Source organism: Microplitis demolitor, chromosome 1 (assembly GCF_026212275.2).
Source record: "Microplitis demolitor isolate Queensland-Clemson2020A chromosome 1, iyMicDemo2.1a, whole genome shotgun sequence".
Classification (NCBI taxonomy): Eukaryota; Metazoa; Arthropoda; class Insecta; order Hymenoptera; family Braconidae; genus Microplitis; species Microplitis demolitor.
Window position 1 is genome coordinate 15,854,149 of NC_068545.1, and position 60,905 is coordinate 15,915,053.

At 30.0% G+C, this 60,905-nt stretch overlaps 5 protein-coding genes across 11 annotated transcripts; 3 read left to right on the plus strand and 2 right to left on the minus strand.

The window, feature by feature from the left end:
* The first annotated feature begins 1,967 nt into the window (after positions 1 to 1,967).
* Positions 1,968 to 3,086, plus strand: LOC128667991 (uncharacterized). Its single transcript, XM_053740044.1, has 2 exons — positions 1,968 to 2,179; positions 2,715 to 3,086. Exons 1-2 carry the CDS (start codon positions 2,115 to 2,117, stop codon positions 2,983 to 2,985), a joined length of 336 nt encoding a protein of 111 aa, XP_053596019.1. The 5' UTR covers positions 1,968 to 2,114; the 3' UTR covers positions 2,986 to 3,086.
* Positions 3,087 to 22,338: 19,252 nt separating this feature from the next.
* LOC103578257 (uncharacterized) lies at positions 22,339 to 24,152 on the minus strand. 2 transcript variants are annotated; one of them, XM_053737998.1, is made up of 5 exons: positions 23,947 to 24,152; positions 23,738 to 23,866; positions 23,454 to 23,630; positions 22,828 to 23,079; positions 22,339 to 22,739 (listed from the first exon to the last, which is right to left on the minus strand). In XM_053737998.1, the coding sequence occupies exons 3-5, from the start codon at positions 23,601 to 23,603 to the stop codon at positions 22,596 to 22,598; spliced, it is 546 nt and encodes a 181-aa protein (XP_053593973.1). In that variant the 5' UTR covers positions 23,604 to 23,630; positions 23,738 to 23,866; positions 23,947 to 24,152; the 3' UTR covers positions 22,339 to 22,595. The 2 variants fall into 2 exon arrangements, with proteins under 2 accessions (XP_053593973.1, XP_053593975.1); XM_053738000.1 differs by having other exon boundaries at positions 22,339 to 22,752.
* A 10,839-nt stretch (positions 24,153 to 34,991) lies between these two features.
* Positions 34,992 to 44,631, minus strand: LOC103578477 (uncharacterized). 5 transcript variants are annotated; one of them, XM_008559597.3, is made up of 5 exons: positions 44,375 to 44,631; positions 44,177 to 44,300; positions 43,722 to 44,018; positions 37,044 to 37,207; positions 34,992 to 36,833 (listed from the first exon to the last, which is right to left on the minus strand). In XM_008559597.3, exon 5 carries the CDS (start codon positions 36,702 to 36,704, stop codon positions 35,445 to 35,447), a length of 1,260 nt encoding a protein of 419 aa, XP_008557819.1. In that variant the 5' UTR covers positions 36,705 to 36,833; positions 37,044 to 37,207; positions 43,722 to 44,018; positions 44,177 to 44,300; positions 44,375 to 44,631; the 3' UTR covers positions 34,992 to 35,444. The 5 variants fall into 5 exon arrangements, with proteins under 5 accessions (XP_008557819.1, XP_008557818.1, XP_008557822.1 ...); XM_008559596.3 differs by adding an exon at positions 36,920 to 36,956 and having other exon boundaries at positions 44,177 to 44,631; XM_008559600.3 differs by lacking the exons at positions 43,722 to 44,018; positions 44,177 to 44,300; positions 44,375 to 44,631 and adding an exon at positions 37,759 to 37,814.
* LOC103578478 (suppressor of Mek1) lies at positions 37,846 to 40,764 on the plus strand. Of its 2 annotated transcripts, none has more exons than XM_008559602.3 (6): positions 37,846 to 38,161; positions 38,341 to 38,549; positions 38,665 to 38,836; positions 38,984 to 39,315; positions 39,421 to 39,649; positions 39,866 to 40,764. In XM_008559602.3, the coding sequence occupies exons 1-6, from the start codon at positions 38,008 to 38,010 to the stop codon at positions 40,009 to 40,011; spliced, it is 1,242 nt and encodes a 413-aa protein (XP_008557824.1). In that variant the 5' UTR covers positions 37,846 to 38,007; the 3' UTR covers positions 40,012 to 40,764. The 2 variants fall into 2 exon arrangements, with proteins under 2 accessions (XP_008557824.1, XP_053593996.1); XM_053738021.1 differs by having other exon boundaries at positions 37,848 to 38,161; positions 39,421 to 39,645; positions 39,866 to 39,985.
* Positions 44,632 to 55,972: 11,341 nt separating the features above from the next.
* LOC128667768 (THAP domain-containing protein 2-like) lies at positions 55,973 to 58,069 on the plus strand. The gene is made up of 3 exons (XM_053739243.1): positions 55,973 to 56,210; positions 56,614 to 56,876; positions 57,832 to 58,069. Exons 1-3 carry the CDS (start codon positions 56,149 to 56,151, stop codon positions 57,894 to 57,896), a joined length of 390 nt encoding a protein of 129 aa, XP_053595218.1. The 5' UTR covers positions 55,973 to 56,148; the 3' UTR covers positions 57,897 to 58,069.
* The last annotated feature ends 2,836 nt before the right edge of the window (positions 58,070 to 60,905 follow it).

Consider the following 60,905-nt stretch of genomic DNA (forward strand, 5'->3'; position numbering starts at 1 on the left):
CCTTATTCCGAAGACCGGAAACCAAAGAAAGACCAAGGGAAGCTAGATAGAAGCCAAGGGTATCATCCGGTGAATAAGTGTAAAATTTAGTGTTAACATCGTAGTGCTGTGAGTAAATTCTCGGCAGGTAAGCCAGAATTAATAAATAAATTAACATCGAGAATAAAGTTATCAGAAGTGTAACAACTTAGCGTCTCCAATAGAATAAATTCTCGGCGGGGGAAGCCAGAATTTATTGTAAAAAAATAAAATAATAATTAACTACGTGTTTGGTCAAATAATTCTCGGCAGCGAGGTCAGAATTTATTAATCATTAATTGTAAATTAAGGAGCAAAATTTCTTGGCAGAAGGCCAGAAATTATAATAGTTACTTAGTCATTGTTATATAATAAATTAATCGGTATTTAATAAGATAAAATTTACAAGACTGAAAATCAAGTGCTTTGAAAATCGTGATAAAAGATTGAGATTTTAATAAATTAAATTTGAGTAGAATAAATTGACGTCAGTAAATTTATAAATTCTTTAAGAAATTGAAATTGAACGCGAAGAAAGAAAGATACGAAATAGAGAGTGATAGCGTCGGTTGCTCGAGTCAGTAAAATCTATCACTTGGTGAAAAAATATTAAATACTGGGAAATTTTTGTGAAATAAAGAAAATGATTATAAATGAAGGAAAGATTAATAGTCACTAAAATTAACTTTTAGAGCCGCAAATTTTAGTTAAGAAAAGATTAATTTTGTGTGTGTGTGTGTGTGTGAGTAAATCCAGTGGACAATAATTGGGAAATCAAATTGTGTGTGTGTGTGTGTGTGAGAAAAAAAAATTATAACCTCAGGGGAATTTTCAATCAGTTAAAATAATTGATCCAGGGGATCAGACCGGTGGCCATTATGAATAAAGTCCAAGGGACTCAATTTTAATTAAAAGATCCAGGAGATCAGGCCGGTGGCCAATTTGTTATTGCGAGTCCAGGGGACTAAATAGTTTTCTTTTAAATAAGTTATTGTAATAAAAGTCCAGGGGACTAGTCAGGTTGTAAGAGTATAAAGTCCGGTGGACAGTTTTGATTTTAATAACTTATAGTGAAGTAAAAGCCCGGTGGGTAAAATTGTTATGTGATAAATAAAATTGATAATTATATTAATTAAAATATTGTGCAATAAATTTAATTCCTCATCTTTCCTCACTCTTGTGAAATTCAACGACCCTGAATTTTTTGAAATTAAAATCTCCGGTTCTGGAAGGCCGAGTCTTATCTTCCAGTGGCGCCTTTATTAAGATCAATTAATAAAGGGGCCAAATTTAGCAAGGTTGAAAATTACCCTGTTACATGTTAAAGTTTGAAATTTTAGAACCAAATATAATTAAAGAATGAGCGCTTTTTAAATATTTGTTCACAATTACGTTTAATAAAAAAAAAAGAATCTGGGCATCGTTTGGCCCTGCGGGCCAATCCTGGAACTTCTTGCTGTTTTCGAGCTCAGAGCTCGAAAACATTAGTATACACTGGTCACAAAAATTAAGGGATATAAAAAAAACTCTAAATTTTTAGGTGATTTTCAACATGCTGTAATTCGGTGGAAACCGGTCGTAGAGTAAAAACAAATGAAGCAAATTGTAGCCTCAAGTTTTTAAGGTTGAGATCTGGACTTTAAATTTTTTATCATGTACGGTCCCGGCGTGATCCGAAAAAAACCGACGCAAAAAAAATTTTCCAAATTTTTGCTTGTCTTCAACGAAGTCTATAGGCTTCAATATTTTTTAAGCTATTGCATAGCTTCTATCGCGGGCCTTGAGCGCGGGGACCGAATCCAGAAATTCCGTAACGAAAAAACCTCACGCTCCCCACTCCGACGGGCACGGAGGTGTGGTTTGAAGGCCGTGCATCGTCTGACGTCGTTTCAGTTTGGCAGTCTTCGACACGGCGTTGTGCGTGTGATTAGACGTATTGTACGACTCTACGAAACTCGCACGAATCGAGACGAGCTGCTCCGAAATCGGACGAATACATAAGCAGCTGTTTATGAGAAAGTATATAGGTAAATAGGTATTTATGTACAACAGTGAATAGCTGTGCTTGTAAAATTTGTGTATAAAGTGTTTTGAATATGAATGAACAAAGTGCATTTATTATTAATGAAGAAAGTCACGAAAAAATAGTGAAAGAAAATGAGTGAGTACTCTATATACATACATTTTATTATTATCATAAATGCAGTATTAATTTTGAATTGAAAATATAATACTGCTATAAAGATAACCTAAATTTTTGATATTAAAATGAGCGATATTAAAAGTAGCCCTCTTTTATACATACAAGCACACACACACGCGTATAGTTTAAATTCTCAATTTAGATTCTCAATATGTATATATATATATATATATATATATATATATATATATATATATATATATATATATATAAATTCATTCTTCGTTATGTATATAACAGAAACCATCAAACCAAGCACTTGTACTATTCAGTACCTTTGTTTTTGGTGTATAGATAATGCACATGAATGCCGCGCAGAGAAAGTATATATGATATTATATCTATATAAATGTACATCGCGCGAAATTCGATAATCACTTCTTAATACTGTTATTTTTTTATAAATGAATAATTTTGTTTTGGTGTGTCATTACACTATTTATATCTAATTATTTATACCTATTATTTATACCTAGATATTATCGTTTTATAGAGAAGAAAAGCGTAAAGAGCTAAAAAGAAAAAAAACTAATGCACGTCAAAGGGCATATTATCAGCGTCAGAAAGATTTGAAGAAAAATGAAGAAATAATAAAAACAGTACCAAAATCAAATGCTGAACGTCAAAGGAAATTTCGTCAACATAATGCAGAAAAATCTTCCATGGATATGAAATTTGATTTAATAATAATATTTATAATGATCCACAAGAGTCCACAACAAAATATGGGACCACCATTGACGCGGTATTTTCTAGGTATTTAGAGGATATTAAGTCGCAAACTTATGTTTCTTATTTCAGTTATCATAAACCTATAGTTTCAATGATAAATATTCCTGAATAACCAACAGCTACTGTAAGATAATAAAATCCACATGTATTGTAAAATAATAAAAATATTTTAAACAATATTAACTTTTTATTTATTTAATAAAAGAAAAATTTGTTTTCTTATCGGTCACCACGCTCAAAAAGTGTAACTTGAATTAATATCAAAGAAAAAGAAATACTGCATAAATAAAATAAATAAATAATTATAATTGCATAAGTTGATACAAAATGCTATGCAATAGCTTTACCGCGGCAGTCCCCGAGTGCCACACGTCTTTTTTTTTTTGATAATATGACCTTGTCTCTTTTAGGAAATTTTATGCCCTTTAATTTGCCGCCCTCAAAAAGTCTTTACGATGATTTTGGCGCCAAGTTATCATTGATCAAAGCAAAAAAGTCCATTTCGGATTTGATAATCAATAACTCCGGACATATTGAGCATACAGAGAATAGAAGTAGGTTTCGAAAACTGAAAAACATCCTCTATAAGGCAAAATTAGTGGCTTTTAATGGAAATATTTTTTTTTGAAGTGATAATGTTTATTAAAATAGGTAAAAATACGCATATATAAGGACATTCGGAAATTTTTGTTATAACTTTGGATAGAACGGATGAACAAAGGATACAGTCGGGTTTTTTAATCTCAAAGTGTCTCCAAAAAAACCTTGAAAATTTCAAAGCGCTGCGATTTTTCTTTCTTAGTGTTCCAAAGCTTTAAATTTATCGATTTTTCCGCAAATCGCATAAGGAGCGATTCTTTGGTTTTCAATCATTTCTTTAATGTCAAAAAGTTTTTTTTAGCGACAAGCTTTATGTCTTTAATCAAAAACAGTAATTATTGAAAAAAATTGAAAAAAAAAAATTTTTTTCAAGAAAATTGATTCTTAAAAAGTTTTTGTTTTTCGATTGTTGGCTTTCTTATCACATCGACAATTAATTCTATTAACATCAAAATCATTTCGGAAATGATAAGGAAGCAAAATTAAAAAAAAAAAAAATTTTTTAATCAGATATAAATTTTACATTTATTATTCCGTCAACGATATCTCTTGAACGGATTATCCAATTGAGACGTTCTTGGCAGCAATCGAAAGTTTGCATCGAGTTCTAGAGCTGATTAGATTTTGGAATTAAACGATTCAACAGTTTTCAAAATATCAAAAAAAAAAAAAAAAAACCGAAAAAAAAAATTTTATTTTTTTGTTCTTCTTAAATATCTCAGTCTATTTGACTAAATAATCTAAAACTTTATGGAAATCTAAGTTCAGAAGAAATCTTTTAAATGCCACGAGAATCATCTAAATCAGTTCATTCATTAAAAAGATATAAGGGGTTTACATCCACACACACACACACACACACACACACACACACACACACACACACACATATATATATATATATATATATATATATATATATATATATATATATAATACATAAAATATCCAAGAAGTTAATACATAAAATATCCAAGAAAAATATTGAAAACAGTAATTTGTCGGTAATATTTCTTAAACTGAATGAGTTCCATTGCATTACATGGTGGTCGAAAGAGACTAAAAAAGAGAAGAACTGATATGATTTTTCTGTCTTCCAGCCGGAAAGTGGCAACTTTTGGGCCGCTGTTCGAACGAAGTTGCAACTTTCCGGCTCTACCAAGCAGAAATAGTATATTACATACCTAGGCCAGTAAAATAAGAAAAGTCTCAGAGCACATGTAATTGTTGGCCGAGGCGAAGCCGAGGCTGACAAACGTGGTCTCAGGCTTTCCGTTTTACTGGCCAAGGTGTGTATACTATTTTTCTGCTCGACGAAGCCAGAAAGTTGCAACTTCGTTCAGGACAGCGACCCGAAAGTTGCCACTTTCCGGCCGGAGGGCAGAAAACGTTTTTTTTTTAACATTTTGACGCCGATATCTTTTAAACTAATCAACCGATATTAGCGTTTAATGTTGAAATCGACGCGTTTTATGAATTCTAGAGCTGACTGGAATTTGAAATTGATTGGTTCAGTCGTTTCAAAGATATATGGAAAAAACCTTTTTTAGCATTTTTATCTCCCATGATATTTCTTTGACAAATGATCTGATTTTTATATTTAAAGTGGCAATCGACCTGTTTTCATAAAGTCTAAAACGGATCAAATTTTGAAATCATTTGGTTCAGTTATTTGAAAGATATTTGCAAAAAAACGTTTTTCACCATTTCTTTTTTCGACTATACTTCTTAGACAAATGATCCGATTTTGATGTTCGAGGTGGCAATCAACGCGTTTCAATAAATTTTTAAGCTGATCAGATTTTGAGTCAGTTCAGTTCAGTTGTTACAATGATATTCGCAAAAAACCGTTTTTTACCATTTCTTTCTCCCGTGAAAACTCGAACGAATTATCCGATTGAGATAGCAAAGGCGTCAACCGAAGCGATTTATTAAGTTCTAGTGCTGATTAGATTTTGGAGTCGATTGTTCAAGTCGTTTTTGAAGAATCAATAAAAAACTAAAAAAAAATTTCGGTCTGTCAGTCGACCCTGCGGGTCAGCCCCAAAACTCTTCGAGCGCGAAAATACTTTAGTATGCCTTTCTTTTCGAAAAATAACGTTTTTTACCATTTTTTCTACAACGATATCTCTCAAACAAATTCACCGATTGAGACAGTTGAGGTGGCAATCGACGTGTTTTAGTGAGTTTTAGAGCTGATCAAATTTTAAAATTGATTTATCTAGTCATTTTTGAGAGATTTCAAAATAACTAAAAAAAAAATTTTTTTTTAATTCTTTCGTTAGCGGTTTCTCTTAAACAAATGAACTAATTTCGATGGTTGAGGTGGCATTCGATGCGGCTTACAAAGTTTTAGAGCTGATTTGATTTTGGAATCAATCCATCGAGTGAATTAAAAATTATTCAAAAAAAAAAATTTTGTAAAAAAATTTATTTTTTAAATATCTCCGAACATACCCTACCGATTAAACTCAAAGTTTCAGTGCTAAAAATATTTAATAAGCTTCATTGAATGACACCTTGACGATCCAAATCAGTTCATCCGTTCAAAAGTTACAGAATATTTACATCCATACGTACATATGTATCTACATACACTCGGACATCATCTTGAATTTAGTCAGAATAGTTTCCTAGAACCACAAAACGTCGACATCTGTTGAAATTTCGATTTTGGCAAATCGAGGTAAAAATAATAACTTCTCGAAATTTTTGAATATCATCGATTTTCGTAGCGGGAAGTTAAAAAAAAACTTTTTTTTCGTAACTCAACCCTAGCAGATCCGAATTACGGAAAATTATCGTAGTTTACCATAAATAACCGTAAAGTACCGTAATTTACTATATACAGAATAATTTCCATAATTTACAGTAAATTACGGCACTTTGCGGTAAAGTAGGTAAAATACCGTATTTTACGGCCAATTTGCGGTAAAATTGCGGCAATTCGCCGAGAAATTTTTGGCGATAATGAGGTATTTTACGGCAAAGTGTGGTATTTTTACCGCAAATTTGTTGCAATTTACGGTATCCAGAAGAATTACCGTAAAATACGGCATTTTGCCGTAAATTACGGTGATTTGCGGCAAATCGCGGCAATATACCGAAAATGATGGTAAATTACGGCAAATTGCCCGTAAATTACGGTATTTTGCGGTAAGTGGCGGTAATTCGGATCCACTAGGGTCACCAATATTTTCGAGTCTACATGATCAAATAATTTGTAATTTTCAGGAAAGTTGATGGCTAACAAACTATTTCGCTGGCTGGCTTAACCATCTAAATCGATTTATTAGTTAAAATGTTACAAAGAGTTTACGTACACACACACACACACACACACACACACACACACACACACACACACACACACACACACACACGCACACGCACACACACACTTGAATCTCATTCTGAAAATAGTCAGAATAGCTTTCTAGGACCTCAAAACGTCGCAATCTGATAAAAACTCAATTATTGAAAATCAGGGTGAAAACAATAACTTCCCGATTTTTTTTTTAATTTGCAATTTTCTTAGAGAGAAGTAAAGAAAATTTTTTTTTTTTTTAGTTTTTCATTGATTTCCTACAACCAACTCAAACAATCGACTTTAAAATTTAATCAGCTCTAGAACTTAATAAAACGCGTCGATTGACGCCTTAACCATCTCAATCAGTTAATTCGTTCGAGAGATATCGCGGGAGAAAGAAATAGTAAAAAACAGTTATTTACGAATATCTTCGAAGCAACTCAACCAAACACTTTGGCAATTATTTTCATTATTATACCCTTGTTAGTTCACGGAATTAAGATATCTCGCATACTATTTTAAAAATAATTCAAAGGAGATTAATTCCATACTTTTCAAAAATTTTTTTAGTTCAATAAAAACGAAAAAAAACATCAAAATAGTTTAAAAAACTTTCCTGTCCGTCAAGTGTATGAAACCCGTTGTAACGGGGTAAAATTAAACTAATTCAACTAATTTAAATTTAAATTGTCCTTGAATTCCCCGCGGTTGGTTAATTATCGAAAATCGATTAACCCCGTGATCTAGTTTATCGACTGGTCCCCGGAAAACGCCAATTTTGGAGGCTCATCCTCCCTCCCTAATTAGAAACTAATAAGAGTGGGAAAACCCACGAAAATTGCCGAAAGGTCGCGGACGAAGATATATTAGTGAGTGCTCGGGGTGACTCGACACACAGCCGAACGGACCGGCGATCGAACTGGACGGAAGACAGCGCGCTGGAAAACAGGTAAATATACTAGCACTGGAGAGGTTAAAGTGGAACCTTCCAGCAGCTACAGAACTGAGAAATATAATTAATTGTGTATCCGGCCGGATGCCGATACACCAAATTACATGTCGCTAATTTGTATTGAATTTTTGCAGATTTGTTCGTTTGATAAATTTGGAGAGTTGGGAGAAATCTAATAACCTGCAACAGGAAATCAGCGGGAGGTCGGAGAGATAGAGAGAGAGAGAGAACCCCACGAGAGATTAAGAACAACAGAGAGTGTATCGAGGTAAATGGACTATCGGCAGTGGCCATAATTTATAAATAATTAAGATTGATAAAAAATTAAGTTATTATTCGTGGGCAGTCGCCGATTCCGAGGTTATTTATAAGGAATAAGAGAAGTCTCGGCAGAAGCCAGAGTTCTTTTATTAATTAGTTTCGCGGTCCGTCGGATAAAATTCTCGGCAGAGAGGCCAGAATTTTGAATTATCAATTTCTAAGATTGGGGAAAAATTTCTCGGCGTGGAGCCAGAAATTATAATAGTTATTTAGTCATTGTTATATAAGAAATTAATCGATAATAATCAATAAGGAAATTATATATATACATAAGAATTAATGAGACTGAAAAAAGATTCCGTAATCAAGTGCTGTGAAAAGTGATAAGAAAAGATTGAGAATTCAATAAATTAAATAAAAATTGAGTAGAATAAATTGATGTCAGTAAAATTAGTAAAATTTTGAAAAAATCTAAAGTTTAACGTGAAGGTAGAAAAGACGCGAAATCGAGAGAGATAGACTGAGACACGCGAAGTAGAGAAGGATAGCGTCAGTTACACGAGAAAAAAATCTATTACTTGATGGGATATTTTACTGGAAAAATTTGGTGAATTAAAATAAATGATTATATAAAAGAGGAAATTGAAATTAACTAAATTAAGTAAATTTAAAATGTTAGTGAGAAATTTTTAAGAAAATTAAATTCTGTGTGTGTGTGAATTAAGTCTAGTGGACAGAAAATAGATTAATTAAACGCGCGCGTGTGTGTGTGTGTGTGTGTGTGTGTGTGTGTGTGTGTGTGATAGGCATCAGGCCAGTGGCCAACTAAATATTTTAATTTACAAAGTCCAGGGGATTCAGTAATTAATGTAATAAAGTCCGGTGGACTCCTTAGTAATAAAATAATTATCAGTGAAGTAAAACCCGGTGGGGTAAAATTGGTTGTGATAAATAAAGTTGTTAATTATATTAATAAAAATATTGTGTAATAAATTTAATTCCTCATCCTTTCTCACTCTTATAAAATTCAACAACCCTGAAATTTTCTAAATTTAACATCTCCGGTTCTGGAAGGCCGAGTCTTATCTTTCAGTGGCGCCCTTATTAAAATCAATTAATAAAGGGGCCAAATTTGACAAGGTTGAAAATTATCCTGTTACACCGTATACATTCCCGTCCGGCATCAATGTAAAAAAGATGACATAATGTTATCCAAAAAAATGTTACCTTTAAGAGCTCAGAAAAATGTTATCGTTTTGATAACTTTATGTTGAGGTCATTTAAAAAAAATCTGAAAGTTAACAAAATGATAACTATTTATGTTTGTCTCTAGAACATCAAGAAAATAACTTTATTATGAGACTATTATAACCTCAACTTTCGTCAGCTAATGTCATTGTAACCTGTAAGTACCAATGATTATAAACATTATTTGTTGATTTTGTTCTTGAATAATTACTGTAATTAGTTATTATAAATACAATAGCAAAGTGTCGAAAAGAAAAAATTTTAAAAATTTATATAAAGGTCAAAAAAATAAACGAATACGTTGTTTTTGAAATAAAATACATAATTTTGAAATTCTCCTAGTGATGAAAGTGAAACAGTAGAAAATAATTCATGGTTTGTGAGTAATAATATATCTTATGATGAATCGGATGATTTTGATAATGAAAGAAATATTAATACAGACAATAATATTGATAGCGAAAAACTTAATGAAAATGAAATAAGTAATTACAGTTCTGCCAGTGAAACTAGTGGCAATTCTGACTCACGCATATTATCGATTTGTAATCAAATAAAAAATAATGCTTTGACTGATTTTAATATATCACGTGAAACTCCTAAAAATATTAAAAATATCGAATCAAGAAGAAATCAGTAATCTACCTGATTCTTGGACCTCACTTGGTACACCGGAAACACCAATAGCAACTCGTGAAGTTGTTCCTCGTCAATATTTTCATTACGGATTAAAAAATGCCTTGACTGATCAATTGAGAATTATTGATTATTATACTCTTCTGGACTTGATTGTCATTAATATTAATATCGATAGGCTGCCGATTGCTAAAAGTTCGACGAGTCAACTTTATCCTATTTTTGCGCGAATTCATCCCAAAGTTTCTCAGCCATATGTAATTGGGATATATCATGGATATGAAAAACCCACATTGTTGTCATTATGATCTCCGTAAACTGATTTCTTCAAGATCTCTAAAAAATGTAATCTTTCTGACGTCTAACCGATGAGCTCTTAAAGATACCCTCAGATGGCTTGTAAGAGGCTTTTCTAATATCTTTCTGATATCTTCGGAATAACTATTTCGGATGTCAGATCAGAAAAATGTTATCTTAAAGAGCTCTGTACAGTCAACATCATGGATTTGGACCGTACCTGGTTACAAGCGTACCAACGAACTTTTCTACATAGCAAACTCTGTGTATGAATGTATCTAAATAATATATTTCTATGCACTTATAATTACACAAAATACATTTATGTTGTAATGGTTTTCCCTGATCAATTTTATCCAAGTAAAATAATTCTAACTTGTACAAATAGTTAAAAAAATATATCATTTATAAAATATTTCCAAATGCGACATCTTTATGTAAAATAAATATATGTAAATTTTCTATAGGATAATAAAAATACAAGCTAAAGAAGGCAGATACCATCCAAACTACCTGCACCGAAATGCAATGTGAGCTGTTTTACACATTTAAAATACTGAAATAACACAAATATGCTAATTTTCACTATTACAAGAGTTCAAAAATTATTTGTAAATCTTAGATAAACCTTTCTAATGCCAGCGTCCATCATACGGTATTATGTAAAATTACTTATATTTATTAGAAAAATTTATTGTAGAATTTTATATTATTTTTATCAATTTCGTACATTTTGATTGCAAGTTCCGGATAGATATCTCACGTTAGAGACAAAAACTCATACAGAAAATTTAATCCGCCGTGTAGCTGAACATGAGGAAAAAATTTAATTATAGATATTCAATAGATATTTAATGTGCAAGCACTTGGAGCTTCGAAAAATGTGTGGAGCCGCGAATATGGACAATGACCAATTTCACTTTCATCGAAACAATTGATAATTCATACATTGTTTTTTATTGGTAATTTATTTTTTTTTTTTAACAATTTAATTATAAATTTCAATTTTCCCGGGTGTACGGGGGCACTCTAGTGCTCCGGGTGGGGGGTCCGAACACACCACAAGTTCTCCACCTAACGACTAAGTCACTGTCAGCTTTTAGCGCCACTATTTACAAACTAGTCTATTTTCACGCCGATACTTACCCGCTCTGATGACTGTACATGCATTTTTTATTTTATTGTGCTAATTATTTTTTTTTTCATTGAGATGTATATCTGAGAATTATTTTATGATGGAAAAATTTTGAAATAGAAAAATTTTGCATTGAAATGTACAGCTATAGAAAAGTTTTTTGACATGAATAATCAAACATACATTTTTATTATCCTATAGTAAATTTACATATATTTATTTTACATAAAGATGTCGCATTTGGAAATATTTTATAAATGAAATATTTTTTTAACTATTTGTACAAGTTAGAATTATTTTACTTGGATATAATTGATCAGGTAAAACCATTACAACATAAATGTATTTGGTGTAATTTTAAGTGCATAGAAATATATTATTTAGATACATTCATACACAGAGTTTGCTATGTAGAAAAGTTCGTTGTTACGCTTGTAACCAGGTACGGTCCAAATACATGATGTTGACTGTATGTCATCTTTCTGCCGGACGGGTTGTAACTTGTGAAAAAATCCAGTAATTCAATCAAATTTTTTCTTTAAGAGCAGTTTTCGGTTCCACATTGCCGATCAAGTTTAATAAAACTTTGTCCAAAGAATTAACTTAGAAAAACTCCACAGAATTTAATGAAAATTCACATACGTCTTTAGGATATTGTTATTTATTAGGAGGGTAGTTTCTTTTGTTGATTAATATGAGAAAAAAAAAAAAGGAATCTTTCGAGAAGCCATAACAAAAATCTACAGCAGATACCTACTCAATATCAACTCTTTTAATTATGAAATAATATTTTTTATCGTGAAATGGTCATAAAGACCAAGTACCTGAAATCCAAACACGTTTACCTGATAGACATTTTATTTTGATTAGGTTTTATAATTAAATTCTTTGAACAAAAAAAAGTAATTGGTAAGATTATGATGAGGACAGAAAAGTTATAACAAATATGGCGTCAGCTGATTTTTTTTTTTTTCATAAAAATAAAATGAAAGGTTAAGCTACTTGACTTATTCACCCCAAACTTTAACACATTATAACACTTGGTTTTTTTTGAGTGTTACATGTACAAAGAAATAAAAACTATATATACATATATCTTACTATTTATCAGTCTTAATTCTCATATTTTCGTACTACCAATTTTGTCACTTCATATGCACTGTGCTCAAGACTTTATTCGTATTTAAACCTTTGTAATTTTTAGCTTAAACTATAAGACTCGAGTAATACAAATACATTATAAAATTTTTCCTCAAATATTTACAATATGTAATTATTTGTTCATGCTTAACATAGTGCTTTGTTACAGATATTTAAACTATAAAATTATATATTTAATTAGAATATTCTTACTGGTCCATATTTTGTTGTGTTATCACTTGCTTAAGGCACCACCAATAATCATTTTTATCTGACTCTTAAACATAGAGCTCGGCTGATACTTATTGAAAACACTGGATGAACAATCACATCATCCGTTAGCTCCCTTATTTACATTAGACATTATAAGATACCACAGTAAAAAGCTAAGATTACGGTGCTTTTTAACTCTGTTCTAAATCCGTGCCCGTATGGTATTGATTAATTTAGCTATCGGAACCAATCCTCTTGGATGCATCAGCTGTAAGAAGTTTTCTATTTGGTGAGGTGGAAATATTTTTTCTTTGATCATTTTGTCTCTAGCCGCTTTGTGAATTTTTCATTGCCAGAATATGTGATTCGCACTTTCGCTCGCCTCACCACAATCACACATGTTAAAATCTACTATCTTTAGCTTATACAATTATACAAACTGTCTCTTAATGAAGTATGCCCACTTCTCAGTCTGTTAATCGAGAAAATAGACCTTCTTTGGAATCGGTGATCGGAAAACCACGGTTGCGTACTTTGTCTGTAAAATTCTTCAATGTACCTGATACCTCGTACTTTTTTAATACACCATTTATGCAAGTCTCTTTTCATCTCTTCTTTTCACTTTGCTTTGAAGTCGGAGCAAAGTATTCCTGATGCAGAATCCCTACTTTTCGTTATGCTTTCCTTGGCTGCTTCATCAACTATTTCATTCAAAGCAATACCAGTATGATCAGGTACCCAGTAAAACTTTACGGTTTTGCCTTGGGTTTTAATTACATTCAGCCTTTCTTTTGCTTCAAAAACTATTGGAGATTTCTTTCCCAAATTTTTAAGTGATCCCAAAACTATCAGGGCACTTTTTGAGTCCGAGAAAACTGTGAATGCTTTTTCTGGATTCGCTATGATATCTTCTAATACGGATACAATTGCCATTACCTCTGCTGTGAAGATGGACGCCAGATGTGATGTCCTGCCAAGCGCTGACTCCCTATCAGCAGCTCCAACGAAAGCAAAACCTGCAAACTTTTTATTTTTCATCTTGGACCCATCTGTGAAGTATGCAGTTGACTTTATCAATGTTTCTTGAAATAAGTGTTCAAAGGTTTCATTTACTTTTGTCGCTTCTTTCAACTTTTCTCCTTCCTGGACGGAAACTTCTGCTCCTAGTATAACTGATTTGTACGCATATTTGTAACAGCTATCTTTATTACTATTAATTATTAGATGCTCAATCTTCATAATGTCTTTATAATATTCAATAATGCTCGGTGTCTTATCTTTAAATATTCTTGTTGGGATTTCCCTTATTTCTACTAATTCTTCTACGATTGGAATAAGAGGGTGGTTAGCATTAGATATGGCTCGACATAGATGGTTCTTGTATAAATACCTGAATCTGATCTCTAGAGGAGGTTAAAGAGCTTCTGCCAGTATTACATTAGTTGGGGTTGATTGTCTGTACCCCAACGCTGTTCTCAGTGCTCAAAATTGTAATCTGTCCAACTTTGTTCTTTGTGCGTTCGTTAATGTAAAGAGGAATGTTTTTTTAAATTGGCGGCAAATTCGTGCAGCAAATTTTCAGTAGTTTCAAAGTCAAATTACTGTCAATTTCAATCTAAAGTAGCTATTCGGAGTTCTTCAATTTAATTTTATTTAAGCTAATTGGTAAAAAATTGACATTAGTTTGATTGAAATAGTTATCAAGTTTTTTCTTCTACTTATGACAATTCGCATGCAACTCACAACAATTTCAAGTAAAACTAAAGTAAGATGTATAGTTTTTTCTGTAGTATTTATGCAAAATCGGGGCTAATTGTAAGGATATTCCCTAGTTGTACAGTTTACTTAGCAAAATTTGAGTTGCGAAAGTTTCCTCGAAATTTTCGTCAAATGTTCGTCAACTTCAGGCTCTTCCGTTATTGACGAGAATTTGCATAAAACTTGCGATACAATTTGACGTAAACTTACTACCCGAATTCGAATCCAAGTTTATTTTTAAAGTCGTAGACAAAATACCGTTAAAAACGGAAAAGCCCGAAGTTATCAGACATTTGACGAAAATTTCATGGGAACTTTTATTAGTGTTTTTTTCTAGTAATCAAAAAGTGACCTCTAAATTAAGGAAAAATCAACCACTAATTTTTTTTCCAAGTTTTGATATCAAATTTTCGGCCAATTCGGACAGCAAACTTCGATAATTTTAATTATCAAATTACTATCAATTTCAAACTGAGGTGACTTTTAGGGTTATTTGGTACATCTAACATTGTGGCGCTACCTGTCAATACCTTATTAGCAAAATTTGAAAATCGGGTTTTTAACGAATGAAAACATATAATTATTTTTAATCGGAAGATTTATTATCGTTATACAAAAAAAAATATTATTTTTATTGAAGACTACTAATGGCAAATCTAGTTTCTTAATTACATTTTTATTATGAATAAATTACTGTTTTCTTTGTTTTAACCGGCAATCATCGACAAACGATTTCCTAGTGATTTTAATGGAAAAATTAATAAAATATCGAAGTAGAAGGGTGAAATGAAAAAAATTAAAGGCTAATTTTTATTTACTTTTTCATAATTAAGCAATTAACTTACAAACAACTTTGATAAACCGACATTGATCGACAAACGATTGCAATCAGAATAAATCAGATCGGTTTACATTGAGTTGGTTTATAATGAGGAGTTAAGTAAGTGGAGCTGAGATATACAACTTCAGCCATAAGCGATTTCTGATAATCAAGTTGGAAGCGAGCTAGTGGCAACCAACTGCAGCAACTTGTTATCAAGTTGGCCGCAAAGATCGTTGGCATTTCCATAAATTGACGGCAATCAGTCGCCTATTTTCTGAGAATATGTGTGCCAATAGCTGACATTCCCTTAGTTGACAGGGTTGACAGAAAGTTGACTTCAATTTTCTCAGAAAGTTGGCGTCAGGTTGCGGCAATCGATTATCGTCAACTTTCTAAGAATGTTGGTAACTACTTGTAGTCAATAATAACGTCAAAATTTTGAATTTCGTTCTATTGTATATAAAGTTATATCCGCTAAACAGTACCAAAATCGGGTAACTTAGTGCTATATATATATGTATGTACAGATATAAATGTAGATCAGTTGAAGTATGTTTACGTAGTAATTGCGTCAAAAATACGTATAATTATCTCTAATTAAGTAATTATTATTGATTAACAATTAATGATGCATCAGATAATTTAAAAAATTTTCAAATTATAATCCGTGATTAACTTTCTTACGTTCTATCTAGCTACCCGCAATGTATATATTTAAAAATTACCTCTCTAATAAGGGATCTACAATGTATATATATATATAAATTAGTGCTATCTACAGATCAATTAAATTATCATTTTTAATTAGTAATTGCGTTGAAAATATGTATAGATCTCTAATTAATACTTTATGATTGACAAACAATGAATTATGCGTCAAATAATACTAAAAATTGAAAAATATAATAACACTACAGAAAAAAAATAAATCCTACCAAAAACAGATTCTCTGTATAAAGTCGCGCCAAGTACACGTTTAAAATTTTTTAAAAGTAAAAAAAAAATTATTTTTTACAATAAAAAAAGTCAAATCGAAAAAATACCAAGTACCTAGTATGATGCGAAATCATAACAAACATTTTCATAAAATTTAAAAAAAAAAATTGTATAACATAATTTCAATGTACTTGGTGTGCGTTACTACATGTACTCAAGCAAAATTAATTTCCAATAAAATCAAATATGTTTTTTTTTACTCTTTTGTAAGCACACCAAGTACATTAAAATTTTGTTATACAATTTTTTTTTGAAATTTTATGGAAATTTTTGTTATGATTTCGCATCATACTAGGTACTTGGTATTTTTTCGATTTGATTTTTTTTTTTTGTAAAAAATAATTTTTTGTTTACTTTTAAAAAATTTTAAACGTGTACTTGGCGCGACTTTATACAGAGAATCTGTTTTTGGTGGGATATTTTATTCTTGCCAGAACTAAGGCTTCGTAAATTTTCAAAAGAACCGTTGGATCCACTCCGCTCCAAGTAGATCGCAGGAAATTGATTATTGCAATTGGTTTATCACATTTCTTCACAATTACGTCCACTTGCTTCTGCCACTGTAGCGAGGATTCCAGAAAAAGCCTCCGAAACTTGACCTCTTTAACAGCCTCGACCACTTTTCTGTCAATGTAAATGATCCACATCTTATTATTGATTTACTTCTAGTTACCAAATGTACACAGTTTGCATTTTTCTGGTACTCGTTGTAGCCCATACGAATTCAAGAATTCAGTTATTTTTCTCGCACATTTTTCCATTATTTTTATCTCTTCTTCCAAGTTCTTCGTTTTAAGTGCGACTGTCGTGTCATCGGCGAATTGGCTAATTCTGCAGTCTTCTACTTCTTGGTTCTCCAAGCTTATCATGTAAATGGCATACAGTCCCCTACATACCAGTCTAATGTCGTCTATCACATCATAGCTGATCCACAGTCGGCGTTCAGATTCCAGGTTGTATAGAAAGATGACCATTCTTCGGGGTAGACCTAATTCTACAAGTATCTTAACTAGGATTTTAGCTATCACATTATCGTAGGCACCTCGTATATCTATAAAAAGTCCTATTGCATATTTCCTGTCGTAGTTAGCCTTTAATGTTTCGGAGAATAGTATAGTCTCGTTATCAATACACAGACGGTTCTTTCTAAACCCGAACTGGCTTCCTGGTAGTTTGATGTTGTGCTCCAACCACCATCTGAGTCTGTTATTAATCATCCTCTCTAGAAGGTTTAGTAAGCATGATGCTAGCGATATTCCCCATATATCTGGTTAAGCAATTCCAGTGATACTTGGCGCAGTTCCGCTGAGAGCATCCTAATAATTTTGTAATCTATTCCATCTATTCCTGGCGATGAGTTGATTCGAGATCCTAAGATAAACATGTCTAATTCATCAGTACAGAATGGAGTCAGGGCTTTATCTCTGTGAACATGCTCGAATGATAGTTGGTTTGGTTGAATAGTCGATGGACAAAGTGAGTCGATCGCGGTATAGACTCTCGCAATTGTTTCTTCATTATATTCATTTGGACAGTCTGGATTATTCCATCTATTTCTGAAAGCCTTAATTTTACCCCAAATATATGTTGGATTTGTATGTTTAGTTAGCGAGTCTAGGAACTTTAGCTTACTCTCTTTCTTTATCTTATTTAATTCAATTTTCGCCCTCACTTCTGCTTTCTTATATTCCAAGAAGTTCCTTTGTGACGGAAATTCTTTCAACCGACGAAGGGCGGCTATCCTCAATCTTATCACGCGTTCGCAATATTGTCCTCCTCTATCCTTTCTGATAAAATCAAATCCTCTAATCACTACTTTATTTTTCTCTTTCAGCCAAGTTTCCGAAAGGAGTAGTACGACTACTTTTCCTGCTCTAAGCTGGATCTCTGATAACTTATCCTTAAGACTCTGACAGATCCATTACACTATTTTGAGTGTACCCATTTCCACTGTATTGGTTTGTGCGTTGCCCTGAGCAGATGACAACGGTATTCCTATCTCTGCAACATTTCTGATATCTTTAAGTCTTTGATCCGCTGATTGTTTATTATTTACTCGTTTCTCTGTACTTGGATTCTCGAAGTGTAACTGCACTGTTTTTAGAATTCTGGACCACAATTTCTCACTATCTGAAATCGTGTTGATGATTCCAAGTAGTTTGACAAAGGCATTTAATCCTCCTTGATTGGCATTCCCTGCATTGCTACTGTTGGTTACTTTATGCTGTCCCCATTGCCGCAACCTCTCTTGGTCTAGATCTCTTTTATTACCTAGCTCTGGAAAGTTAAAGAACTTTTTAAAAGGTACATGACCTATAGAATGCTGATTATTTGTTAGCTGTTTTTTAGCGTCTGTATATAAAAAATTATCGTATGCCATTATCCTATTTATTTCTTTGGCTTCTTGTATTTTAATACAATCCTTGTGTAATGATCTATGTTATTCTTTACAGTTCACACAGCGTGGGGTTTTCTGACATCCTTCATCAGTTTGGTGTTTCTCATCTCCACATATTAGGCAGCGTTCAATGTCCCTAAAAAATTTGTGATTGTGTTCCAGTTTGCCACACTTGAAACATTGGTGAATTGATGGTATTAAAGGGACGACACTAGTTCTGTCTTTCATTAGACTTACGTGGCTAGGTAACTTAGGACATCTAGTAGTAATACATACCGACTGTGTTTCTTCCCACTTACTTTTTCCATTTACCTTACAGTTTTTTTCATACGATACACGTCAACAATTTTTATACCTTGATTTTCTTCATTGATGGTGTTTTTGATGTCCTCTGGCGGAAAATCCCAGAGTATTTTTCTGATGATTCTTTTCTTAAACAATCTTTTCTTCGGAATAAATGCTCTGAAACCTTTTTCTTTCAACATAGTACTTGATATAATTTGGTTAGCTGCACTTCTAGTTTCACATGTAACTATCCAAATCCATTTCGTCAGTTTTTCAATCTTATCATATTTGTTGCCCGAGTTCGTTAGCACGCGACATACTTCGAGTAACATCATTGGATTTTTTTGCTAGGCCGCTTTTTTCAGGTATACGCTGAACGGTCCTTTCAGGAACTTTTTTTTTTGGAAGACATTCTCTTCCATATTTTAACTCTTCTACGGTTTTATTTCCTGTTCTCTTGTCTTCTTTATTCCCTATGCTTGTTTGTGTCATATAGTCTCCCTCGATGAAATTGTCTGTCTTTGAGGATCGCCGTTTGTCTTCATCCTCTTGTGCTCTTTTTCCACTGAACTTCTGCTACGGTTTCACACGTCTTTTCCCTTTGGTATCTTAGCCTCCTCTAGTAAACTCAAAAACAATTGCAGGTACGTTAATTCATCGTTCCCATGAATGTTTCTATGCTCGTCTCTATTCACACTTATTTCTATCTCTCTCCTCCCATCCCCTATAGGATCAACCGAGTGTTCCCAACTTACTTTCATACCGATCTTCTACTCTTTACTAATTTGATCTCACGATTATCCAAATTCCACTGACAAAATTCGATAAAAAATTTCTTACTCCAACGTCAATTCCACATGTTTACATTACACAAATTCCAGCTGATTTCTCTTTTGTTTTTAAGAACAGGTGCCATCTACAGTATATAACTACGACTATCATTATAAATTGTGAATTGTTAATAAAGAGGAAAAAAATTTTTTACCCGATTAATATAAACTACTATGGCTTCAGTATGCAGGACATATTTACTGGAGTTTGGTTATGAGCGAGAGAAATTATTATTTTAATTAATGTGAAGGATAAATATCAAAAATAATGCATACTTAATAAAAAAAAATACAATAAGTGAAACTAAAGTGAGTCAAGTGCGTGACATTATAAATAGAAAAAAGAGAGTTGAAAATGTCGTAGAAACGTAAACACTTATTAAGGTTATGAACGGACAAATAAATATTAAAAATGATTGTAATCCCACGAAGACTTGATAGAAGGAGGACGCTTCAACAATAGAATCAATTTTATCAAGCCAAATTTTTTTATTTTGACTACGTGCAGTTAATGACTCTTGTAACCGGGCAGCAGCGTACGACCTGAGAATGTGGCTCTCTCGCTGACTTATTCTCCACTGTTGCTCTGTCTCTCTCTCTCTCTCTCCTTCTTTGCTCTGATTACCAAGTGCAGCCTAGTCTCTGCTTTTGAAATTTGGGACTGACTTCGCGCAGCAGGTGACCGTAAATTGGTAATTGGGTATAATTAGGTGGGGTCAACAGAGGTTGCGAGCTGAGATGAGTTGACCCGAGACGACACTCAAGTTGGAGAATCGTAACTTATCAGTCACAAAAAATTTCCTTCGCTCTGCTTTTTTGAAAACCTTTTTGAGTTAAAACTTTATTTTGTACGTCAATAAGCGATGTTGCACTTTATAAACCTAATTTGAACAATATATTTGTAATTTGTTGTCTGGTCATAAAAGACCGAAGTGCTTTGAGTGACTTTGTGTGGTTTCCACAACCTGCTGATGCCGATTCCAGGAGTTCCAGGGACCATTCGACTACAAAACCACCAGGACGAACTAACTAATGAACCGTCGACCAATCCCATCAGTAAGTCGGCCATCATTCAGATAAGATTTCCAACGAATTTTATTCATATTCATATACAATAATTCTCTCTCTTCAACGTAGCATAATTTTTATTACTTATAAATTGTACTTCCCACGTCCAATAATTCTCACGCATTTAAATAATCAATTAACTTTATACTGGACGCTAAATCTTAATTAATAAATTATAAAATAAAATCAATAAAAGGGGAAACTATTGTGTAAATAAAATTGGGATTTGGTTAAATAAAATTTATAATATATAATTGCTCGATAAAAAATTTTTAGATCCAAGCATATATGATTGGATCCAAACAGTTAGATATGCTTGGATCCAAATTTTGGCGCCATCCAAGCGGATCCTAACAGATCTGACAATATCCAAAGAGATATGACAATATCTAAGTATATCCAAACAGATCTTAAAATATCAAACGAGATCCAAATACATCTTAAAATATCCAAAGGGATCCAAACAATCTCACTATATCCACGAATACATTAGTGTTTTCAAGCAGATCTGCGTAAATGTCGATTTTTAAATAAATCTACATAGATTTAAGCGCAAATATCTAAAGAAGTTTAACTACATTCGAATGAGTGCATATACAAATATATTATACATTAGACCATTTTAAAAACAATATCTACTCATATCTTGGATCTTATTGTTATTACCTCTTAATGCTATTGATGAACCTATGTATAACATATATCAAAAGTCAATTGATATTTAAGTCAAAAAAAATAGATGAATACTTCAGAAACATTGATCAAACTGATTTATTTTATTTATTCATTACAATATCAAGTATAAGATTTAAATAACGTATATATCAAAATCAGTAAGAAAAAAAAATTCTTTTAATTTTCGTATATAACTCAGATATTCGTGTATAATTAGACAAAAAAAAACTCTATATTTAATTTCTTATTCGCAGTGGAACCCCGACAGTTCGACAATTCAGGAACCTTACCTGTATTTGAATATTATTGGATCTGATCGAATATGACTGCATATAGACACACATTTTTGAATATAGTCGTAAATTCTTGGATATACGTCTATCTGCTTGGATATAAATTATTTTTGCATCTATACACCCACATACATACAGTTGGGTCTGAGCAGATAAAACTCTATGTACTTATATAAGCTTGAATATAAGTATATCTGCTTGAATATAAATTTTTATATCTGCTTATATATAGTTGGATCTGAGCAGATAAAACTATATATGCTTGGACATACGTATATCTACTTGGATATTAATCTTAAGACATCTCTCTATATCTGCTAATATATGATAAGATCTGAGCAGATATAATTATATATGCTTATATCTAGCAAGATCAAATATTTGGATGTATTTGGATATAAATAGATATAATTAGATCCAGACATATCTGGTTGGATTCAAACGTTTTTTATCGGGTGAGTCTCTGATAATGAATTTTCTTATCACCAGCGTCACGTAGAATAAGTATTCTTTTCAGCCGCGTGTCCGGTACAGAACGAGTCTACCTACTCCTGAGATCTACTTTCCTGTTTTCCGAACCAGCAATAAAATAATCTTTAATTAATATTTATATTTTATAATTAATCAATTTATATTCGAGAAATTTCATTAACTATGGTTCGTGGTTATAAGACACGGAATAACCATGGCCCACCGTTATACTCTTTAGTGTGCATCAGTGAATTCAGTACTTCCCCACCAGTGACGTCGGAACCCCTCGGTGGTGTTGCCAGAAAATAGCTGCAGAGAAGACGGAAAACTTGGCCAAAAAGTATTCGACCCGGGTGGTCGTTACATCCACAAGATGACTGCATAATTCCGAAAATTCCTAAAATTTACAACTGTCAAAAATAAAACACTACAATTTTTGATATCAATAATAATAATTAATTCATAAATGAACTTGGATATCTTACTTCCAAAGAATTTTGATTCAAGCGCGATGTCATGATGTAATCATAATTACACTTATCGTGTGAAAATTCCAGTAATTCCAAAGTAGTTCCGAGAGTTACTTTAAAGCCAGTTAAAGTACTGTTTGTGATTGGAAACTCAAAATTCTCCTCTTTATTAGCCTTTTTCTTCTTTTTCTCAGCTTTTTGTTTTGTTATCTCCTCCTTAGCTTTCTTCTCCCAATCATGAAGATAATGATCAAAGTCGATAATAGCCTAACGATTGAATAGATTATGAAATATTAGTTTACAAATGAAAGTAATATCTAAGTGGTATTGCGAAAAAAAAAAAGTTACAAGTTTTTTATGCTAATGATATAGGAAATACTTAAATATCAAATAATGCAAATTAGAATAACAGATTCTGGCTTAAATAAGATTTTATTGCGTGATCGCACATAGATAATAAATAAAGTATTAGACATAATGATAAGTTACAGGATCAAGGTTATAGATTTTTACGAATTATTTTTTTTTAATTTACTCACACTTAACTGCGGTATCGTTTTATTGGCTGAAGCCTTAGAATATTGATGTCAAAAGACTAAAATTATGTAATCAATTTGTGATATTAATATTCATTGAAATACCTTTCTCATTGAACAGTTAGTGTCTGGACGTAAAGCGTTTTCTGGGGTTCGAGAGTATATAGCTGTAATTACATTATCTACTTTTTCCATGAAAGATATTGTAGGTTCACAGTCGTGCAGCTCATAACATTTATCTTTATACATTGACATGGCTACTCTTAATTGACGTGAAAATAACTGAAAACAAATACATTCAACATTATAATTATTAGAGAAAAGCTACAAACATTCATTATTTTATAAATAAATAATTTGAAGTATATAAAAATATGGAAAACACCTACGTATCGAGCAAGACATTCCTCTTTCGAAAGCTTTAAAGTTTTAAATGTTGAGGTGATAATTTGAAACCTATTTTCAAGTTTATTTTACCATATGCCCCAATGAAGCATTTTGATAATACCATCCGGAGTCTAGAAAATGAACTTTTTATCAGTACTACGCAGCTTCCACTTATACATAAATAAATGTTAATGACAAATAAGAATGTTACCCAGAAATAAGGGAGTTTAATTATTCCATTTCTGAAGTTTTTCAGCAAGTGGCAAAAATCAGAAGCAAACCATAGTCGTCTTTCAGTATCATAAGGATGCTCACAGCTCAATTTTTTATCTTCTATACCAAATAACTTCCGTGCACCCCTATTCCATTGGACTACATCGGTCATAACACAATACACATGAAACTTGGCTTTTTCAATTAATAATATACATTCTATTATCAGTTTATACAATATTTCACTAGTAACAGAACTTTTGCTGAGAAAACTTCCAACCACTTGTACCCAATCACCTTGAAATGGATGATAAATAAATACGAGAGCATGATCTGCTCTTGTGTTTGAAAATTTTCCAAGCGTGTAAGTTCCCAAATCAACGAGTCCATCTAGCTTCATTGTTCTTGTATTTAACTTGACTCCTTCACTCAACACTACTTCGTCAACAAGAAGTGTACCTAAAGAAAAAAATATCAAAATGTTATATTTTGTCTATTGCAGTTAATGAATATTACTATAACACATAAAAAAAGCAAGTTCATTTAGCGAATCAAGAATTTCTGAATGTTTGAATCAACTATTTTTAACTTCCCGCTAAGAAAATCGACGATTTTCAAAAATTTCGGGAAGTTATTGTTTTCACCCCGATTTTCGAAAATCGAGTTTTCATTAGATGTCGACGTTTTGAGGTCCTAGGAAACTATTCTGACTATTTTCAGAATGATGTCCGAGTGTGTGTGTGTGTGTGTGTGTGTGTGTGTGTGTGTGTGTGTGTGTGTGTGTGTGTGCGTGTGTGTGCGTGTGTGTGTGTGTGTGTGTGTGTGTGTGTGTGTGTGTGTGTGTGTGTAAACTCTTTGTAACTTTTGAACTAATGAATCGATTTGGATGGTTGAGGTGGCAATCGAAAGAGCTTGTTGGCCATCAACTTTTTTGAAAATTTCTGATTATTTGATTGAATAGACTCGAAAATATTTGCGAATTACGAAAAAAAAAAAATTTTTTTTTTAGTTTTTTATTGATTTCTCAAAAACGACTTATACGATCGACTTCAAAATCTAATCAGCTTTAGAATTCAATAAAACGCGCCGATTGCCACGTCAACTATCAAAATCGATTGATTAGTTCAAAAGATATCAGCGTTGAAAAGTTAAAAAATAACATTTTATATTATTTTTTCCGGATAAATCATAATATAACGTACTAAAATGTGCCTGATATCATACCAACTCATCTTTTTTATGGTTTCTTTTGATCATATAATGTCATCGAACTTGGTTTTTAGTTTAAATCATATTATCAACAAAAAAATCGATGAAACGTAGTTTTTAATATTTTTATCGGATATTTCATATTTTATTGTTTCTTACATGAGTCAAAACTTATTTAAATCTTGATTTTGATCCCTGACATTGATTTCTGCCTCAATACACTTATTTTACTGAACATAATCAGGAACTAAATTTTAAAAACCGCTTCATTGATGATTTTCGATTCTTAAATTTTCAAACTTCAGCATAACAGGTAACTTGTTAGAGCTTGAAAAGATCGTAAAAAAACAATTGCATGTGATAGCATTTTCGAGCTCGAAGAGCTCGAAAATATATCTACACTAATGTTCTCGAGCTCTTTGAGGTCGAAAACAGCGGGAAGTTTTGGGGTTGGCCCGCAGGGTCAACCGACGCCCAGATTTTTTTTATTGTTGACAACTACAAATACTATTAAGTTGTGAATGTTGCAGCTGAAGCTTTGTAACAATTCTGATCATAATACCCCTTTTGGAATGTGCTTCCATACGTGAAGCTTTATAACCAAGTGTATCAAAAATAGCATTAGGAAAATCGAATGCGCTATCCAATCTTTTGATGTAGGATTTTAGCGTGTCTTTACAAGAGAGGGGTAAAATTTCTCATTCTCTGAGATGATATTACACCGCGGAACTTTTTATGCGCATTAGCAGGCATTCGTATACCCACTCAATATCGTATCTCCTCTGTTTAGAATTTTTTACTTCAGCTCTGCATCGAAACAGACTCGAACAGCTTTTTGTTAGATTTCAGGCAGATCAGCGATGGCCTTTTCTAAAGTCTCTGCCTCAACAGCAGCACACCCTATCCAAAAATTACAGTCTATAGGATTCTATGCGGTTTTTGTCGCATTTGAGTGGATTTTATAAGAATTTCGGGATAAGGCATTTGAGTTTTTGATCGTCAATCATTTTCGATATTTCATTATTCTGCAACATTAAGAAAATAAACATATAACAAAACTATGTAGCTGCTTTTTAAATTACGTATGAGAGCTTACTACCCTTCGCTGTAAGCGTAAAGTCTTCCTTTTCTGGGAAATTATTTGACGTTTAAGCTTATCACATTGCATTTCTAAATTTTGGGTACTTTTATTATCATGGTTTTGGAGTTGACGCCGAAGAGTTCGGCAAGGTTGACATCGGATGATACCCTGATAATATCGTTGATTTTCATTTGTCAGTAAATTTTTATAACTTACTGAACACGTGTTGAAGATTTATTTCATTACTATATCCATTAGTGTTGTTGAATAACAGAAATTATATATTTAAATAGTACCTGTTGCTATCGAATCCTGTGCAATCACAAAAATTAATAGTTTTTAGTTCTTTTACTAAATCTCAAAATTCTTCTTTATCTGAAAGAGTAAATGTTATTGTCATCGACTTATTGGTTTATTAGTTAGTCACCTACATAAGACATAAAATGTTTCAAAGTAAACTTTACCCGATAAAAAACGTTTGGATCCAACCAGATATGTCGGATCTCGTTATATCTGTTTATATTCAAATACAGCCAAACATTTGATCTTGCTTGATATAAGCATATATAATTATATCTGCTCAGATCTAATCATATGTTGGCAGATATAGAGATGTATTAAAATTGATATCTAAGTAGATATACGTATATCCAAGCATATATAAGGATATTTGCTGAGATCCAACTATATATAAGCAGATATAAAAATTGATATCCATGCAGATAAGCTTATATCAAAACATATACAAGTATATATAGTTATATCTGCTCAGATCCAACTATATATAAGCAGATATAAAAATTTATGTTCAAGCCGATATACTTATATCCAAGCATATATTAGTACATAGAGTTATATCTGCTCTGACCCAACTGTATGTATGTGGGTATATAGATGCAAAAATAATTCATATCCAAACAGATATACATATATCCAAGAATTTATGAGAATATCCAAAAATGTGTGTCTATATCCCTCGAGGTTTTGGAAATACCGAAATAATACCGGAATTGTACGGTATAAATATTGCATAAATATGGTATTACTCGAGTTATTTTGGCCAGTTTTTTTGCCGCATTATTACCAAAAATTTACGAAATAAATTCAGAATATTTACGGCAATAAATCAGAAAAAATACGGTATTTTCACAGCATTAAAACCGTAATTATACAGCATATTTATAGTATATTTTCAGCATTTTTGCAGCATCTAACCGTTCTACCCAGAAAAAAATTTATACATAATTGTATAAAATTTTATGTAGTTATATCTAATTTTATATAATTATATATAACCTTATAAAGTTATATGCAATAACTGTCATGAAAAAAAAAAAAAAAAAAAAAAAAAAAAAAAAAAAAAAAAAAAAACCGTCTACTCGTGGACTCGTGGACTCGATCCCGAGACCTAATTATTCAAAGTCTGATCTGGTAGCCATTATGCCAAATCACTTACTTGAAAGATGTTACTAATTGTATTCAGATGAATACAAACAAACTTTAGAAAATTGAAAACATCAATTTTCACAGACAGTTATTTTCACTTACATTTTTTTGTTCGAGTAAGAATTGTGTGAACCAGTAAAATAAAATAAAAAATATTACATTTAGCACATTTTCGATGATGTTAAATGCAGAAGCAAACAAAAAATAAAACCATATTTTTTACAATTTTCTATTTCATCAGCGTAAATCTGGCAAAATTGCAGGATACTGACAGTATTATTATCACAAAAACAACGATTTCATTATTGTAACATTATCGTATAATAGTTTTTATACAGCATTTTATTGGTAAAATTTCGGCATTTTTACAGTTTTTTTACAGCATTTTTTTGGTAAATATTCGGTATTGTTATAGTTTTTTTCGCAGCATTTTTTCAGTAAAAGTTCAGCATTTTTATCGTAATATTACTGTAGTAATCTGGTAACTCTACAGCATAAGTACAGAAAGTATATGGCATAACTACAGGAAACAAACTGGCCAATATAACCATATTAATACCAAATTATTACGGTAAATTTACGGCATGTGCATAAATGCGGAAAATATACGGCATTTTTACGGCATTCTCAAAACCGCGAGGGATGTGGTCATATTCGGTCAGATCCAATAATATTTAAATACAGATAAGGCTCCTGAATCGTCGAACTTTTGGGGTCCTACTGCGAATAAGACATTTAATATAGAGTTTTTTTATCTAACTATACACGAATATCTGAGTTATATACGAAAATTAAAAATTTTTTTTTTCTTGCTAATTTTGATATATACGTTATTTAAATCATATACTTGATATTGTGATGAATAAATAAAATAAATCAGTTTGAACAATAGTTAGCATTCTACTTTACCATATAATAATTACAACAGTTAGTAAACTGAAACAGTTATCGCTCCGAATAAATACCATTTAGGTTATACGTAAATATTCATGAAAGAGTTTAACACGTAGAGAATAGATTGGTAAGGAAAGATTTCATAATTAATAATTAACTTAACAATTAATTATTCATCGTTAATATAATAAAATTCTTATGGTCATTACTATGGTTATGTGGAGCAGTTACAAGCAATTATGTACCACATGGGTTTTCATTTTAATACTTTTGACACTGACTAATATGTAAAATGTCTATTTTGGTAAACAATTTATTATTTTTTAAAATTTTAATTTATCGTTGCATATCTGTCTTTATATAGATATGTTTTATGTTTGTAAATTTAATAACTTGTAATAATGTTTCTCATGGTAGAGTCCTGAAGAAGTCAACAAAGTTGACGAAACGTTGGTGACCCTGATTAAAAACTCCGATTGAAACTGATTGAAAACGTCCTATCAGATTTATTCGGAAATTTCTGATTGACATTCAATCAGTTTCAATCGGATTCAATCGGAAACTTCCGAATGATTCTGATTAAAAGTCAATCGGAAATTTCTGATTGACTTTCAATTAGTTTCAATCGGATTCAATCAGATATTTCCGGAAGGTTTCGATTGTAAATTAATCAAAAATTATCGATTCCCGGGAAAAAATAATTTTATATATTGTTAAATGGTAAAAAATTAAAAAATCAAATATATTAAAATCTACGTTGAATCTACATTAACAATTAGATTTCATGTCATGAAGTAATATAGGATATACTATATTACCACCAAAAATAGCACTTGTCACTCTGTCAAAGAACAGAGGAGTGCTCGTGTCAGAATTGCTTCCAGGTCTGGAATACAATACGTCTGAACTACGTTTCTTACCAGGGACACTTCACAAGTGGTAGGCGCTATCTAGTGGCGAGCACCGAACTACTCCCAATGCTATTACCTAGGACTGGTGAATTTCCTCTCCTCTACATATATCTTTTCTCCTAAGAAATTTTTCTCTTGGTTCAAGCAACTTTTTTTTCTATTAGTTGGAGCATACGAAAATCCTTGCGTTAAAAACCCCCCACGGAAAAAATTTATTTAAAAAATATAAGTTAAAATACAAAAAATATATTTTAGAATTTATAAAAAATCAATCAGAAAACTATTTTTTTAAGAGCTTGACATAGAAATGAAAATAACTAGAAAAAAAAGCGAAATTTTAAAAAACTTTATTCATAATAATTTTTGAGAAATAAAATTACCTACAAAAAAGTTTCTATGAGATTTTCTGATAAAACTGATAGTTTCGCCGGAAAAGTAAGAAGATCTCAAAATTTTCTATAAATTTGACTTTAAGCTCAAATAACTTTTGAACAGTTAGATTTATCAAAAAAATGATGAGACTTTTGTTGTAGAGCATTCAATATCCTACAAAAATATCTATCGTGCATAATAATTCGTTGATTGGCTTGTAAGTTAGAAAATTCTAAAAAATAAAAAGTTTTTTTCCCGTGTTATTTAAATAGAAAATAGAAAAATTGATTGACGCAAACTGTAGTATTATTATTAAGAGCTTAGATTGGTACCGAAATTTTTATTTTTAGGTAGACTGTCAATTTTGGGATACCAAAAAAAAAAAAAATTTTTTTTTTTTTAACTATCTTAATGTATATATAATTTTTTATTGATGTTTCCTTTTATTTTTGTGATAGTTTTAAACTCAATCAATACAGTTTTTTAAAAAAAGTTTTTATATAATCCTGAAAAATGCTTGTTTTAACTTTTTATAAAATTGATTAAATTGGAAAGACAGATAAAATTCTATACTCGGATATTTAAAAAATTGCTGAATTAATGATAAATGGAATTCATATCTGCCCAAATTTTAATAATTATCAATACTATCTGAATTGTTATTTTCCGATTGAATCCGATTGAAACTGATTGAAAATTGTCTGTCGAATTTAATCAGAAAATATTCAATAAATGGATTATTATTTTCTGATTGAATCTGATTAAAACTGATTGAGAATTTTCTATCGGATTTAATCGGATTCAATCGGAAAATAATCGATAGATAAATTATTATTTTCTAATTGAATCCGCTTCGTTTGAAACGAAATTTTTTTTTTCTAGCCGATACAAGAAAATTTTGTTGTTTATATTGAGAAAAAAATTCCCTGAAAATTTCAGCTCTTAAATTTAATTTAAAGTACTTTTTCTCGAGTATCAAATTTTTCCATTTAAAAAGTATATTAATTGAATAACATTTTTTTTAAATTGCTATAACTTATCCAGATTTTAAGCTATCGTTTTGAAACCAGTTTTAATTTGCAGAGAATGTTGAATTTGAAAGTCTATAAAACAAATTGCTCTAACTCGATCTATGTCGATTCTATCTGCTCCGAAAGTCTATTTTTCACTTGTTTCATATAATTTTGTTAATAGTGAAAAAAAAAAAAAATGGCTCATCGTACGAAAAAGATGCATAGCACCCATCTTTTAGAAAATTTCGTCCTCTACAGAATTATTTATTATACTTCCCTGCTTAAAAAATCCGAGAGATTCTTATAGCTGTATGTATAAGGCCCTATACTTAACCATACAGCACTTCTCATAGAACTCATTCATTCTCATAAAATCTCTATGGAAACGTATGAGAATCTATGAGATTTTCTAAACAGGGTGATATCGCTAAAGTGCACTGTTTATAAGATACAATCAGTAGAACATTCTACAGTAAAAAGGATTTATACTATATTAAGCTTACAATTTTTATACTGTCTAATGTTAAACTACTCGTATCTCATAGATAATACGCATACCCCTATTAAAAATAAACGAGGGCCGCCTCGTCTGTCATCTACCGTTAGCATTGATTCTAGCGACGCTAGCCTCAATTCAGTGCCTCGTTTCATTTTTACTAAGGACTTTAGCTATATCTAGCTCATCAGGAAGATAGTTTAAAATCAAGTAGAACATTCTACACGGAGAAATAAAAAATTGATCAATTGATCAAAAGGGATAAAATCGAGAAATAAATTATTATTTTCCGATTGAATCTGATTGAATTTTTCTCAATCAGTTTTAATCGGTTTCAATCGGAAAGTAGTTTTTAAAAAATTATTATTTTCCGATTAAATCTGATTGAAACTGATTGAGATATTTCAATCGGATTTAATCAGATTCAATCGGAAAATAATCGAAAATTAAAATTATTATTTTCTGATTGAATCTGATTGAAATATTTCAATCGGATTCAATCAGAAAATAAAAAATATTTTTTTCCGATTGAATCTGATTGAAATTCAATCGGAGGCCTCAAACGCTCCCGAACATTTCTGATTGAAAATTCGTTTCCGATTGAAACTGATAGAATTCTGATTGAGTTTCAACCAGATTCAATCGGATTCAATCGGAGTTTTTAATCAGGGTATATTTGTATGCAACCGAATAATTTTGAGGTTCAATAAAAAAAAAGTTATAATTTCAACCCTGACGTTGACTTTTATTTTTATCTACAAATTAAATACTGACTTTAGAGAGGAAAAAATTATTTTGATGCTTAATATTACATTGAAGCTCAATTTCTCTGTACATTGTCGTTATACGAATTTTTATTACAATAATAATTTTTTAAAAATTATTATTTTCTGATTGAATCTGATTGAATTTTTCTCAATCAGTTTCTATCAGATTCAATCGAAAAATAACTTTTTAAAAATTATTATTTCCTTATTGAATCTGATTGAAACTGATAGAGAAAAATCCAATCAGTTTCAATCAGATTCAATCAGAAAATAAGTTCTTAAAAATTATTATTTCCTTATTGAATCTGATTGAAACTGATTGGATTTTTCTCTATCAGTTTCAATCAGATTCAATCGGAAAATAATCGAAAATTAAAATTATTTTTTTCTGATTGAACCTGATTGAAACTGATAGAAAAAAATCCAATCAGTTTCAATCAGAAAATACTAAATATTTTTTTCTGATAGAATTTGATTGAAACTGATAGAAAGTCAATCAGGACGCTCGAACGCTCCCGAACATTTCTGATTGAAAATTCGTTTCTGATTGAAACTGATAGAATTCTGATTGAGTTTCCATCAGATTCAATCAGTTTCAATCAGAGTTTTTAATCAGGGGAATAAAAAAAAAAGTTTTACATCAAATTCTGTCCATCTTTCCTTTAAATTATCCAGTTTGATCAATGTTTCTGAAGTATTCATCTATTTTTTTTGACTTAAATATCAATTGACTTTTGATATATGTTATACATAGGTTCATCAAAAGCATTAAGAGGTAATAGCAATAAGATCCAAGATGTGAGTAGATATTGTTTTTAGAATGGTCTAATGTATAATATATTTATATATGCACTCATTAGAATATAGTGAAACTTCCTTAGATATTTGTGCTTAAATCTATGTAGATTTATTTAAAGATCGACATTTACGCAGATCTGCTTGAAAACACTAATATATTCGTGGATATAGTGAGATCTGTTTGAATCTCTTTGGATATTTTAAGATGTGTTTGGATCTCGTTTGATATTTTAAGATCTGTTTGGATATACTTAGATATAGTCATTTCTCTTTGGATATTGTCAGATCTGTTTGGATCCGCTTGGATCGCGCCAAAATTTGGATCCAAGCATATCTGACTGTTTGAGTCCAATCATATATGCTTGGATCTAAACATTTTTTATCGTGTTGTCAACTACAAACAAAAAATAAAAATATTAAAATATTATACCACAATATTTAATGATTCATCTATCTTAAAGTGAAATTTTAATGATAAAGATTTGGGATCAGCCTAAAGGAACAATATTTTGTATCAGTTACATCATTAGCCCAGCTCTGGTTTTGGGCATCATATCAGTTTTCGAAGTTTCCGATAATTTATCACTGTTAAAATTTGTTTCTCCTAGACTCGAATTTTCATGTTGAGTATTTTCAGACCCCGGGAAAAAATGAATTTGCCTAACCATATATATTTATATATGATTATATATTAAATATATATAATTATATATGATTATACATAAATTTTTATATAAAATATATATAATCATATATGGACTAATGTATTATATGTATGTTTTATGTAAGTCTATATATGATTAGATCTGATTAGATCTGACTTATATAGGTCTATAGATGATTATATATAAATCTATATATAATTAGATCTGATTAGACCTGAATTATCTAGAGCTATATATGATTATATATAAATCTATGTATAATCAAATTTAATCAGATCAGAGTTATCTAGGTCCATACATGATTATATATAAATCTATACATGATTATATCTAATCAGATCTAATTTATATAGGACCATATATATAATTAAACGTAAAGCTATTTACATAATAATATCTAATCAAATGTAAATTATAATTTTATTAATAATTGTTGATTTTATGTTCTTTAGTGATTTTAACATAAATATAAGTATCTGAATTTTTTTATTAATTATTACAGATGAAGAGCTAAATTATATTTTATTTTATGTTGCCATTATTATTATTTATAAATCGATACTAAATTAATAATACATTTTGCTTACATTTATCGAAGTAATACATTTATTATAAATTATGTGTTATATTTCCTAAATTTTACATGATATATTTATTAGTATTTTAATAAAGTATACTTTGTTAATGTCATTTTTACCACACAGTTTTCAAAGTATTTGGTTTTTTGCATACACAATTTTCGACTCTTATAAGCTGTGTCATTTTTTTAACATCAGAATACTTGATCAGCACTGTATCATTATTTTCTTTTATAGGAATAACGTGTTCAATAATACTTTTGGTTTTTATGTGATAGAAGACTTTGGTATGTTCAACAGTGAACCGATTTACGATGAAATATAAATTCTCTTGAAATTTAAAAATATACCTAATTGATCCATTGATAGCAGATTCACCAAGATCTATCTGTACAGTGTGACTATTTGTTTTCGTCATTTTATAAATCTCTGATGTATAGATCTCATTATTTATTTTAACACGTGCGTAGATAGATACATTTTCTAAATCAATATCGTTAGATGTCAATAAATCGAGCTCAATGGCATTTAATGTCACATTTGTAATTATCTTTCCTAAAAAATCATAATCTGCTCTTGATTTATCGATAGTATTATTTCCTAACTGTTCTTCAATGCGGTTCTCAATAAGTTTTGCACCTTGTAATATTTGCAAATTGTTTACAATTTCTTGGCCGAAATGTTTGCTACCACGCACACATTTCGCTATGTAACCATTATAATTTTCAAATGGAAATGCCGAAGTCCCCTGTAAAGGTCCCCATCTTTTTACACATAGTACCAAATGAAGAAGCTGATGTACATTGTAACTTAATTGTCAATCACCATACAACTTTTCAACTTCTGATACAAACGTTTTCAGTAAGTTATCCGCTTCTACGAGATCAGCTTGTGTTATTGTAGACTTAGTTAAATTGAAAATTGCCTTTACCAACAATAACCAATGTTGAAAATATTCCGCTGGCAAATAGGAAATAAGCAATGGAATGGAGTAAAATAACAAAAAATTGTAAAATTCAGATGCTTTGAATAGATTATACTCTGATAATTTTCTGGGTAATCTTGAAAATGATTGCGGTGGTCGTATCTTTAGCATAAAAGCGTCAATTTCATCACTTTTATCTTTTAAACTCCAAAGCGCTTTTTTTCCAAACCAAAGACCAATTATTTGTTTAACGACACCAAGTAAGACTGAATGCATGAATTCGGGTAGAACGCATGTTCCAAGATCAATTAGAGGAAGACAAGATACAGCAGAATATCCTTTTACCCCACGAATTTGAGTTGTATCATTTTTTTTTTTAATAGTATTTTCGCTTGAGCTTCCATTCTCTTTCCAATTCTTAATTTACAGTCAATTTTGTATGGAAAAATGCGTGAAGTTTTCGTGCCAGCAATGCGTTTACTTTTCACCGTCCGAATTTCGCAAATATTGCATCCGTAACGGCCATTAAAAGACATAATATTTTGTATTTGGGCTCTTGCTGGTGCATCCGCTATAATTAACGGAGTTACAATTTTTGAATTTGTCACTTGTCCAGTTCTTGGATTAATCCAGTCAATACCGTCAACAAAGCCTTGTTTGAGTTTATCAAAAATCGGCTTGAGGAAAAGATTCATCGATGGTTTACATTTATCATCATACCACAATCCTATTACGATTATGAATTTGTCTCTTATATTTTCAGGTAACTCGGCAATTGTAAACATAAGTGGCCAACAGTGGCTTTTTGCGCTCTTGACGAGAGATAAACCATCAGTGTTTAGTATGAGTGTCAAATCATATGGACCTTTATTATCCCTCGTATTTACTCGAATATATTCCGTCCCATCAGTTATGTCTGAAATATTTCCAGTAGGTGCTCGAGTACGTTTCAATTTGTCAGCTAGATTATTTTGTTCAAAAAGAAATCTTATTTGATCTGAAACTTCAAATTCATGGAAAAATCCAATATCTGAAGATTGATCTGTCTTGCACAGAGAATATTTTTTTACTTCCTTTTTGCCTAAAATTGCAACCTCAACTTTGAATAAACATTTTTTACAATAATAATTTCTAATAACTTTACAAGGAGGAGCAATATCTTTTGCATATTGAAAGAGTTTAAATAGTGATTTTGGCATTTCATTATCATCTGGCAAATGTTTGAGCTGAATTTTTAATACATCTTTTAATGCAGATTTAGTAATGCTATGCTTAATGTGTAAATTTAGTAAATCTAATACAAATTCATCTACGGCCACTGTATTGTTAGGCAACAGCATATTTCTTTCAACTCTATCGGCATTTATTATTTCTTCTCTTTCGTTCAAAATATTATAATTAAATTCGACATCATCATCATCATCCTCGTATTCACCATTATTATTCATAACTTCATCATTGTAGTCGCTATCTGATTCCCGACTTTCACTACAATGATCTTTATCTAAATCCTCATTTTTATCTTCGTCTTCATTGGTACTCATACTTGAAACACTATCAATATCTGATACATCGCTTAGTAAAATATTTGAATCATCCATTGCGCTATTATTATTTGTAACACAATTCTCTTCGAGAATACATGATGCTCCATGTTGATTTTCAGCTGTATTCTCATCATCCGAGAAAAAACCATTGGCCTGCCATCGATTAAATGTCCTCAATGGAATCTAAAAATAAAATAAAATAGAGTGAACATCGAATTATCTACACTTTTACAATTTGTAAAATTATGTTAATAAAAAAATTATAATACTTGAAATTATTTGGAATATTAGACATGAAGAAAGTCTCTATTAGTACAAGTGAAATTTTTTGGATGAATTCTTTTTCATAATTAACTTGTAATCAACATTAAAAATTATTTATAAAATATTTACTAGAACTGTCGAATCTGATGTGTATTGCTTATACTTCTTCTTAGGAATTGGTGATGATTGAGGAGAATTTTTATCTTCATCAGAAACCTTATTATTACCGTTGAATGGAATTTATTGAAATAAATAATAAGAATTAAGTAAACAATTTTTCACCCGTTTTGTGTCTAGAAAAAAAAAAGCAGAAAAAATCACTCAGCAAATATTTTATTACTAATAATTATTAGTATATTATAATTTAAAGGTTATTAATTTGTTGAAAAATATTTCTTTTGTAACTTAATAACATAATTAGAAGTGATTGGACCGTTAAAAAGCCATCTAATACAATTATTATTTAAAACTAACGTTTAATAAATCTTTAAAGCTTTGAGCAAAATTTTACTAGATTAACCTATAACCAAAATAATAGAAGTATAATATACACACATACTGATTAATTTATAAAAACAGGCAAGATTTTTATTATCATCCAATCAATCAATAAGGCAGTTAATGAAAATCAAGTTAGCCGGCATCTAAAAATTTTTATAATTTTTTTTATTGGAAAAATTATTTAAAAAAATATTAAGAAAAAAAATCCATTTATAAAAAACTTGAAAAATTTTAAATGCAACTTTTAAAAAATATTTTTTTGTTCCAATTTAATAAATAAAAAAAAAATAAAAAAATTAGAAACATCGGCTAACTTTAGTATTATAGGCAGTTAATTAATTACCTGTATAAAATTAATTACTTATCATCAGAGCGCTATGGCGCCTCTAGTAGCGGAACGATACTACCCATATTTATAACTCTACACACACTTTCATACACAAATCACCAAGTCGTCGCCATTTTAATAGCGCGTACCGGCTTCTGTCTTTTATCGTTAAAAAGATATTGCTTTATAATATTCAATAACTGACTAGGATAAAATTTCAACAACCTGATAATAAAAAGAAGATTATAACAATAAACCCATACGATGTTTATTCTAAAGTGCTCAAGAGATAATTCTTTTTGTAAAATTGATGAGAGTGAGGTTATCTTTAATAAAGATAGCCCGCCAAAAGAAGGTGAAACGGTTAAATTCCTATGGTATAGAAAAGAAGAACTTGGAGAAATAGCAATGAAATCTGGTAAGTCAAAAATGAATTTATATATAAGTACAATATTGCTGTGTTTATTTCGTCGTTTCCATGTCAATATATACGAGATTAATAAACGATATATATGTGCTTGACGTGTTCTGTACAACAATCTAATTCTATTGATCAGAGTTTCAACAAACTAATATATTTAAATGTAAATTTTCTAGATAATATAAAAAAAATTAATCAAAAGTTTGAACAAGTAAAAAAGCATATGAAAAAAAAAACACGAAGTCCAAGCACTTCCCCAGAAACTACACGTGAATCACACATTTCTTCGAAAAGATCTAGAAAACCAAATGCTAAGTATAATTCTAACTCTTTTGATAACTTAGGATTTGTGAAGCCACCTAAAGAAGTTCAAGTTCCAAAACTGGTATGTTTTAGTAATTTCTAAAATAATTAACGTATTGTTATTAAATATTAAATATTAGATGAAACGAAATGTATAATTTACCAAAATACTATAGTATAACTATAAAATTTCATAGACTCGTAAAGATGACAATAAAAATCAAAGTGACAAAATTACACAATTGCTTATTGAAAAAGACATTGCAAAAAATAAGACAGCTAAGTCTAAAAGCAAAAAAATTAGTCCAACAAAAGATGAGTTGAAGCAACGATTAGCAAAATTGGAAGGAAATATGAAAAAATCGGCGGGTATGATATTTTATTTACAATCAAAAACTTTTTTTTTCAATTTTCATTATGATTTTAAACAATCTTGAAAATTAAAAAAATTATTTTTAGCATTTCTATTATGTAGAAAATAAATATTAATAATTTTTTACTATTTAATAACAACAGGATCACTGTATGATGAGATTGCACCTACTCCTCATACCGTTGAACCCAGAAAAAATAATAAAAGCGATAACGAAAACAATTCTGCCACAGAAGGTGACTCTGATGTTGATAAATCAGTAAATGTCTCTTTAATTGAATCAGAAGGCAGTGAAGCCGAAAAGAGTCATACTGTGAACTCGGAGATGTCACACGTCGATGATACTGATAAAGAAAATAATCCTTCAGTTTCTAAATCTTTCGACAATTCAGATTCCAATAATGTAGGTATAGAGGGTATTGTAGATGATTACAACGACCCTGATCTTTACGGTAAAGATTGGTCTGGTGAAAAGGTATATTTTTTGATATTATGCTGTATTATTCTCATATTACATTGAGGAATAATTTTATTGTGATATTTTCTGTTTTAAATTCTAATTATTTTTTTTTTATGACAGATGTATAAACTAATGGACAGAATCTACTGTAAAGAAAAAGAGTACAAAGAATGCAGTAGACAATGTACCCAAGCTTCCCACGTCGTTCGGAGATTAATCACCGGAGTTTTGAAGCCGAGTGGTTACGTAGATGCTACGCTGACTGGACAAGCTTCTAGAGCACATCCACAAGAAGGAAAACTAACTTCAGTAAGAGCATTCAATACTGCAGCGAAGAATGAAATTGTAGGTAAAAAAAAAAAAAAACATTTTTTTCTATAGAAATACATATGTAAAAATTTCTAATTATATTCTTACAGTATTTTAGTGTAGAGTATCATTATAAATATTTTTAATACATAATTTAACTTTTGATTTATATTTTTACGTATAAACAGTGTTTAAATGTCTGCATATTTTTTCTCTTACTTATTTTCAATCTATTGAGTACTATTTCAATTTACAGGTTTTGCTATGGCTTTAGCTAAAATAAAAGGATGGAAAGGTAAAAAAGGAATTGAGCAAACTGAAGAAGAATTAGCTGCAGTAATGTCTCAAAAGATTGGAGAATTAAAAAGAGCTCATGTTGCTAATAAGAAAGCTAAGTCTTAAATAATTATCTGAAGAATGAAATCTTTTTTTTTTATTTTATTTCGATCATTATTTTATTATTATTATTATTTTATGATTTAAGTTTAAATAAGTGTTATATATCAGACCGTATATAAATGACATTGAAAAGTTAAATATTAAAGACATAGCTACTATGATATTTAAGATAATCTATAAACCAAAAAAGTATATGCTTGTGCATATCCACTGATTATATTAAAAAATATGCTAATTTAAAAATTGTCAAATAAGTAAGTTAAACTGCAATAATTATTATAAATTTGCATATGATTATATTTAAAAAGTTGAAAAATAATTAATACTAGAATTAAATAACTGATCAAAGTAGCTATATAGCTAGCGTATAACTATTTAAAAAGTTTAAGACTAAGTAAGAGTTAAGAACTTGTTCACAGTACCTCTATTTTTAAAAATTTTATCAAGTATGAAGTATACTCATAAGCATAAGATAATATTGATAAATAATACGATACCTTATTAGATTAAAAAAATAAAGATATATACTTGTTTGTACTTAAAGTTTGATAATATTCAAATGAAAAATTCCTTGGTGACTAAATTCAATTGCAATGATTATTATTATGTAAGTTTGCGTACGATTATTTAAAAAATTAAAAAATAAGTAACACTAAAATTAAAAAATTTTATAGATAGATATGACATATATTAATAGATATGATGGATATCTCGATAATTTATTTAAAAAATAAATAATTTATGTTTATAAGTACTTACAATTTGATAATATTCTAATGACAAATTCATCGTTTGGTGATAAGTTGATTTGTAATCATCATTATTTAAATTTACGTGTAATTTTTTAATAAGTCTATGAATATTTTGTGTTGCTCTATTAAAATAAGATTGCCATTTTTCTTAAAAATTTGATGAATATTGAATAAAAATAAGACATAGTGGAAAAATTATTGATTCTAATTTGTATTAGATAATAAGTCAACTGTAATTATAAGACAACAATAACTTCCAAAATGTATGACTTCATCAAAATTTGACTCCAAATATTTGATTCAATTATACATGAATACATATGATTATATTTAACTGATTAAATAAGGCCAATGATTAGGTCTCATTAAATAATTATTGGCCATATATAATTATATAAACCTTATATATAATCATATATAATTTTATATGATTATATATGATTAGGCCTGGCCAATTTTCAGGTCTAATTATATATAAGTGGTTATATATAAATACATATGATTAGGAAAATACTTTATATAATTATATATGATTAGATCTGACCAATTTTCAGATCTAATTATATATAAGTGTTTCTATATGATTATATATGATTAGGCAAATTCATTTTTTCCCGGGACTGCTATGAAATAAAATATAAAAGAAATGTACAATTAACTTCCCGGGGAAAATGATTAAGATCTGCCCTGATTAAAAGAAACGATTCGAAACGATTTGCAATGTTAAACTTCCATAAGAATGGCGATTCAAAAGTATTCAACGTATTCAAAAGCATTAAAAAAGTATTTAAAATTTTTTTTTCGAATCGTTTCAAATCGTTTCTTTTTATAAGGGTGACCAGATATAATTATATCTGATCAGATCAAATTATTTCTTGGCAGATCTATTTATATCTGATCAGATCTCATTGTATCTGGCTAACCACCGTTTATATCTGGTCAGATCTAATCAGATATAATTGGATCTGGACTAGATACAATGTCAGACATGATTATATCTCGTAAGATCTGATCAGATATAACTATATCTGAACTAAATACAACGTTTGACATAATCAGATCTCATTATATCTGCTCAGAGATAACCGTGTATACGTCTTATTTTTATAGAAAATTGTTTATATCTGGTCAGATCTGCGTGTATCTCGTGAGATCTGATCAGATATAACTACATCAGAATTAAATACATTTAAAATAATCAGATCTCATTATATCTGCTCAGATATAATCATGTATACGTCTTATTTTTATAGAAAATCGTTTATATCTGTCCAGATCTGCGTGTATCTCGTGAGATCTGATCAGCACAACATAAACAGATCTTATTATATCTGCTGAGATATTATCATGTATACATTGTATTATTACTGAAAATTGTTCGTATGTAGTTATTTACACTCACACGATCACATACGAGGATCAGCGCAGCGGATAGCATCAAAGACTTTGAATCGGAAGGATGCAGGTTCGAGCCCAGCAGTCACCGGGATTTTTTCATTAATTATAATCATTTATAATTCCTCTAAGTAGCGTTCTAAATATATCAGATTACATTTCGGATTGAATCGAAATTATCTTGTTTTTTTTCGCAATTTAATATTTTTTAACTTCCTGCTTAGAAAATCGATAATTTTCAAAAATTTCGGGAAGTTATTGTTTTTACACCCGTATTCGAAAATCGAGTTTTCATTAGGTGTCGACGTTTTGAGGTCCTAGGAAGCTATTCTGACTGTTTTCAGAATAATGTCCGAGTGTCTGTATGTATGTATGTGTGTGAATGGTCTATAACTTTCTAACTAATGAATCGATTTGGATGTTTAAGGCGGTAATCGAAAGAGATTGTTGGCCATCAACTTTCCTAAAAAATTCAGATCATTTGATCAAGTAGACTTGAAAATATTGGAGAATTACGAAAAAAAAAAATTTTTTTTTTAGTTTTTTATTGATTTCACAAAAACGACTTATACGATCGACTTCAAAATTTAATCAGCTCTAGAACTCAATAAAACGCGTCGAATGTCGCCTTAACCATCTCAATCGGTTAATTTGTTCGAGAGATATCGTTGGAGAAAGAAATGGTAAAAAACAGTTTTTTTCAAATATCTTCAAGACGGCTGAATCGATCGCTTTCAAATCCTAATCTGCTCTAGAATTCAATAAAACGCGCCTATTGGCACCTCAAACGTCAAAATCGGTTAATTAGTACAAAAGATATCAGCGTTGAAAAGTTAAAAAAATAATATTCTATGTTACTTTTTCCAGATAAATCAAAATGTACTGTACTAAAATGTGTCTAAAATCTTACAAATTTTTTCTCTTTATGGTCTCTTTTGATCATCATATAATGCCATCAAACTTGTTCTTTAGTTTAAACCATATTATCAACGAAAAAATCGAAAAAACACAGTTTTTAATCATTTTCTCGGATACTTTATGTATTATTGCTCTGACCTAAGCAAAAACTCATTTAAATTTTGATTTCGATCACTGACATTGATTTCTGTCTCAATACATTTAGTTTATTGAACATAAACGGAAATTAATATTTAAAAACCGCTTGGTCATTAATGATTTTCGATTCTTAAACTTTGAAACTTTAGCATAAAGCGTAACTTGTTAGAGTTTGTAAAGCTCATAAAAAAACAATCGCATGCAATAAGATTTTCGAGCTCGAAGAGCTCGAAAACAGCGGGAAGTTTTGGGGCTGGCCCGCAGGGCCAACCGACGCCCGGATTTTTTTAATAGGGATCCTCGGAGAAAAAAGTTTAGATCTGACCACATATAATTATATCTGATCATATCTGGCCAGATCTTGTCAGATAGTGAGAATTTAAAGATTTGGCCAGATCTACTTTGTCAGATCTGATCAGAAATAATTATATGTGTTCAGATTTAAACCTTCTACCCTGGGTTCAGTCTAAGAAAAAATAATTCATTTTTATAACTCAAGAATCAACTTACTCCATTAAGATCCTGAGTACTATTGGAAGTTTCAACTTCAGGAGGTCTAGCCGTTAGAAGTACATTATCAGGATCTATTTGCGAATTCGCGGCTTCCACGACATTTGGAATTCTATCAACTCTCGGAATGGCATTCGGATTTATTGTATATTTCTTTCGATTCGAAATACAAGTATCTTGATTAAATATTGGTAGCATATCTTTTTTAATAATGTCATCGTCCGAAAAATGTAACTCGCAATCTGGTGTCAAATGTTGACATAATGCTAAGCTCCATTTGCACAATTTATCGGCATCCTGTACGAATTATATTAAATATAATATTGCGACATTGTCTAAATAAATATATCTAATTATTCCAAATAAAATATTATTACTAAAGTTCCAATTAGTAAATTAATTAAATAATACAAAATACATAATACAGAATACAAAATATATTATTTGTAGGTTACTTGTGGAATTTTAAATGGAGAAATCTGTCGAAGATTGGAGTCATTATTTTTCTTTCGCTCTTTTTTTTCCACTCAAACAATTTAAAACAGCACAACACTTCACCATTTTTATTCAAATTTAATCCTAAAATAATTAAAAATTACATAAAATAATCCTTTAAATTATTCTTTAAATTATTATACTAGCCCAAAGGGGACCTCCGCTATTTAGCTGCAATCTAGTGGCCAATAGCGAACTAAAATCTTTACGGTATTTTCTGTACGACACAACAGCTGGAAACCCAATAGCGAGCGTCCTTATATCTAGCCTTCGTGATAACGCGATAAAAAATTTAAATTGTAAGTTTCCCAGCCGTCCTTAAAAATCTAAGAATAGATGCTGGTTTTAAATTAAAATCAAATACTTGTAATTAATTTTCAAAAAAGCAGACTTAGTTTGGAAATCATTGATTTTATTGTTAAAATAAATAAATTTCCCAGTAGTTCTTAGGAAATTAAGAATAGATTGTGGCGGATCTGAACCCTCAGTCACGCGTCTTGAGACCGGAATTAAAACTAGAGCGACTGACACGCCGCTCTATAGTCAAATCCTAAAAAGAAGAAACCAGCGCCGACGGGATAAAAACAAACCAGGAGATTCACGCTACAGCTCTGGCAACGATACGCAAAGATACAGACACAAAAAATATACACGATTAAACCAAAAGTGCTAATATGCTTGTTTAAATATTGTTCAATAAATAAAGATTATATTTTCATACATTCGTTCACTTGTAATTATTTAACTAGTGGATCAAGTTAATGATAAGTCCACAAGATGCTGGCTAAAAATGAAAATTGAACGTGTGTCATTAATTTTTAAAAAATCAGACTTAATTTGGAAATTATTTATTTGTATTTATTAAAATTTTAAATTTCCCAGCAGTTCTTAGGAAACTACCCAGTGAACACACCAACGTAACAGTGATATCACATTTAGAGAACACGTAACGTCACAAATTCGACATAAATTTTACATTCTGATAATATAAATTGTAATGTAAATGGTAAGTCAAGTTTGTAATGTAAATGTGACATTAAGATTACATGCATGTTACTGACCGAGTGACATCACATTGGTGACCTAAATGTGACGTTATACCCGATGAAAAAAGATGTTATACCATTGGATAGAAAAAGCGGCCCGATCCATTTGTATACAATCGTACATAATTATATCTTATTTGTATATAATTTGTATATAAACACATAATATTTTCGTATCGATTATACATAATTATATACAATTCTATATAATTGTATACAAATGCATACGTTTGTACATAATCACATACTGTATTCGTATAGATTACATGTAATTATATACAATTCTATATAATTCTATACAAATATATACATTTGAATATAATTTTATTATTCTTTTTTGCATTTTTATATAGAATTATATACGATTGTATATAAGTGTGTATAATTATATAAAAATTTTATATAATTATGCATTGACTCTATTCAATGGTATATAATTCATATATAACTGTATACAGTTATCTAAAATCTTTTTTCATCGGGATATTTATATCACATACTAACGTTAGCTTTACATTCTAGATATTACCTCAAAATTACGTAACAAAATCGACTTATAAGTGACGTAATCTTGGTGATTCTATTTTATCGTCCCGATGAAAAAAGATTTTGTCTAATCATATATGATCATGCATAATTGTCTATATATGATCAGGTCCAAAAATTGGCCAGGTCTGATCATACATAACTTGATCTGTTTACATATGATCAGATCTATTTATACATGATCATATATAATCATCTATATATAATTGGATCCAAAAATTGACCAGATCTGATTATATATAATCATATATGATTAGATATAATCATATATGATTAGATATAATCATATATGAATAGATATAATCATATATGATTAGATATAATCATGCATGATTATATATGGGGTCGTATATAATTAGATCTGACCATACCTGGCTATTATAAGCCCACATATAAGTCTATATATGATCAGATTTGATTATATATAGGTATATATTTAATTAGAGCTGGTCAGATCTGATTATATATGAGTCTAGATATAATTAGATATGATCATACCTGGCTGTTATAACCTCATATATAATCATATATAAGACCACATATAATCAGATCTGATTATATATGAGTCTATATATAATTAGATATGATCATACTTGGCTGCTATAACTCCACATATAACCATATATAAGTCTATATATGATCAGGTCTAATCATATATGACTCTATATGTAATTAGACATGATCATACTAGGCTGTGAACTCCATTTATAACCATATATAAGTCTGTATATTATCAGATCTGATAATATATAGGTCCATAATAGACTGGGCCAAAAAAATCGACTTTTTTTTTTCTTTTTCGATACTGTGCAAATATTGTTCCTGATGACCAAAAAAAATTATTGTGCAAGTTTGAGCCCTTAATATTGATATTAAGAGGTGTATCGTTATGACTATTCGTTTTTTGACAGAAATTTCATTTTTTACCCAATACTCGTAAATCATCTATCTGAAAAATTTGAACAATCCATATTCTTGGAGGAAATTGAACTTCCTACAAAAAATCGTTCTTAGTAAATTGACGTAAAAATAGCAGTTTCCTTGTTACCGTGCCTTAAATATTGATTTATTTTTTAAATTCTTTGTTTCTATTTTGGATTTTTGTAACTGCTAGAAATATTAAAATTTTTTCTAGTCAAGATACATATTTTTGACGGAAATTTAATGCTCTACAAGAAAAGCCCCTTAACATTTTTTGCAAAATTCACTCCTTCAACAGTTGTTCAAGGATGAAGTCGAGTAAAAACGACTTAAATAACCTGAATAACTTTCGAAGAAGTGAAGTTAGACCTATATATATGGTTATAAATGGAGTTGACAGCCAAGTATGATTATGTCTAATTATAATAGAGTCATATATGATTAGATCTGATCATATATAGACTTATTTATGGTTGTATATGGAGTAATAACAGCCAAGTATGATCATATCTAATTATATATCGACTCATATATAATTAGATCTAATTATATATAGACTTATATATAATCAGATCTGATCATATGTAGACTTATATATGCCCTCGCGGACCTGGAATCACTGTAAAATCACAGTGAAATCACAGTGAGATTATAGTAAAAACATTATGAGACCATGATGAAATTACAGTGAAATCACCGTGATTTTGTGCCATTCGGTCACTGTAGTTTTATGGTTATCTCACAGTGATTCGATAGTGGTTTCACAGTGATCTTATTATGTTATCACAGTCGATTCATAGTTACCTCACAGTGGTATTGCAGTGATTTTAATGTGGTACCACAGCCAATTCACAGTGAATCCACTGTGAATTTCCAGTAAACTTACAGTAAATTCACAGTGAATATACAGTAAATTTACAGTGAATATTAGTGAATTCACAGTGAATTTCCAACGAACTTACAGTGAATTCACTGTGAATTTACTGTAAGTTTACTGGAAATTCACTGTGGAAACATAATACAAAAAATTATTAAAACCTACCATCATTTTTTTTTTCAAATAAAAAAAAAAAACAAAAATTTTCAATGACTACCATTTTTTATTTTTTTTTGTCATTCTATAATATCAAACTTGGAAGCTCTTTGTAATTTTTTCCATTAAACTTATTTCTCAAAACACATCTTGAAAATTTTTAAGTGTTCAGAGAACTTTGAAATAAAAAAAAAAGAATACAAACAAAAATTAAAAATGGCCATCATGACACAAATATTCAGTTTATCTAAAAAAAGTACATAAAAAAGTTGAAGAATGTTTGAACAACTTTTTTTTTGCTATTCTAAAATCACCATAAAACTATAGGCCAATCATCATAAATTTTTTGTGGAATCATGGTGAAATCACCATTAATTTACTGTAGAATCATGGGGAAATCACCATTAATTTACTGCGAAATCATGGTGAAATCGTCATTAATTCACTGCGAAATCATGGTGAAAACACTATTGACTTACTGTGTAAGGGGGGTACTGGGTAAGAATAGATGCTCGCCCGAAATTTAAATGAGATACTCTAATTAATTTTCAGTGACATAAAAGACTGTTATTGAAAATTATTTATTTTTATTTTTGATTTTTAAATCTTAAATTTTCTAGCAGTTCTTAGGAAATTAAGAATTGGTGCTCGCTCGAAATTAAAGTAAGATAATCTAATTAATTTTCAAAGAGAAGAGAGACTGAAATTGAAAATTATTTATTTTAATTTCTGAGTTTCAAATTTAAAATTTTCCAGTAGTTCTTAGGGAACTAAGAATAGATGTTGGTTTAAAATTAAAACTTAATACTTGTCATAAATTTTAAATAATATCAGAAACTGAAGTTGAAATTATTTTGTTTTTATTTTGAAATATTGAAATTTGGAATTCGCCAACAGTTTTTAGACAACTCAAAATAGATGCTGGTATGAATGAAAATTGAATACTTCTAATTAATTAAAAAAAAAATCAGACTGAATTTGGAAATTCTTTACTTTTATTTTTAAAAATATTTAAATTCAAAATTTTCCAGCATTTTTTAGGAAACTAAGAACAGATGCTCGCCCGGAATTCGAATGAGATACTTTAATTAATTTTTAAAGACATAAAAAACTGAAATTGAAAATTATTCATTTTAATCTTTGATTTTAAAATCTTAAACTTTCCAGCAGTTCTTAGGAAACTAAAATCCCACCAAAAACAGATTCTCTGTATAAAGTCGCGCCAAGTACACGTTTAAAATTTTTTAAAAGTAAACAAAAAATTATTTTTTACAAAAAAAAAAAATCAAATCGAAAAAATACCAAGTACCTAGTATGATGCGAAATCATAACAAAAATTTTCATAAAATTTCAAAAAAAAATTGTATAACAAAATTTTAATGTACTTGGTGTGCTTACAAAAGAGTAAAAAAAAACATATTTGATTTTATTGGAAATTAATTTTGCTTGAGTACATGTAGTAACGCACACCAAGTACATTGAAATTATGTTATACAATTTTTTTTTTTAAATTTTATGAAAATGTTTGTTATGATTTCGCATCATACTAGGTACTTGGTATTTTTTCGATTTGACTTTTTTTATTGTAAAAAATAATTTTTTTTTTACTTTTAAAAAATTTTAAACGTGTACTTGGCGCGACTTTATACAGAGAATCTGTTTTTGGTAGGATTTATTTTTTTTCTGTAGTGTTATTATATTTTTCAATTTTTAGTATTATTTGACGCATAATTCATTGTTTGTCAATAATAAAGTATTAATTAGAGATCTATACATATTTTCAACGCAATTACTAATTAAAAATGATAATTTAATTGATCTGTAGATAGCTCTAATTTATATATATATATACATTGTAGATCCCTTATTAGAGAGGTAATTTTTAAATATATACATTGCGGGTAGCTAGATAGAACGTAAGAAAGTTAATCACGGATTATAATTTGAAAATTTTTTAAATTATCTGATGCATCATTAATTGTTAATCAATAATAATTACTTAATTAGAGATAATTATACGTATTTTTGACGCAATTACTACGCAAACATACTTCAACTGATCTACATTTATATCTGTACATACATATATATATAGCACTAAGTTACCCGATTTTGGTACTGTTTAGCGGATATAACTTTATATACAATAGAACGAAATTCAAAATTTTGACGTTATTATTGACTACAAGTAGTTACCAACATTCTTAGAAAGTTGACGATAATCGATTGCCGCAACCTGACGCCAACTTTCTGAGAAAATTGAAGTCAACTTTCTGTCAACCCTGTCAACTAAGGGAATGTCAGCTATTGGCACACATATTCTCAGAAAATAGGCGACTGATTGCCGTCAATTTATGGAAATGCCAACGATCTTTGCGGCCAACTTGATAACAAGTTGCTGCAGTTGGTTGCCACTAGCTCGCTTCCAACTTGATTATCAGAAATTGCTTATGGCTGAAGTTGTATATCTCAGCTCCACTTACTTAACTCCTCATTATAAACCAACTCAATGTAAACCGATCTGATTTATTCTGATTGCAATCGTTTGTCGATCAATGTCGGTTTATCAAAGTTGTTTGTAAGTTAATTGCTTAATTATGAAAAAGTAAATAAAAATTAGCCTTTAATTTTTTTCATTTCACCCTTCTACTTCGATATTTTATTAATTTTTCCATTAAAATCACTAGGAAATCGTTTGTCGATGATTGCCGGTTAAAACAAAGAAAACAGTAATTTATTTATAATAAAAATGTAATTAAGAAACTAGATTTGCCATTAGTAGTCTTCAATAAAAATAATATTTTTTTTTGTATAACGATAATAAATCTTCCGATTAAAAATAATTATATGTTTTCATTCGTTAAAAACCCGATTTTCAAATTTTGCTAATAAGGTATTGACAGGTAGCGCCACAATGTTAGATGTACCAAATAACCCTAAAAGTCACCTTAGTTTGAAATTGATAGTAATTTGATAATTAAAATTATCGAAGTTTGCTGTCCGAATTGGCCGAAAATTTGATATCAAAACTTGGAAAAAAAATTAGTGGTTGATTTTTCCTTAATTTAGAGGTCACTTTTTGATTACTAGAAAAAAACACTAATAAAAGTTCCCATGAAATTTTCGTCAAATGTCTGATAACTTCGGGCTTTTCCGTTTTTAACGGTATTTTGTCTACGACTTTAAAAATAAACTTGGATTCGAATTCGGGTAGTAAGTTTACGTCAAATTGTATCGCAAGTTTTATGCAAATTCTCGTCAATAACGGAAGAGCCTGAAGTTGACGAACATTTGACGAAAATTTCGAGGAAACTTTCGCAACTCAAATTTTGCTAAGTAAACTGTACAACTAGGGAATATCCTTACAATTAGCATTGATTTTTTATAATATTACTCGATTAATATTATTGTATGAATAATTATTATTGTACGGCCAAGTAAGTAGAGCTTATTTTGGTACGTCCTAGCGAATATAACTGCAATATCAAGAAGTTTAAATATTTTAAATAGACACCCTAATACCACAGTTTGTTTAGCAAAAGTTTCCTGGGAAATTTCATCAAATGTCCGTCATCTTCGGACAATTCTGTTTTCGAGGACAATTTATATACAACTTGCTATACAATTTGACGTAAATTTACTACCCGAACTAAAATGCAAATTCATTTTGAAAGCTTACTAGAAAAATTTTTCGTCAATTTCCAGGTAAATTTTTACTCCAATCTATTGTTAATTTCACTTGAAAAATTGTCAACTATTTTTTTATATTCAAGTTGTAGACATTTTTAAGTATAAATTTGATTACCTTCTTAAATGGCAAGAATGAACATTACCGACTTTTATGTAGCAAAAAGTGTTACCTCGAAATTGAGCAAAAATTAACCGTAAATTTTTCTTTTTAACTTTTGCTGTTAAATTGGCGGCAAATTCGTGCAGCAAATTTTCAGTAGTTTCAATGTTAAATTACTGTAAATTTCAATCTAAAGTAGCTATTCAGAGTTCTTCAATTTAATTTTATTTAAGCTAATTGGTAAAAAATTGACATTAGGTTGATTGAAATAGTTGTCAAGTTTTTTCTTCTACTTATGACAATTCGCATGCAACTCACAACAATTTCAAGTAAAACTAAAGTAAGATGTATAGTTTTTTCTGTAGTATTTATGCAAAATCGGGGAAAATTGATTGAAATTATAATAATGAACACTGACATCAAAAAAAGAAAATTCATCTTAAATATCAAAACGGATTTATTTATGATTATGAAACGTATTTATTTATGCTCATAAAAAATTTCCGTATGAAACTATAGTAAAAAATACAGACCGAAGCACCGCTGGTGGCGCAATAGTGAATCATTGCTATAAAAAAATTTCAATGGTTTTACTTAATCGTGGCTTTTCTTATAACTTTTTATTCTCTGGCAGTGCCCCTAACGCATGAAAAAATTTATACAAGTGTCTAAATTGGGGGTGCTATAGTATATGCTGGCCTAATTTCATTATTTAAATTAGTTCTCATAACTAAAATGAATAAAGTTCTATAATTTCAAGACGAAAAATCAATTATCTTTCGAATAGAGAAGGAATTTTCTGAAAATTTATTATTTTAAAAAAGTTTTTAAAAATGAGAGCTAAAAACCACTATGTTTACGGTTTAGATACACGGTACGCTCGCACCATGACACTTCACACATATACATGTGATTGAACGTGTACTTGGCGCGAGACACTATCGTGTCTCCTGATTAGATGGTGGTTTAAAATTTAAATTAAATACTTGGAATTGATTTTTAAGAACATCAGAGACTAAAATTGAAAATTATTTATTTTTATTTTTAAAATATTTAAATTTGAAATTTCCCAGCAATTCTTAGGTAACTAAAATTAATTGTGTCTCGGTTCTGTAAAAACCTTGGCGAAAATCAACCCTCGCGGTTTTGATTCACCCTGGAAACACCCCGGAAACACGATGGAATCACGGTGGATCCACGGCGGTTACACGGTGGGTTTTTTGTCATTTTATCACCGTGATTACACGGTGTATTCACCATGATTCCACGATGATTACACGGTGTACCCACCGTGATTCCACGTACACCGCGTAATCACCGTGGATACACTGTGGAATCTCGGTGAATACACCGTGGAATCAGGCTGGGTACACCGTGTTACCATCGTGGAAACACCATGTAACCACCGTGTATACACGGTGATAAAATGGCACAAACCCACCCTGTAACCACCCTGGATCCACCGTGATTCCACCGTGTTTCCACTCCCAGGGTGTTTCCAGGCTGATTTAAAACCGTCAGGGAAACTTATCATTTCGAAACTTTATGAGAAGGGAGTGCGATCTGGAATGATAGTAATATCCCAAGGTTTATTCTTTCTTGCAATTCTGTTTCCAAATTCGATTTCTTTTCTCCTTCACTGGTTCTGTAATGGTGATTAGTAGTAAAAGTAATCTCAGTTCTCCACTTAATTTGAAAAGTTACTTCTGTGATTTGGTTACAGATGCAAGTAGTACATAATATTTTGTTCCGTTGATAAATAGATATTTTCAACCTTATTGGTAACTCGTTTTAATAGTTTGCCAAGAAGCCCTGTTCTTGTCGGCAGAGTTTTTGAAAACCGTTCTTAAAAAATTCTTTGAAAGAATTGTAGGTCTCCTATTGCAAATGGCTAGATAACTCAGTGTCGTTTAATTACAATTAATAAGAATAAAAAAAGGCTGTATAATATCTTGATGTATATATATATATATATATATATATATATATATATATATATATATATATATATATATATATATATATATATATATATATATATATTGTAGTGACTGGTATCTTAAATGAATATCACTTATACACTACAATGATATAACACACTTATATTAGAAATAATAACACCACAATTAACAGCAGTAAAAGAAAGCAAAGAGATATATAGTTTATTGATACACAGATGTTTGCTGCAGCAACTTAATATGTTAAGATGTCAGTATAAGACTGACTTAGTCGCGCATCTATAAAAACAAGAGAAGAAGGCATTTGTTTTCTAGCTATTCAAATATTTTGAAACATCAGTTTCACATTCGTTACAATATATATATATGTAAAATTAACATAGATGATATCCCTGATTAAATAACTGAATTCGATTGAATTAAACAGAATTGAATTTGTAATTCTATATAATTCAGATAAATTCTGTTAATTCGGTACCTAACTTGAAAAAAATTCTGTCTAATTTGGCAAGAAAACCAGAAAAATTCGGAAAATCCAAAAGTGCAAGACTCATACTGCTCATTTATTATGAAATAATAAGATAATAATAAAAAAAATGGCGGGAAGTACGAATAAATTTAAAATATTTACAGTTTTCTATCATTAAAATTTGTTGTTGTTTTTATTTTTTTTTAATTATATTAATAATTTTTTAAAATTAAAAAAGAATTTTTTGTTATTAAGATATCAAAATATCTTGATTAATAACAAAAAAAAAATATATGTAAATAAAAACAAATAAAAAAAAAATTGAATTGAAAAAATTCAGACTTACCAATTAGCAATAACACAAAAAAAAACAGCTGTACTAGGACGGTATATAGTGTGCAAGCACCCCTGGTAGAATAAATGTACGTATAATGTATAGATGTATCACTATCCATATTAATTTTACATAGATATATATATGTATAGTTATAGAGCCTTTTTCTTCTTTTATTAATTGTAATTAAACGACACTGAGTTACCTAGCCATTTTCAATAGGGAATCTACAAATCTTTCAAAGATTTTTTTTTTAAAAAATTTGATTCAATTACTGGATTTTCTCGCAAGTTATCGTGTATACGGGATTCATACTTGACGGAAAGGAATTTTTTTTAAACTATTTTGATGTTTTTTCGGTTTTTATTGAACGAAATAAATTTTTGAAAAGTATAGAATTAATCTCCATTAAATTATCTTCAAAATGGTGTGTAACATATCTTAATTCCGTGACTCAACAAAGGTATAATAATTGAAATAGTTGCCGAAGTGAGGCGAAAAAAATTTTTCGATCGTAAAGCACTCTCTGATGCTTCGCATGAGTCGTGCAATATATCCAAATTGAAACGAATTTAAATAATTCTATTCGGTTTAATTCGAAAATAATCCTTGAATTTCTGGTTCTGACTCCGAATTAAACCGAATTGAAACCAATTCAAAATTTTTAAATCGGTTTTATTCTATTTAATTCGGAAATGATCCTTGAATTCTTTTAAATTCTGTCTTACCGAATTTAACAGAATATAACAGAACGGAGCAGAGTTAAAATTTTTAATTCGGTCGAATTCAGTTGTTTAATCAGGTATATCTATACATTATACGTACATTCACTCCACCAGGGGCGCTTGCGCATTACCTTCCTGGTACAGCTGTTTTTTTTTTGGTATTATTGGTAAGCTTGAATTTTTTCAATTCGATTTTTGTATTTTTTTTTTTCATTTACATATATATATATATATTTTTTTTATTATTAATCGAGATATTTTGAGTAAGTTCTTTTATAGTTATTAAAAAATACTAATACAATAAGAAAAAAAAAAAACATAACAAATTTTAATGAAAGAAAATTGTATGTATTTTTTTTTTTTTATTTTTTTTAATTGTTTTCTAGTGTATAGCCGCAATTAGGCCTTTTACACTTTTTGCCTTTATATCGCAAACTGCTTTACTTCTCCTGCTCTGCCTTCCGTTGTGCGGCTGTGGCCCGACTTGTGCTTATACTGTACTGCATCATTACGGTGATGCCCTGCAACCTCCCTTGTGCAATGGAGGTGCAGTGGCTAGGGAAACCACAGAGAAAACCTAGCCAGTACAGTTCGGTTTGGGTGAAGCTCCAGTGATCGATAAAATTCCCATTTTACAGATCACTGGATCTTAATCCCGCGCCTAGCGATCAGAGACCTTTGTTCGAACCCGACGTGTGGCTAAACGGTCACCCAAGTAGTGATCATGCTCGATGCTCACTGATCTCTATATAACTGGATAGAGCATCCTGTATTTAAGAAATGACAATATTTGAAGCATACACTAACGCCACCAAATGAATGGCTTAAACTAAATTATGTCATACGGCCCATGCGCGAATGTAACTATTAGAAGTAGGGATGGTCATTTTTCAACCGTAAATTTACCTCCTGTTTTAAAATTTAACCTAAAAAATATACTCGCAGATGCAGCATATCGTTCACGTTTCTCGTCCAAACAGTTTATTATTGTGCAAGTGAAATTTATAAAACAAAGTGATAATTGTGAAAAACAGTGAAATTTATAAAACAAAGTGATTATTGTGAGAACAGTGAAATTTTAGATTGAGTTCATATAAAAAACTAAAAAAAATGCGATCGTGTGTATTCTGTAAAAAAAAAGATAGAAAATCAAACGATTTATCTTTTTTTAAGTAAGTACCACAAAAATTTGAGTTTATAATTATTTTACTTCTTCATTCAAATAAAATTTTCTTACAAGTCGTTTTAATTTAACATTTATATCAAAAAATTTATCAATTACAGAAAAATACGTGGTTAATAATTTTATTTAAAGTTTATATATATATATATATATATATATATATATATATATATATATGTTGAATAAACTTTAAATAAAATTTATAATTGACCACGTGTTTTCTTGTAGTTGACAAATTTTTTGATATAAATGTTAAATTAAAACGACTTGAAAGAAAATTTTATTTGAATGAAGAAGTAAAATAATTATGAAAAAATTATGAACTTAAACATTAATATATATATAAACTCATATGAATCATTGCTAATCTAATATATTGACATTTAAAATAGATTTCCAGCAGATGAGAAAGTTCTCCAGCTCTGGATAAAAAATATGAACTACGAGCCAAATTGGAAACCGTCAAAATATCATCATTTATGTTCTCAACATTTTTCAAGCCAGTGCTTAGATTTTCGCGATCAACTTTTTCGTTTGCGAAAAGGCAGTATTCCAACGATTTTTTATGGACATAATGAGAACTTACATCACAATTATCGTCAGATATTGGAAAGCAACAATCTGAATCGTCAGGATTCTGATCGTTTACAAAAAAGTAAATTCCTTTAACTTTTTTATGTATATGATTAATCAAATATTATTGTAACATTCATCTTAATATAGCATATATTTTCTACAATTTATTTTTGTAGGACCAAAATTGCAAGACGGCGAAAATTTTTTGCAAGTGATAACAAGTTATGTTTACATATGTTTATGTAAACAAGTTATGTTTACATGCTCGTTGTTGATTAGTTTTATTGATGATCACATATTTATTGTATTTTATATCAAATGACTATTCTTTGTATTTAGACGTTAAACTGATTTAACAGTTTTCGAAGAAATTTTGTATGTTTACATACTGTTGGTTAGTTTTATTGATAATTTTATATTTGTTTGCGTATTCACGTTTAAGTATTTATTGCTCTTATTTTCTGTGATTTTGACATAGTTCAGTCAATATCTTATATGTACGGCTGTGATTTTTAGAAAATATAATTTTGTTTGAATAGAGTAAGGCTCGATGTTATTGATGTAACTGAAAAGTTTTTATTTACACTCAGAAGCACAGATTTATAAATCATATTGTTTTTTGATATTTTAAACAATATCATCGTTTAAAAAAATTTTATTATAGTGAAATATATTTTGAATCAAAATTATTATCTGTTTAATTATTTGAATTCCCAAAAGAGACAAAATTGAATGAATTCTGTTAACGTATTAATATTTATGAAAAATTCATTATAATTTTTACGATAGAAACAACTTAACTAGTTATATTTAAAAAAAAAGCTAATATGGAATTGAAATTATACTCATTACTATTTTTTATTGTTATTATCAGTTAATTTACTATGATAAACTGCCATTATTTTTTTTTATTCCAATTTTTGACTTGAAACTATAGAATCCTGATCGAGGTCTAATGTACTCCACTCGCAACTCTACTTTTCTTTATAGAAATTTTTCATTGCATTTGTACATTCTTCTAATTTTCATTGCAGACCATACAGCCACATTAATCACAATTCTGGAAGCTGAGGATTCAGAATCTTCAATGTGTTTGTAGGAGGAACAAAAATCACGAAATCAATTTGCGGTTTAATATTTTCAAGGCGGAATGAATTTACGTAAATTGTACATTTTTCATTGTTAAAAAAATAAAATTAGTTAATTAATGACTCATACTAATTGTATATAACATAAATTAATTTTCATAATAAATTATAAAGAGTAAACAGATCATGTTTAATTTCACTTATCCTGTATTTGTCTTTCGAGACAATTCTTTATAATTTTTTTCTAGTTTGTATTAATACTAATGAAAAAAAAAAAAAAAAAAAAAATTTTATCATGGAAATTCAAACACGGCATTTATTGAATTTTGAAATTTGCGTTTGTTATAAAAATTGAGAACACTTTTGTTTGCTCAGTGTACAAAAAAATCAGATTGCAAATGTAGCAGAAATACGACAAGTTTTTTAAGATATTTAAAAAAATTAAATAATTGATACAATACAATTAAGAAAAATGTATGTACTGAATTTAGGATTTTCTAAACATGAATTTTCTTTTTTTATTTTATAAACATTTAGATTCATTATTTCAAAATTTTTAAAATTGTCAGATGCCCGCTAACTTAGCTATCATAAAATTACTCATACAAAATTAAATTTTAATTATATTACTAAAATATTTTTACAGTTCTTAGTAAATTATGGTTATGGTTTCAAAAATATTTATTTTTTTTTGTAATTTCCTTACGGTAAAATAACCATCCCTACTAATACAGCTACAATTCGCGCAAGCGCTCATTCCCTTTATTTAGTTCCTAACCACTCATTTAGCGGCGCTAGTGTATGCTTCAATGAATATTATTTTTTTTGTTTTACACCACATGGATGCTCTGTCCAGTTATATAGAGATCAGTGTCGATGCTACTTAACTTCGGTGATCACCCGAGCCACGTGCGTGCCGAACGGCTGCCTCAGCCACTTATTGTTAATATATTTTAACACAGTTAATTTATTTAAGTTCTTCAGTATTAATTAATTTCACAGCTATAAACATACGATCACCAATTTCTACTGAAATACAAATTAATGTTAGAATCGATTTGGACTATTTATCTTTATACTATACATCAATTTATAAATATTTGTAACGTTTTTTATTTAAAACTTCGCGACTATGGTAGCCATTTTTATCTTACAGTGGATATTCCCTTCGTCCCACAATTAAAAAGTAAATTTTGGAGGGTATTTTTACATTCCGGCCGACTGTAAATTTACCCTACATTTGGTAAAAGCGGACAAAACTCCCAAAGTTAGGTCAGATTTACAGTTCTGCTCAATAGCTTGTCATTGCTCGAATGTGATTTTATTCTCAATACCCTCATGTAACTATGATTTTAGCCTCAATTACCTGATTTAGAATATGGAGGGCAAATCCAAATTTCAAAATTTGACTCGAATCAGCTATTGCACAAACATGAGAAATACCGCGAGACAAAATTTTTTGAAATTTTTTCTTTTTTTGGAGAGAGTCTACGAGCTGCGAAAAAATTTTTTCAGCTAAATCAATGCATAAGTCGGTTAGAAAATTTATTCAGCTTCAATTTGGCTTTTTTTCAACCTATTAGGACGATTTGTCGCAGAAATATCAGACTTCAAACAAAAAATGATCCTTTTGGCATTGATGATCGATATTTCAGGTAACAATGATCGCATAGTAAATTTGGGGATGGTGTTAAAAATTTGAATAAATTCCTTACAAGACCATCTCATCATTTTTCGAATTGATCGATCGAACCGTTTCTCAGGGTCGATGGATCAAAGTTTTGCTGAAAAAATTTCCAAAAAATCAAAGATAAAAAAAATTGAAACTCATTTTTTTGTGTTAGATATTTTTTTTTTTTTTTTTTTTTTTTTTGAGACTTTTTGTAAATTTTTTCTTTTATTTTCTTTTCCTTGCATTTGCTAAGTAACCAGCGCAAAAATGTAAGAGAAGTCGAAAAAAAATTATTTTTTCATTTTGATTATGATTACACAATTGAAGGAACAAAGCTTGTTCGTTTAATTGCTTAGCAAAACTTTGATCAATCGACCCCGAGAAACGGTTCGATCGATCAATTTGAAAAATAATGAGATGGTCTTGTAAGGAATTTATTCGAATTTTTAACGCCACCCTCAAATTTACTATGCGATCATTGGTACCTGAAATATCGATCATCAATGCCAAAAGGATCATTTTTTGTTTGAAGGCTGACATCTCTGCGACAAATCGTCCTACTAGGTTGAAGAAAAGCCAAATTGTAGCTGAATAAATTTTCTAACCGACTTATGCATTGGTTTAGCTGACAAAATTTTTTCGCAGCCCGTGGACTCTCTCTAAGAAAAGCAAAACTTTTTGTCTCGCGGTATTTCTCATGTTTGTGCGATAGCTGAAGCTCTAGAAAAAGTTTGATGAAAATGCGCTGAAACTAGAGATTTCAAGCTATAAAACGCTTTTTTGAAATCCCGATACGATTATTTTCACGAAGTTACAGTCTTTCAAAAATCACAAAATAATTTCTAAAATTTTTCTGTTCCTTTAATCTATAGCATGAGTATATTTAACAGAAATAAGCTTTCACTGAGTGGGCTTATAAGATCTTGGCTACAATAATGGCGTAGGTAAAAGCTGGTAGTAACCGTATTAATAGTGAGTATAGTAATTGTATTGGTCGTAGTGGTCAGAAAAAATGCGTCCATCCCCGATGCGTGCCAGTAGCCAAGAGAACGACAGCTAGTCGTCTCTGACTCTCGAAACTTTCGGTCTCACGCCTACTAAGTTCTAAAACATTAATTCGTCGGAAACTCGACGGTGGCGACCCCGATGATAAGTAGACCGTCTTATACCGGCTATTGTTGTTGGAGGAAGTCGCTTTAACTTTTGGCGTGAGACGATTCTAAATTTAAATAATAAATATGTAATTCTACTCCGTTATAAATATATTGTAAGAGCGATGTGCGGGAGCCTAAGAAATAAAAATTATCACGTTTTTTGGCCAAGAGACCTACAGACTTTAAATTTGAAA

Excerpts from the sequence above, each read along its gene's own strand:
- LOC128667991 (XM_053740044.1), top strand. The coding sequence starts at position 2,115 with ATGAATGAACAAAGTGCATTTATTATTAATGAAGAAAGTCACGAAAAA. Across the intron at positions 2,180-2,714 it reads AAAATAGTGAAAGAAAATGA|AGAAGAAAAGCGTAAAGAGC; the intron begins GTGAGTACTCTA and ends ATCGTTTTATAG.
- LOC103578257 (XM_053737998.1), bottom strand. The coding sequence starts at position 23,603 with ATGTCAATGTATAAAGATAAATGTTATGAGCTGCACGACTGTGAACCT. Across the intron at positions 23,080-23,453 it reads CTAACTGTTCAATGAGAAAG|GCTATTATCGACTTTGATCA; the intron begins GTATTTCAATGA and ends TTCAATCGTTAG. Across the intron at positions 22,740-22,827 it reads TGAATCAAAATTCTTTGGAA|GAATTTTCGGAATTATGCAG; the intron begins GTAAGATATCCA and ends TGTAAATTTTAG.
- LOC103578477 (XM_008559597.3), bottom strand. The coding sequence starts at position 36,704 with ATGGATGATTCAAATATTTTACTAAGCGATGTATCAGATATTGATAGT.
- LOC103578478 (XM_008559602.3), top strand. The coding sequence starts at position 38,008 with ATGTTTATTCTAAAGTGCTCAAGAGATAATTCTTTTTGTAAAATTGAT. Across the intron at positions 38,162-38,340 it reads AGAAATAGCAATGAAATCTG|ATAATATAAAAAAAATTAAT; the intron begins GTAAGTCAAAAA and ends TAAATTTTCTAG. Across the intron at positions 39,316-39,420 it reads AAGATTGGTCTGGTGAAAAG|ATGTATAAACTAATGGACAG; the intron begins GTATATTTTTTG and ends TTTTTATGACAG.
- LOC128667768 (XM_053739243.1), top strand. The coding sequence starts at position 56,149 with ATGCGATCGTGTGTATTCTGTAAAAAAAAAGATAGAAAATCAAACGAT. Across the intron at positions 56,211-56,613 it reads AACGATTTATCTTTTTTTAA|ATTTCCAGCAGATGAGAAAG; the intron begins GTAAGTACCACA and ends CATTTAAAATAG. Across the intron at positions 56,877-57,831 it reads TTCTGATCGTTTACAAAAAA|ACCATACAGCCACATTAATC; the intron begins GTAAATTCCTTT and ends TTTTCATTGCAG.